This window comes from Lolium rigidum, chromosome 1 (assembly GCF_022539505.1).
Source record: "Lolium rigidum isolate FL_2022 chromosome 1, APGP_CSIRO_Lrig_0.1, whole genome shotgun sequence".
NCBI classification, from domain to species: domain Eukaryota; kingdom Viridiplantae; phylum Streptophyta; class Magnoliopsida; order Poales; family Poaceae; genus Lolium; species Lolium rigidum.
The window spans coordinates 142,468,037-142,540,125 of record NC_061508.1 but is presented as its reverse complement, the minus strand read 5'-3'; the positions used below and the strand labels follow the sequence as shown (position 1 = coordinate 142,540,125).

The following is a 72,089-nucleotide window of genomic DNA, read 5'->3' as shown; positions in this document are numbered from 1 at the left end:
TAGTGCAGAACTCTCTCAAGAGCATGCCAATGAACATCTCCAGGTCTAGACACAAAACGGCTGAGTTTACTTACAGCAAAGGAGATGTCAGGCCTCTTGGCGCTAGCTAAATACATAAGCGAGCCAATGATTTGCGAATATCGCAATTGATCTCTAGCAATTCTTTTATTCTTACGAATTGTCACACTAGGATCATAAGGCGTTGGAGAAGATTTGCAGTCGCTATACCCGAAGCGACCCAGGATCTTTTCCACATAGTGGGACTGAAGCAATGTAATCCCACCATCTTCATCCTTCAGCAGCTTGATGTTTAAGATCACATCAACTACTCCCAAGTTCTTCATCTCAAAACAACGAGATAGGAACTCCTTTACCTCCTTAATCACAGTAAGGTTGGTCCCAAATATCAATATGTCATCGACATAGAGACAAAGAATAACTCCCTCGCCCCCACCATGGTGATAGTATACACACTTGTCAGCTTCGTTTACAACAAAGCCTTCAGCGGTTGAAATTCTTTCAAACTTCTCATGCCACTGCTTAGGCGCTTGCTTAAGCCCATACAAAGACTTCAGTAATTTACACACCTTTCCTTCTTGATCATCTACTACAAATCCATCAGGCTGCTCCATATAAATTTCCTCTTCAAGCTCTCCATTTAGGAAAGCAGTCTTAACATCCATTTGATGAACGAGAAGACCATGTGAGGCAGCCAAGGATAGTAGCACTCGAATGGTGGTCAGTCGAGCTACAGGTGAGTATGTATCAAAGAAGTCTTCGCCTTCTTTCTGAGTATAACCCTTGGCCACAAGTCGTGTCTTGTACTTTTCAATAGTACCATCGGGTCTAAGCTTTTTCTTGAACACCCACTTGCATCCTACAGGTTTGCACCCATAAGGACGATCAGTAACCTCCCAAGTTCCATTAGCTAAGATGGAATCCATCTCGATACGGACAACTTCCTTCCAGTAGTCAGCATCCCGAGATGCATAGGCTTCGAAATAGAAGTGGGAGTATCATCCACGAGGTACACAATGAAATCATGACCAAAGGACTTTGCAGTCCTCTGTCTCTTGCTCCTTTTGGGAGCTTCATTGTCATCCTCCACAGGATTATCAAAGTGTTCTATAGCCATGGAACGTTCATGAAATAATTCCTGAGTAGATGAACTGGGCATCTCCTGAATTGATGAGCTAGACGTTTCTTTCATAGGAAAGATGTCCTCAAAGAAAGTCGCATCATTCGACTCCATAATTGTACCAACATGCATGTTAGATACCTCAGATTTTACTATCAAAAATCTGTAGCCAATGTTGTGAAATGCATATCCCAGAAGAACACAATCCACGGTTTTTGGTTCAAGCTTGCGCTTCTTGGGTATCGGCACATTTACTTTCGCCAAACAGCCCCAAGTTCGTAGGTAAGAGAGTTTCAACCTTTTCCTTTCCCATTCCTCAAAAGGGGTAATGGTTTTGTTCTTTGTGGGGACATGGTTTAGGACATGACATGCAGTCAATATCGCCTCCCCCCACCATGCCTTGGATAGACCCGATGTATCTAACATGGCGTTAACCAAAGCAGTTAGAGTACGGTTCTTTCTTTCGGCCACCCCATTTGACTGAGGTGAGTAGGGAGGCGTCCTCTCATGGATAATACCGTGTTCCGCACAAAAGGAATCAAACTCGTCGGAAAAATACTCTCCACCACGATCAGACCTTAGCCGCTTGATCTTTCGATCAAGTTGGTTTTCTGCTTCAGCTTTAAAGATTTTGAAGTGATTAAGAGCTCCATCTTTAGATTTCAGGAGATACACATAACAATATCGAGTAGAGTCATCAATTAAAGTCATGCAGTATCTTTTCCCTCCTTTTGTCATTTCAACATTCATTTCACAAAGATCCGAATGTATAAGCTCCAGCGGTGCCAAGTCTCTTGCCTTCGCAGTCTTGTGAGACTTACGTGGTTGCTTAGCTTGCACACATACTTGGCACTTGGATTTCTTGACAATAGCAAATTTCGGAATTATATTCATATTCGCTAGCCGCGTCATGCACCCAAAATTAATATGACAAAGTCGTGAATGCCAAATATCGGACTCACTATCATTGCAAACATGATTAATAATTTGAGTACTTAAGTCTGACAAAGATAAGCGGAACAAGCCTCCGCACACATAACCCTTTCCAACAAATTGTCCACACTTGGAAATTACAACTTTATTGGACTCAAAAACCAACTTAAAACCATCTCGACATAAAAGCGATCCGCTAACGATATTCTTATTAATGGAGGGAACGTGCTGCACATTCTTCAGCTGGATGGCCTTTCCCGAAGTAAACTTCAGATCCACCGTACCAACACCACGAACAGAAGCACGTGAGCCGTTTCCCATCAGCACAGAGGAAGTCCTTGCGACCTGATAAGAAGAAAACATAGACACATCAGAACATACATGTGTATTGGCTCCGGTGTCTATCCACCAATCAAGAAAATCACATACTGAAAGCACAGTAGGAGAAATATCGTACCCAACGTCCTTCATCTCAGTATCAACGCCAATAACAACATTTACAGACTTGCCGCTGTTCCCACGCCGATCATGGCGTTCTGGGCAATCAGGAGCCCAATGTCCAGGAGCGCCACAAACATGGCAGTTCCCTTTCTTCTTATAAGGAGTCTTCCTCTTGAAGTTGGTTGAGTTGGAGGCTTTGTTCTTGTCATCAAACTTGCCTTTTCCATTGTTCTTATTCTTAGACTTGTGAGATTGGAAGTTCTTCTTCTGTACCACATTGGCACTAGAACCTGAAAGATCAAGATGTCGCCTAGAGGGCCGGGGGGTGAATAGGCAATTAAAAACTCTTGCGGATTTGTCTTGTAAGAATGCGGAATTAAACTAACGTTTAGTTTACAAGCACAAACCCTATATATGCTAAGCTCAACTAAGTGTAACAATAGAAACTAGAGCTAAGCAAGATAGGCACAAGATATATGTAGCACAAGTGATAGCAAGATATATGTACTTCAAGCACGATGGCTATCACAAGGAAAGAGAGCTCGGGTATAGAAATAACCGAGGCATGCGGAGACGAGGATGTATTCCCGTGTTCCCTTCCTTTGCAAGAAGGTACGCCACGTTTGGAGGAGTGGAGGTCCCACGAAGGATTCCCCGCGCCACGAAGGCTCACCCTATTCTCCGAACCACACCCACGAAGGATAATGGCCCTTTCCTTATGGTTAGCTTTTCCTCCGCTCCGGAGATGGCAAGCTCCATAACCAATTCATAAGCTCCACGAAAGAGAAGCCCGGGCCTCTTCACAATCTTCCTTGAAGAGATCACCGGAGCACCAACCGCCAAGACAACTAGGAGGTCTCCCTCCAAGAGTAACAAGCTCACGGTCTCTCACTCGAACTAATCGTGGTGGAGAGCTCAACACTATGCAATGATGCAAAGCAAGAACACTAGAGGTATTCAAGTCCTTCACACTCAAATCCCACCCAAGCAACAAATGCTAAGATGAGATTGGAGAGGAAGAACAATGGGGAAAGTCAACAAAAGACTCCACGATCTAGATCCCAAGAGTTCCCCTCACTTAGAGGAGAAATGGATTGGTGGAGGTTGTAGATCTAGATATCCTCTCTTAGATCCCTCAAGAATGAGCAAGAATCATGGGGGGAGACAAGAGAGAGAGCAAGTTCTTCAAAGGCAACAATGGAGGAGAGAGAATGGAAAAACTTATCCAGCCCAAGGTGGAAGAAGGGCAATTTATATCCCAAGAGCAAATATAACCGTTGGGGAAAAGTTGGGCTGAGTCAACCGTCGAGGAGGTCGGTCAACCGGGCCTAGGACCGGGCCGTCCGGTCCAGGGGCCGGTCAGACCGGGCCACCGGCCGGACCCGGCCGGTCCAAACCGGAGCTGGGACCGGGCCTTGACCGGGGCAAGATATGTCATGCAGTAATACCCCCGGTTGGCACCAGCACAGGAGCCGGTTCGCGCCGAGCCGTCCGGTCCACAGCCCGGTCGGACCGGGCGCATGACCGGACCAGGCCGGTCCAGACCGGGCCTGAGACCGGGCCATGACCGGGACCCTTCTATGTCTTACAGAACATGGCCCGGCTGGCACCAGTCCAGGGGCCGGTTGGAACCGGGCCATCTGGTGGGACGGCCGGTCACGCCGGGCGAGAAACCGGGCCAGCGGGAAAACATGTTATACAAAAACTGTGATAACTTTTGTGTCCGGATCCCGATTGACATGAAACCAATTTTGTTGGAAAAATAACGACGAATAGAATCCCAACAAATATGGAGACTCCTCACAGGATATTTTTAGATGTTTTTAGAGAGGGAGTCTCCCACCGTCAAGAAACGGTGAAGACGTCCAAACTCGAAAACGCAATAGAAGATGCATGCGGATTCCGTTTTCGATGAACTTGGGCTTGTTGTAAAGCTAGCAACAAGCTCAAGAACCTCTCACAGAGAAACACCAAGAAGCAATAGGGATATGCAAAGTATGCAAAGGATTGAGCTCCCTAAGACGATGTGATCAAGTTAACCAACCGAAAGCCCCTCATGATAGTGCGGCTATCTATCCTATAATCCGGTCTCCCAACAACCACCTTGAGACCGGTAAAAGGAAAACCTAGCAAGGCCATACCTTTGCCTTGCGCATCTGATGCGTGTAGTTGACACGTCCGTTGGGAACCCCAAGAGGAAGGTGTGATGCGCACAGCGGCAAGTTTCCCTCAGTAAGAAACCAAGGTTTAATCGAACCAGTAGGAGTCAAGAAGCACGTTGAAGGTTGATGGCGGCGGGATGTAGTGCGGCGCAACACCGGAGATTCCGGCGCCAACGTGGAACCTGCACAACACAACCAAAGTACTTTGCCCCAACGAAACAGTGAGGTTGTCAATCTCACCGGCTTGCTGTAACAAAGGATTAACCGTATTGTGTGGAAGATGATTGTTTGCAAGAAAACGAGTAAAGAACAAGTATTGCGGCAGATTTGTATTTCGAGTATAAAAGAATGGACCGGGGTCCACAGTTCACTAGAGGTGTCTCTCCCATAAGATAAAAGCATGTTGGGTGAACAAATTACAGTCGGGCAATTGACAAATAGAGAGGGCATAACAATGCACATACATGTCATGATAAATATAGTGAGATTTAATTGGGCATTACGACAAAGTACATAGAACGCTATCCAGCATGCATCTATGCCTAAAAAGTCCACCTTCAGGTTATCGTCCGAACCCCTTCCGGTATTAAGTTGCAAAACAACGGACAGTTGCATTAAGTATGGTGCGTAATGTAATCAATAACTACATCCTCGGACATAGCATCAATGTTTTATCCCTAGTGGCAACGAGCACATCCATAACCTTAGGGGTTTCTGTCACTCCCCGCATTCACGGAGACATGAACCCACTATCGAGCATAAATACTTCCTCTTGGAGTTAATAGCGAAAACTTGGCCAGAGCCTCTACTAATAACGGAGAGCATGCAAGATCATAAACAACACATAGGTAATAACTTGATAATTAACATAACATAGTATTCTCTATCCATCGGATCCCGACAAACACAACATATAGCATTACGAGATAGATGATCTTGATCATGTTAGGCAGCTCACAAGATCCAACAATGAAGCACAATGAGGAGAAGACAACCATCTAGCTACTGCTATGGACCCATAGTCCAGGGGTGAACTACTCACTCATCACTCCGGAGGCGACCATGGCGGTGAAGAGTCCTCCGGGAGATGAATCCCCTCTCCGGCAGGGTGCCGGAGGAGATCTCCGGAATCCCCCGAGATGGGATTGGCGGCGGCGGCGTCTCGGTAAGGTTTTCCGTATCGTGGCTCTCGGTGTCGGGGGTTTCGCGACGGAGGCTTTAAGTAGGCGGAAGGGCAACGCGGGGGGCCACACGAGGGCCCCACACCATAGGTCGGCGCGGCCGGGGCCCGGGCCGCGCCGCCCTAGTGTGGCGGCGCCTCGTGGCCCCACTTCGACTCCTCTTCGGTCTTCCGGAAGCTTCGTGGCAAAATAGGACCACGGGCGTTGATTTCGTCCAATTCCGAGAATATTTCGTTACTAGGATTTCTGAAACCAAAAACAGCGAAAACGACAGAATCGGCTCTTCGGCATCTTGTTAATAGGTTAGTTCCGGAAAATGCACGAATATGACATAAAGTGTGCATAAAACATGTAGATATCATCAATAATGTGGCATGGAACATAAGAAATTATCGATACGTTGGAGACGTATCAGCATCCCCAAGCTTAGTTACTGCTCGTCCCGAGCGGGTAAAACGATAACAAAGATAATTTCTGAAGTGACATGCCATCATAACCTTGATCATACTATTTGTAAACATATGTAATGAATGCAGCGATCAAAACAATGGTAATGACATGAGTGAACAAGTGAATCATAAAGCAAAGACTTTTCATGAATAGTACTTCAAGAAAAGCATCAATAAGTCTTGCATAAGAGTTAACTCATAAAGCAATAAATTAAAGTAAAGGTATTGAAGCAACACAAAGGAAGATTAAGTTTCAGCGGTTGCTTTCAACTTATAACATGTATATCTCATGGATAATTGTCAACATAGAGTAATATAACAAGTGCAATATGCAAGTATGTAGGAATCAATGCATTGTTCACACAAGTGTTTGCTTCTTGAGGTGGAGAGAGATAGGTGAACTGACTCAACATAAAAGTAAAAGAATGGTCCTTCAAAGAGGAAAGCATCGATTGCTATATTTGTGCTAGAGCTTTTATTTTGAAAACATGAAACAATTTTGTCAACGGTAGTAATAAAGCATATGAGTTATGTAAATTATATCTTACAAGTTGCAAGCCTCATGCATAGTATACTAATAGTGCCCGCACCTTGTCCTAATTAGCTTGGACTACCGGATCATCGCAATACACATGTTTTAACCAAGTGTCACAATGGGGTACCTCCATGCCGCATGTACAAAGGTCTAAGGAGAAAGCTCGCATTTTGGATTTCTCGCTTTTGATTATTCTCAACTTAGACATCCATACCGGGACAACATGGACAACAGATAATGGACCCTCTTTAATGCATAAGCATGTGGCAACAATTATTATTCTCATATGAGATTGAGGATATATGTCCAAAACTGAAACTTCCACCATGAATCATGGCTTTAGTTAGCGGCCCAATGTTCTTCTCTAACAATATGCATGCTCCAACCATTAAGGTGGTAGATCTCTTACTTCAGACAAGACGGACATGCATAGCAACTCACATGATATTCAGCAAAGAATAGTTGATGGCGTCCCCAGAAACATGGTTATCGCACAACAAGCAACTTAATAAGAGATAAAGTGCATAAGTACATATTCAATACCACAATAGTTTTTAAGCTATTTGTCCCATGAGCTATATATTGCAAAGGTGAATGATGGAATTTTAAAGGTAGCACTCAAGCAATTTACTTTGGAATGGCGGAGAAATACCATGTAGTAGGTAGGTATGGTGGACACAAATGGCATAGTGGTTGGCTCAAGGATTTTGGATGCATGAGAAGTATTCCCTCTCGATACAAGGTTTAGGCTAGCAAGGTTATTTGAAACAAACACAAGGATGAACGGTGCAGCAAAACTCACATAAAAGACATATTGTAAACATTATAAGACTCTACACCGTCTTCCTTGTTGTTCAAAACTCAATACTAGAAATTATCTAGACTTTAGAGAAACCAAATATGCAAACCAAATTAGCAAGCTCTAGGTGTTTCTTCATTAATGGGTGCAAAGTATATGATGCAAGAGCTTAAACATGAGCACAACAATTGCCAAGTATCAAATTATCCAAGACATTTTAGAATTACTACATGTAGCATTTTCCAATTCCAACCATATAACAATTTAACGAAGAAGAAACTTCGCCATGAATACTATGAGTAAAGCCTAAGGACATATTTGTCCATATGCAACAGCGGAGCGTGTCTCTCTCCCATACAGTGAATGGTAGGATCCATTTTATTCAAACAAAAACAAAAATAAAAACAAACCGACGCTCCAAGCAAAGCACATAAGATGTGACGGAAAAAAATATAGTTTCAGGGGAGGAACCTGATAATGTTGTCGATGAAGAAGGGGATGCCTTGGGCATCCCCAAGCTTAGACGCTTGAGTCTTCTTAGAATATGCAGGGGTGAACCACCGGGGCATCCCCAAGCTTAGAGCTTTCACTCTCCTTGATCATATTGTATCATACTCCTCTCTTGATCCTTGAAAACTTCCTCCACACCAAACTCGAAACAACTCATTAGAGGGTTAGTGCACAATAAAAATTAACATGTTCAGAGGTGACACAATCATTCTTAACACTTCTGGACATTGCATAAAGCTACTTGGACATTAATGGATCAAAGAAATTCATCCAACATAGCAAAAGAGGCAATGCGAAATAAAAGGCAGAATCTGTCAAAACAGAACAGTCCGTAAAGATGGATTTTATTGAGGCACCAGAATTGCTCAAATGAAAATGCCCAAATTTAATGAAAGTTGCGTACATATCTGAGGATCACTCACGTAAATTGGCTTAATTTTCTGAGTTACCTACAGAGAATTAGACCCAGATTCGTGACAGCCAAGAAATCTGTTTCACGCGCAGTAATCCAAATCTAGTATTCACTTTACTATCAAAGACTTTACTTGGCACAACAAAACATAAAACTAAGATAAGGAGAGGTTGCTACAGTAGTAAACAACTTCCAAGACTCAAATATAAAACAAAAATACTGTAGTAAAAACATGGGTTGTCTCCCATAAGCGCTTTTCTTTAACGCCTTTCGGCTAGGCGCGGAAAGTGTATATCAAGTAACATCAAGAGACGAAGCATCAACATCATAATTTGTTCTAATAATAGAATCATAAGGTAACTTCATTCTCTTTCTAGGGAAGTGTTCCATACCTTTCTTGAGAGGAAATTGATATTTAATATTACCTTCCTTCATATCAATAGTAGCACCAACGGTTCGAAGAAAAGGTCTTCCCAATATAATGGGGCAAGATGCATTGCATTCAATATCCAAGACAACAAAATCAACGGGGACAAGGTTATTGTTAACCATAATATGAACATTATCAACTCTCCCCAAAGGTTTCTTTTTAGCATTATCAGCGAGATTAACATCCAAATAACAATTTTTCAATGGTGGCAAGTCAAGCATATCATAGACTTTCTTAGGCATAACGAAATACTTGCACCAAGATCACATAAAGCATTACAATCAAAATCATTGACCCTCATTTTAATGATGGGCTCCCAACCATCTTCTAGCTTTCTAGGAATAGAAGTTTCAAGTTTTAGTTTCTCTTCTCTAGCTTTTATGAGAGCATTTGTGATATGTTTTGTGAAAGCCAAGTTTACAGCGCTAGCATTGGGACTCTTAGCAAGTTTTTGTAAGAACTTTATAACTTCAGAGATGTGGCAATCATCAAAATTTAAATCATTACAATCTAAAGCAATGGGATTATCATCCCCAAGGTTGGAAAAAATTTCAGCGAGCTTTATCACGAGCAGTTTCAGCAGTTTTAGCAATTTCAGGTAATTTTGCGCGCTTTGCACTAGGAGTAGAAACATTGCCAACACCAATTATTTTACCATTGATAGTAGGAGGTGCAGCATCATGTGAATCATTAGCATTGCTAGTGGTGGTAATAGTCCAAACTTTAGCTACATTTTTCTCTTTAGCTAGTTTTTCATTTTCTTCTCTATCCCACCTAGCACGCAGTTCAGCCATTAATCTTATATTCTCATTAATTCTAACTTGGATGGCATTTGCTGTAGTAACAATCTTATTTTCAATATCCCTATTAGGCATAACTTTCGATTTCAAAAGATCAACATCAGAGGTAAGACTATCAACCTTAGAAGCGAGAATATCAATTTTATTGAGCTTTTCCTCAACAGATTTTTTAAAGGCAGTTTGTGTACTAATAAATTCTTTAAGCATAGCTTCAAGTCCAGGGGGTGTGTTCCTATTATTGTTGTAAGAATTCCCATAAGAATTAGCATAACCGTTACCATTATTATAAGGATATGGCCTATAGTTATTACTAGAATTGTTCCGATAAGCATTGTTGTTGAAATTACTATTTTTAATGAAGTTTACATCAACATGTTCTTTTTGGGCAACCAATGAAGCTAACGGAACATTATTAGGATCAACATTAGTCCTATCATTCACAAGCATAGACATAATAGCATCAATCTTATCACTCAAGGAAGAGGATTCTTCAACAGAATTTACCTTCTTACCTTGTGGAGCTCTTTCCGTGTGCCATTCAGAGTAATTAATCATCATATTATCAAGGAGCTTTGTAGCCGCCCCCAAAGTGATGGACATAAAGGTACCTCCAGCAGCTGAATCCAATAAATTCCGCGAAGAAAAATTTAGTCCTGCATAGAAGGTTTGGATGATCATCCAAGTAGTCGATCCATGGGTTGGGCAATTTTTAACCAAAGATTTCATTATTTCCCAAGCTTGAGCAACATGTTCATTATCCAATTGTTTAAAATTCATTATGCTACTCCTCAAAGATATAATTTTAGCAGGAGGATAATATCTACCAATAAAAGCATCCTTGCATTTAGTCCATGAATCAATACTATTCTTAGGCAGAGATAGCAACCAATCTTTAGCTCTTCCTCTTAATGAGAAAGGAAACAATTTCAATTTAATAATATCACCATCTACATCCTTATACTTTTGCATTTCACATAGTTCAACAAAATTATTAAGATGGGCAGCAGCATCATCGAACTAACACTGAGAAAATTGCTCTCGCATAACAAGATTAAGTAAAGCAGGTTTAATTTCAAAGAATTCTGCTTGTAGCAGCAGGTGGAGCAATAGGTGTGCATAAGAAATCATTATTATTTGTGGTTGTGAAGTCACACAACTTAGTATTTTCAGGGGTGGCCATTTTAGCAGTAGTAAATAAAGCAAGCTAGATAAAGTAAATGCAAGTAACTAATTTTTTTGTGTTTTTGATATAGAGAGCAAGACAGTAAATAAAGTAAAGCTAGCAACTAATTTTTTTGTGTTTTGATATAATGCAGCAAACAAAGTAGTAAATAAAATTAAGCAAGACAAAAACAAAGTAAAGAGATTGGATTGTGGAGACTCCCCTTGCAGCGTGTCTTGATCTCCCCGGCAACGGCGCCGTAAATTTGCTTGATGCGTGTAGTTGACACGTCCGTTGGGAACCCCAAGAGGAAGGTGTGATGCGCACAGCGGCAAGTTTCCCTCGGTAAGAAACCAAGGTTTAATCGAACCAGTAGGAGTCAAGAAGCACGTTGGAGGTTGATGGCGGCGGGATGTAGTGCGGCGCAACACCAGAGATTCCGACGCCAACGTGGAACCTGCACAACACAACCAAAGTACTTTGCCCCAACGAAACAGTGAGGTTGTCAATCTCACCGGCTTGCTGTAACAAAGGATTAACCGTATTGTGTGGAAGATGATTGTTTGCAAGAAAACAGTAAAGAACAAGTATTGCAGCGGATTTGTATTTCAGTATAAAAGAATGGACCGGGGTCCACAGCTCACTAGAGGTGTCTCTCCCATAAGATAAAAGCATGTTGGGTGAACAAATTACAGTCGGGCAATTGACAAATAGAGAGGGCATAACAATGCACATACATGTCATGATAAATATAGTGAGATTTAATTGGGCATTACGACAAAGTACATAGAACGCTATCCAGCATGCATCTATGCCTAAAAAGTCCACCTTCAGGTTATCGTCCGAACCCCTTTCAGTATTAAGTTGCAAAACAACAGACAATTGCATTAAGTATGGTGCGTAATGTAATCAATAACTACATCCTCGGACATAGCATCAATGTTTTATCCCTAGTGGCAACAGCACATCCATAACCTTAGGGGTTTCGTCACTCCCCGCATTCACGGAGACATGAACCCACTATCGAGCATAAATACTCCCTCTTGGAGTTAATAGCGAAAACTTGGCCAGAGCCTCTACTAATAACGGAGAGCATGCAAGCTCATAAACAACACATAGGTAATAACTTGATAATTAACATAACATAGTATTCTCTATCCATCGGATCCCGACAAACACAACATATAGCATTACGTATAGATGATCTTGATCATGTTAGGCAGCTCACAAGATCCAACAATGAAGCACAATGAGGAGAAGACAACCATCTAGCTACTGCTATGGATCCATAGTCCAGGGGTGAACTACTCACTCATCACTCCGGAGGCGACCATGGCGGTGAAGAGTCCTCCGGGAGATGAATCCCCTCTCCGGCGAGGTGCCGGAGGAGATCTCCGGAACCCCCGAGATGGGATTGGCGGCGGCGGCGTCTCAGTAAGGTTTTTCGTATCGTGGCTCTCGGTACTGGGGGTTTCGCGACGGAGGCTTTAAGTAGGCGGAAGGGCAACGCGGGGGGCCACACGAGGGCCCCACACCATAGGTCGGCGCGGCCAGGGCCTGGGCCGCGCCGCCCTAGTGTGGCGGCGCCTCGTGGCCCCACTTCGACTCCTCTTCGGTCTTCCGGAAGCTTCGTGGCAAAATAGGACCCCGGGCGTTGATTTCGTCCAATTCCGAGAATATTTCATTACTAGGATTTCGAAACCAAAAACAGCAGAAAAACAACGAATCGGCTCTTCGGCATCTTGTTAATAGGTTAGTTCCAGAAAATGCACGAATATGACATAAAGTGTGCATAAAACATGTAGATATCATCAATAATGTGACATGGAACATAAGAAATTATCGATACGTTGGAGACGTATCAGCATCCCGCTTGATCTTGATGATAACTCTTCAAGCTCTACACAAGCCGGAATGCCTCACTTGATCAATGTTGCTTCGTGAAGACTCACAAATGCTCCCACATACACTATGATGGAAAAGCTCCATTGATGCACATCTTCACCTGTCCATTATCACCAAATGGACGGCAAGCTTCAAGCATGTGATCCACTTGAGATGCTCATCTTGAACTTGCCCAACTCAACCTTGTATCTTCTCATACTCTATCATAATATCTTGAGTTGTATATAAAGAATTCTTCACTTGGAATCAAGCTCTCAAGATCTTGATTATCCATTGCTTATCACATAAGATAGAGCATGGCTAATATTGAGTTCCACATAAGAACTCCTTCTTCATTTCTTCTTCTTGATCATATCACATATATATCTTCAAATCGATGATCTTGATGCCAATACACAAGATGTATCTTTATCTTCATGGCATCCATACTTGAATCCAACATATGGAATACAAGTAGTACCTATGGAATATTCCTTCATATAAACTCAATGAAAACATTAGTTCATAGGGGTTGTCATTAATTACCAAAACCACACATAGGGGTAATATACCCTTACAGAACCTAACTCAAAACTACGAGCGTGTGTGTCCTTTGCTCTCGCCTTCTCATCCACATGAAGCGAGCCAATGAGATCCGAAACGGAAAACTCTTGTCTCTTATGTTTCAGAGAAGTAGCAAAGTTCCTCCACGAAGGAGGAAGCTTGGCAATAATGCCACCGGCCACAAATTTGTCCGGTAAGGTACACTTAAACTGCTCGAGTTCTTTGGCAAGGGACTGAATCTCATGAGCATGCTCAACCACGCAGCGCTCATCAGTCATCCTGTAGTTATAGTATTGCTCCATGACATACATCTCAGTGCCAGCGTCCGAGACCCCAAATTTGGCCTCGAGCGCATCCCACACATCTTTACCATGGTCGAAAGCCATGTGCGGGTCAACAGATTTGTTCCCAAGAATGCTGAACAAGGCCACCTTAAACATGGCGTCGACCTTCTCGAACTTTTCTTGCTCCTCTGCAGAGAGAGGCCCCTCAGGTCTAGCATCTGTGGCGCTAAAACATCCTAGGTTTGTAAACCATGGAACTGCCTTTGTGCGCCACCTCTTGTAATGCATACCATCAAAGAGGGGAGGTCGAGTAGCGGCAGCAACGCTGCTTGAATTGATTTGCCTAAAATCAGGTTTTTGGATTGTTGGAAATATAAGCAAATATCCATATGAAATAATCCGTACAAGTAATTGATAAATCATGACTATGGAAATAACAAATAAACTAATCGTGCAGACTAGTAAGGTAGATGAACAGATCACATCTAAACAAGACAAACTGATTGCATCTACCACAGAAACTAGAAGAATAAACTCTAACAGAAACTGAAAGAGAAATGACAAGATCACATACTTCGCAGCAGCGTCGTTGTCGCCCATGTTGAGGTTGTCGAAGAAGTCGCTGAGGTCCGGGAAGAAATTGTCGGTGTGGAGAAACTTGTCGTCCGATGACGATGTCGTGATGCCAGTAGTCGCGCCGGAGCGCTCCCCAAAAACCTGATTACCCCTCACCCGTACAGGTTCACGAGAGGCAGGGTTCCGGAGGACTACTGTCCCGGCAGTCGGTGCACGCCGACGGACGGGATGAGGAAGACGAAGGCGGCGGCGCAATAAACTGGAAACAGGTAGTAGAGTATGCGTCTCGTAATCGCGGCTAGAGTTGCGCAGGGTCTTATGTAGTGCGGTTCGGGAAGGTCGTGGGGCGCAGCCCACGTCCGAGTCGGCACAGTCACGATCCAGAAAAAACGGGAAGGTAAAACGGCTGAGTAACGCGAGGCGAGGCGGGCGGAGGAGGAGGAGTGCGCGAGGGCTCTCTCTCTTCTCACTCACTTACTAGGACTAGAACAGCCCACCTTATATACCACTCGAACTCTCTCCCAACTAGCAATGTGGGACTAAACTTTAGCCCCCACTAGTGCTGCCACTGATTTTTGGAATGGACCATATGAATTTCAGAATTTGATAATAAGCCATGGACCAAAGACCAAATGCCCCAAATTCCAGCAAAGCTACAACTCCATGACTCCCTCGCTTGGCCAGGTGGTCTTCAATTTCTTCCCCGGCTCCAATCTGGCCCTGGTCAATTGCGACTACCACTTTGTCGCCGTAATCGACAAAATTTCCCCCATCGTCGAGTGCATCTCAGAGAGTGAGGGGAGCACAAAAAAGTCACCATATATCCTTCATGCGATTTGCGAGGTCTTTGCTGGAGAGGAAGATAATGGAGCCTAATGGAGCCCCCGTAGACGACGCTAGAGGGGTTACGCCGTGTAGAGCCACCCTATGCGCCCGCTGCCACCCTCATGCCCCGAGCTGAGAAAAATCCCATCGGTCAGATGATAGAGGAACAAGTCAAGCAATCCACTGAACAAGTAGCAGGAGGTGTGCCCAAGCGTTGGAGCTCGCACGTGAAGAGCTCAAAAATAAGAGAAAAGAGATGTTCTTAGAGAATCTCCAACAACATTGGTGGTTTGGACTGCTAAAAACTGGATATAGGAAGAGGAGACAAGATTTAGCAATCCCAACAAAATTTTGCTGAAACAACAACATCCTTATAAATTTAGCAACGGTCCATTTGTCAATGGAACAAGGGCGAGCCATGATCAATGCTCAACCGGCCACTACTTTTACTCAGCTACATATAATTTTGGGTTCACTTATAGCAATGCTATTGGAGCAAGACTTTTGCCTCAAATTGCCAAAAGTGTAGATTTTATAGATGGATCGTGCTGAGCGTCCCCCAGGGGATCAAAACTCTGATCCCCCGCCTCTGGTGCTTGACACGTGTCCCCGGGACCAGCACAAACCCGCAACGGAATAAAAAACAAGAGGGCCTCGCATCCGGGTTCGTATTTGACCAAGTCTACCTACTTCGCATGTTCCCCGACTCTCCTCGCACAACATCTAAACGTAGCTCATCCGCTCGCCGGCAGCACCGTGCACCCTGCACGGCTGACCGCCGCCGGCAGCTCCACCGAAAATCTGCACGCAATAGCACCAACCGTGGCTAGCAGCAACGGGCTAGTTGCTGGCCGGGTACCAAGGCAGCAACACCAAAGCCCATAGCAGCAACGCCGCGTGCCCATAGACTGCCGCCGCTGAACGTCGACGCCATTTGAAGCAACCGCCACCACGGCCGCATGTAGCAGTCGGCGATGCCCCATGTAGCAACCGACGTGGCCCCATGTAGCAGCCGTCGCCGCTGATGGTAGCAGCCGGCGATGCCCCATGTAGCAGCCGGCGATGCCCCATGTAGCAGGCGCCGCCGCCGATGGTAGCAGTCGGCGATGCCCCGTGTAGCAGCCGTCGCCGCTGATGGTAGCAGCCGGCGATGCCCCATGTAGCAGCCGGCGATGCCCCTTTGTAGCAGGCGCCGCTGCCGATGGTAGCAGTCGGCGATGCCCCGTGTAGAAACCGGCGTGGCCCCTTATAGAAGCCGCCGCCGCTGATGTAGCAGCTGGCGATGCCCCTATAAAACAACAATAGAGAGAGAAGAGATTGATTTGTGACGTGACTTATGCATCGGCCTGTCAATGTATATTTATATTACCTCGGAGGTTAGGGTTACAATGGTTAAAATTACACGGTATACAACAACCTTCAATGGTTATCTATCTATCTATTTTGTGCTACACACGGCTGGTTAGCTCTTGTTAGGATCGCACCACATCCTGAACTAACCTCATCGTCTAACAGTCCCTCTCGATCCAAACGAGTGCTAGCCAGAAACAGGTCATACTTCAGACGATCAAAAGTGTCTCGATTTAAAACCTTTGTGAAGATGTCTGCTAGCTGATCACGAGAGGAAATAAACCGAACCTTCAGTGCCCCTGCTGACATCTTTTCTCGCACAAAATGGAAATCGATTTCTATATGCTTCGTTCGAGCATGAAACATCGGATTTGCTGTCAAGAACGTAGCTCCGAGATTATCACACCACAAAGTTGGTGCTTGCATTTGAAACACTCCCAGTTCTCTGAGAACTGACTGCAATCAAGAATTGTCCAAAGGCATGACATGGGCAGTACTGTGGCAAGAGCGGCCGTACAAGATTTATGGATTTGGCACTGTTTTTTTGGTTTGCCGGGGACACTAAATGACATCAACGTCCTGCAAAGGTCTCCTTTGTTTGCTAAATTAGCAAATGGGGAAGCACCCACTTGCAACTACAAGGTCATGAACAATGAGTACACAATGGGATATTACCTAGCCGATGGCATCTATCCGGATTGGGCAACTTTAGTTAAGTCTGTCAAGGATCCCCTAGATAGAATAGAAGCTGAATTTGCCAAGACTCAAGAAGCAACTCGCAAGGATATGAGAGAGCTTTTGGTATTTTGCAAGCAAGGTTTGCTATTGTTCGTGGCCCAGCCCGATTTGGGACAAGAAAACCCTTGTCAACATCATGACATGTTGTGTGATTCTTCACAACATGATCATCGAGGATGAAAGAGACTTGAGCTTGCCCTGCTTCTATGACAATGTTGGCACCCGATTGGAACCCCAACACAATCCGGATCGCATTGAAGCTTTCCTTGAAACACATCGGCAGATTGAGAATGCCAATACCAATGCCCAGCTCGTCTATGATCTGAAGATGCACCACTGGCAGCGACATGGCCGTCGCCTTTGATCCTACCATTCCATTCATTTGTTTGTCACATGTACCATTGTTGAGACATTTGTGTATTTGTCCAATTTTCCCGAAGTTGTTGTAATTTGGTTGAGACATTTTACATTTATTCAATTTTCCCAAAAACTGTTGTAATAATTTTGTTCAGACACATTTTACATTTGTTCAATTTTCCCAAAACTGTTGTAATAATTTGGTTCAAACAATTATTTATGTGTTATAATAATTTGGATAATTATTTGATTAATTATGATACATTGTTGTATGTGTTGCATATGAATTATATGAAAAACCTTGTCTTTTACGGGTTCGGAACCCGCATGCGCAAAACAGAGACCGTAAACCGAAACTGAAAAACAGAACACCTGCCATTTTCCGGCCCGTAAACACGAGTTCGGTGCACTAAACTCGTGTTTTTCAATTCACGTTTTTACGGGCTCTGCTAGAGATGCTCTAAGACATCAAACGCAAATTGGTACTCGTCTCTTTGAAATTAACTCAGCAACACAGCCAGGTAGATATTTGAAGATGTTAACTTTTGAAGTATGCTTACTATTCTTCTATGTACGGTAGGCACAATGTGTATACTATGTACATGTAGATAGCTCTCGCCCTGTCGATTGGGATCATAACATTGTGACTACTTTCCTGTTTACAAGTGCTGTCTACCTCTGAGAATAGAAGAGGTAATGGAAATTGAGCAGATGTTCCACCATGCATCTCTTGGGTGGGAGAAGGGGTGAATGGAGCGAGAAAATGGATTGAACTTAGATTTGTACAGCAGCGTCAGGGTTTACACGGTTTAGACGAACAGTGCCAAGAATGTACTCGGGCAGCTCTTTCTCTTCCTTTGCCTGCAAATACAAACATGTTAGCGTGGCTCAGGTTATTCATTGTGCAGGGTGACGTCTAGGCCATTGCCTCGGGTCCACAAAAAAGAAGAATGTATTTCTGGTTAAACTTGTCTAACACACGGATAACATAAAAAAAAAGTAGGACCAAAGACACGAAACATACACACCACATGAAAGACCAGATCGAAATGGAGAATAGTCCTACAAACTTTTGGAAGTGCAGTTCCCACTGGACTATTTCACAATGTTCAATATGTAGACTAACACAAATGGCTCCCGAGCTACATGTAGCTCGTTTTTTTTTAAGAAATTCAAAAATGGAATTTAAATATTTCAAAAAATCAGAACAAAAAGTCTAGATGTAGACAATAATGAAGTCTACTAGTGGAAAAAACCAATCCAAAATTCGTTGTATTTTAGTCTCAGCAAAAATGACAAATCTGTGGATCTAGGTGTGATGAACAATTCACATTTTCAAAACTTGAAAATTTGCCAGATTTGTCATTTTGTGTAGCCTACAATACAACGAATTTCCAATTGAGATTTTCCAGTGGTATTCCGAATGATGAATTTGGGATGTCATGCCCTCTACCTTGTTTGTATTAGTAGATACTCCAATTTCGTAAATAATGTATTTCCTCTATAAAATTTGGCTCACCCACAAAAAAGTTTGTTCTGCCGGAACACTTCCTCTAGCAACTTGAGATGATCCACCATGGTAGCCTCAAAATCTGATAAAGATGTCTCCGACACGCCGGACTTCAACCATATTTTATAGGGGTTAGGAGGGACAATAAACTATCAGTCCGCTTACCGAGGAAGAGATGCGGGTCCCAGGGCCGAAGCAAGTTGGGTTGGGTATAGAGCCGTAAGCGCGGTGGGGGTGACAGAGGATATGTGCTCCTTAGGTTTATAGTTGGGTATGATATTCAGTTCAACATTACCTACACCTGGATTAAAAAAAAAACTTACAAATACCATTTTCGATTTTTTTTTTCAGCGGCCACCTGGAGCTCGGACTTCATTTGTGGTTTCTGCACTAACACTGGGTTTGATACATAGAGTCAAACAATTGTGTTCATCAGCTGACCTCAACTTTAGGTGTTCATCAGCTTTCAATTGGCTAGCATTTTTTTATCCCGTTTTACAAAAATCAATGTTTGAATAGCTTGATTTATGTTGCCAACTTATCATTGAGATAACCAGATGTGAAAACAAAAAACATCCGATGGAAAAAAGCTCAGGCCTGCACAATCTTGGATTCTATTGGTACATTACAGTGCTAAAAGGATAGCTTGAAGCACCCAAGTTGTTTGTGGAGTATTTATTCATCAGGACAACAGGATCTAGCATGTGAGGAAATTTACAGAAAGGAGAAAGGCAAAAAAAAGGCGTTCCAAACTTTTATTTGGATATGCTCATACCTCAATTAAGATACCAAGATCAACGACGATGCTTGTCACATATCCCAGGACTAGGCCAATGATGCTCCGTGCAACAGATGAGGAACCAATGTCAACATCTATCTGCAATGTAAATGGTTGTGCAGTGATTTGTTTAGATTCAACATAATAAAAGCATAAGTGCATAACACATGAAGGTAGAGAAAAGACAGATATGCAAAAGAAAAATTAATATAATTACTTCACCCTAAATTTCTTATATATGTGTGCAACTATCACCCTCAGATTCAACATAATATTGAAGGTTGACTTTGAATTTGACCTAAACCACCAGGTTTAGGGGGATGTGTAGAATATACTGTTAATCAAAGCCATAGTTTTATAGTAATCAATTACCTCCAGAAAGTTATCTTGCCGAAGATAATTGCATGTTACTGCTTTGCCAAGAAGGCAAGCTCTCGTCCCAACTGCACGCTTCACCATCCAATAACCCTGAGATCATTTGGCAAGAGTGAGTTCACATGCAAAAATAATGACACACAACTACTCAAGAAAATAGTCAAATGCAAAGTAATATATATATCACGTCATCACTTAACAGTATACCTCAACAATACTTGGTATAAGTTTAAATCTGGCATCTCGGAATGCATCAGTTCCATCAATGAATCTACCCAACAGAGATTCTTTGTTCACTGGCTTCTCTGCTGCGTAGTACATAACCAAGTTATAGTTTGGTTTCGCTGGAACCTACATGTTGATCCAAATGGAGTTAATCAATTGTACAGCATAGCCGTCCCTAGAACAAAGATGACAACCTCTATGTAAGTCATGATTACATACTACCGTGCATATAGAACTAAGTATATGAAATGATGTAGAAGTTGTACGACAAAAAATGCGTGCTTCGACATTTTATCTTTGTTTTCCAGTGGACAGGTCTTCTCACTCAATCGATTCGGATATGGGGAAGGTAATGCTCTATTGCTACACAACCATCACTACATTCTACCTAAAAAAATCAGGAAGAACGAGAAAAACCTCATCTCCGGACTCCAGTTCTCCACAACACATAACGGCTTCTGTGCTATCATAGAACACCTTCTCAACTAGTGGCTGGGTTCACATTACATCCCAAGGCAAACTCCAAAGCATAAAAAACATTACCCCTGATTTTTTAAATCTAAAAAAAAGATAAACCTGAACAGATATCTTTATTTTTTTTTAATCACCCCTACCCCCTCCTCATGTTACTTGCAAAGACAACCAAATGATTTTTTTAAGGAATATGAGTCGTAAACATGAGGAGGGTTCATGAGTGTACATGTGTAAATAATGAAATACTGCTGGGGTCAGGCGGCGCAACTGTCCGGGAGAGGGTAGATAGATTGTAATTCTTCTTGCTTGTTATTTCATCTCTAATAAGTAAAACTATAACAAAGCCTTGATTAGTTCATCTGTAATAACTAAAACTAGGTAGCAAAGCAAATATCCTATCTCTAACTGGCTTTACTTCCAAGCTAAGGTCCCTAATTGACAACTCCTATTTGAAATGATACTATTCATAACTCTCAAGATAACAGGGATTGCATCCCCTAATTAGAGCCCACTAGAGCCTGTTGGGCCTAGCACGTGGGTGACAACTAGTAAGATCATGGATCAATTTTGCAATAAATCTGTATCAACGAATCCACACATATTTGTTTGGTTATCAAACATTTGATTATGATACTGTCAGGGCTTTCCCTACAGTTTCCCTTCAAAACTTATTTTTTGCGGGAAAGTTTCCCTTCAAAATTTGGAGCTGCCTAAAATAGAAAATGTGTTATTAAAGGTTAAAGGTGTAGAAAATGTGTTATTAAAGGTTAAAGGTGCTAAGAAGGCAGCAAGGTGGCACCTGCACCTAGGCACACACTATTTAAGACAGTGAATACAACTTAGATGATATAACAAATTAATAACTGTACTTACCTGCAAGTTTATAACCAGTATGAAGGGAATCTTCTTTGCAGCTTCGGACTGTATTTGAAGATCGGAAAATTTAGGCATACAGGAATATGCATGTCATGTCACAATAAAGCACTACACTACAGACAACTTCCTCTTGAGTTTGCACATAGCGCAACAAGGAAGCTCCCGCTAACCTATGCTAGAAAGCAATTTTACTAAGTTCCCTGTACTAAAGTGGTGTTAGTTTGCAACTGTGGGCTGCTGATAATGCTAATTCACCAACTTTACCTGAACAAGGCTTTTAGGGTGCAAGGCAACTGAGTCAAACCGCTCATTAACCTTGAACCAATCAACTGCAATAAGCTTTAGAAGAGGATCTCCTCCAGCAATCTGTTCAAATCACAAGTTAACATGACTGGTCAAACAAGGAGCTCGCAAAAAAACAAGGATAAATAAAAACATATATAATTGCTTGCCAGGATAGGGTGTTTAAACGCATACTAAGGCTCAGCATCCTCAACATTACAAGTATTGATAAAACAAAGGCTCTCAACTGGCTATCTGTGAAGTGGCATATCCAAATGCTAGGATCATATCTGAAAATGTATTTACCAGTTCGACAAGAACATCTGGCATTCAGGTAGTCAACATCTTTTTACAATAGAAATCTTATCTGTATAGCTCATTCTTGTCTTTAACTAGTGGAGAAGTAAATAGGTAGTTTTAACAATTCTCTTGCTTAAGTTTTTTTCAAAAAGGATTCTCTTGATTAATCAGTAAAATGTAACTCTAATGCTCCCACCTTGGTGTAATCTGACAAGTAAGTCTTCCCTCTTATCATAAACTTCTCTCCACCAGGTGCACTCCAAGAGTTTGGGTCATCTTCGCTTTTTGCTCGTCGAACGTTGCCATGGAAATGGCTTGAATCAATGGCGACAGGAATGGAGTTTGTAACCAATTCACTCCTCTCAAGTGAAGCTGTTGGACAAAATATTGGACAAGATGTTCAACTCAGAGTTAAATAAGAAACATAAAATAAGTTTGAGAAGAATAGCGAAAAAAATGATATATCATTATATCAACCCGGAACTCTGGATTAGAGGACATATATGTACCATTATAGTGATTCTTATCACCCTTGAGTTACATTTCAGAGTAAACAGATAAAATTGAGAGGCATCCAGGTATCTATGTGTGCACCAACTATTGTTCCCTTACCCCATGAAATACAAGAGAACAACATGCTCCAGCAATAAGTGATACTTGGATGCACAATACCATATCGGCTAAAATGAATTGTTTTAGAGCACATGCAAACAAGTGTTTCACATCTTTTCATTTAGAGGAGAAGCAAGATAGTACAGGAATTCGGCAAAAGGATGCCCAGATCATAGATCAAACAACATATCTTCCTTCAGTTTGATTAAATGAAGAAATATCAATTGTTGCCCTGAAACATCTTTCTTTAGTTTACTCCATATATTTTGATCATATGCAAAATGAGTTATTATAAAACACGCAGGGGAGCTGCACATCATTGTATTAAGAAAAGGAAGATACAGGCCCCGCCCCCCAGGGAAGAGTTCAGAACAAAGAAGAACACCACGGGAAAAACAAAGCTACGACTAGCAAATATGCAAAATGAGTGAAATTAGCAACTTGCAAATGTATGCTAAGTGAAGACATCAAGTTTACATTATGGAAGGATGGTAGTACTCAGAATTAGTGTTTATGCGGACCAGTATCAGTACAGAAACACTGGAAAACCGCAATGCACTGAATCAGTACAAAGGTCGGTGAATAACTTTAGCCTGGTGTTAGGCCATGGTTACAGTTCACTTATCCTGAACAGCATTTTTAGTAAACATGCTGTTGCCATGTCAACCAAATGGCTCAGGTCATTGCCATTGTTTGCCTGTGCTTATTAGATGCGCGTGCATGCGCGCTCACATGCGCACACACACAGAGAGAGCTGTGACTTTACCCTAGAGTAATATAGCATGTGTCAGAAGTACAAAATATAAATGCATGACATGTTCTCATACAATCCATAGTTTCTTCATTATATTCTGGGTGCTTTGTTTACAAAATTATTGATAAGCCTCATATTTTGGCAAATATAGCCAACTATGTTCCCTAACTAGCTGAATACATTGCAGCAAATACGCTTTACGAAATCCTTTCACTACACGCTATTTAAAATATGTCCCATTGGTGTTTGCCTATGTGTGTATAGATATCTCTGGCACACGTAAAATACAATGGTGTTTGCCTATGTGCTGGTGTGCATAAATGTTGGCATGCATCTTCATTCTATGGTTCGTAAAACTAATGGTGAAAATGCTTATATACCTATCGATATAAAACTCAACTGTGCTGGAAAACTGAAATATCTCATGTGTTTTATCATTATAACCTTTAGATCGCTTCATAGCTAAACCTGCAATAGCCCATGATACGTTCTTCAACTTCACCTTTCCAGCCTGCATAGAAATTAGCAAGGAAAATTGGAACTCCATTTATTACTGAACATAATTATGACCATTTCGAATACATAATTATGACTCAAAACTGCAAATATTACCTTTGAGGTCATAACATCATCATCGTCATCATCACTATCCTCATCTTCAAAGGATTCTCCTCTAACAAGCGCATCATAGAACTCATCATTAGGTTCAGAATCTTCAAGTTCACTCTGGATGATCAAAGGTTCAGATGCCTTTGACTTCACTACTGTAGAAGGAGAATCAGATGTGATGGCTGGATTTGCTGCGAAGTATTCTCTTAGACCTGTCCAATCAGAAAAAATATATATAGGCATCATTGTGTTATCCAATTTGGTGATACAATATTTGCAGGAGAAAAACCAACCTGCTACTTGGCTGAGCAAAGCATATGCGATACTTCTATCAAAATTTGTGGAGGTCCTTCTCTTCCATCTGTCCCAAAAACTTGGAGAGATCTCCACCATACGAGTAACAATGCACTTCGGAGTTGACCCTGATGTGTTTAACCTCCTTATTTCCCATGTTGTGGCTGGAAGGACAATGAATGGTTAAGGCCCTTGAAAATTTAAAAAAATGTGAAGAAGACACTAGGCAAAATTCAGTATTGCAAGTAAGAAACGAATGGTGTCAGTCATTTGCAAACAGCTATGGTAAAAAAAAGCACACTCTACCCATGTTTATTATAGCAGATGCACTTTATCACATCTAGTCCTTCATGCAACTACTACAATGTAAAAGGGTAAGACATTCGTTCGTAGCAGATCTGTTTAATCTCACTGTCTACTGCATTTCAAACATGGATTTTCTCCTCTTAATAACTGCTACATGGGGATTCAGCTATCAGGCCGGGGAGGGTGCGTAACAGCAGATTTAAGTCCTTGGGACTAGAGTCATAGTTCCATGGCCTCAAGTCGTATTGGACTTGTTTAGTCCAGCTGTGTCAACGTCCTAGGTATGGTCCCACTCGGGATTAACACTTCTCTTTTACACGACGGGTACTCGGTTAGGTATCCTAGAGTTAAGGGTTATGTAAACGACTCGCACTCTGTTTTAGGGGTCCTAGAGATAAGATGATTTGGGTACTATATAACCCCCACAGGTTGTAGTCTACTGTATCAAGCAGTGAGATAAAAGACTATTCCTTCTCTTTCTATATCCTTGCTCGTAAGACTTCAAGACCTAGCAACACAATCAACTGGTGCCCTAGGGCCAATCAAACTCTCCCAAGCTAATCCTGCCTACAAACTCAGTTAAACTGGAACAGCTGCTAAAAAATTGAAGAGTAAAATTGCACTTAGGACCAGGTATTTGAACCTCACTTGCAACCACTAGCATTTTGAATAATAAACGCTTTGGGCAACTGGACTTGCGGATTCAAAAAAATCTGATTCGTAAAGGGGAAAAAGGCAGACCGCTTCAGTCGGTCGGGTCTAGTGTTAGTTGACACGTCTATGTCACCTCAATCGTTTATCTACCATGCCAGTTGGATAAACAAAAGAGTAAACAACCTTGTGCATGCAATTTCATCAAACTGGTGTTGTGTGCCTGATCTAAGTCAATGCATCAGGGGGCGCCACTCCAATGGACGCTGTCTGTCTGCGCTCTTGTTATGGCCCGCGGTGGTGGCAGCCAACCGATATCCATGGTCTCCTCCCATGGCACAGTTTGGTGATGGAGCCATGCATGGAGTCAGAAGGAACTTGATCTAGCGGGGGTGATGGATGCCACAGCGATGTGAACAAGAAGGGAGGCCGGTGGTGTAGCACCCTGGCTAGGCGCAAGCAATCACAGGTGAAGAGCGGAGGAAGAGGCTACAGCAGGGGCACCGAGGGTGCTATGCACCATGAACGCGCTGCAATGCTGCATGGCACAGGCAGCTGTGTGCTTTGCTGCTGGCAATCGGGCCATGCATGTACCATAGTGACGCAGGCCTTAGAAAGATGGTCATGGCCCTGCCGTTGGCAGATTTGCTGTGTGCACGCTACAGTGACAGGGTATAACGCACGCGATAGTGACGCAGCCAGGACAAGCCGCTCCTCAATTGGTCATTCCGTTCATGATCGAGTTAATTCTTTCTGTCAAGTCATTCATGGATGCTGTTGAGGAAAGTGACATGTGCATGAAAGGATTAGGAAAGAAGAGTCTACACTTTCAGTCCAGTATCCTATAGACATTACCCTCTAGCTGTACTTAGTTCTATGTAAAGCACCCATAAATCCTTAGCTTTGTTAATCTGGTCACTGCCTGGAAAGTGAAACACTGGCATGTTCCCTAATGAAATATGCCCTTATGTGTAAAGCTGGTAAGCGATCCAAGGAAAATTATGAACCTAGGATTTCTTAATGATTTTTAAGATAAATAATCCATAAAAGTAATACATGTTAAATGGAAAACAATACAAAAGCTACGGTACAGATAAAACAGATAGTTCAATGACTAGTTTCATACAAAAGTAATAAAACAAATAAACTAATCAAGAAAAGATCGATCTTACGGTTGATATGTGCACGTCCATAACCATGCCTTGAGGGTTTTTTCTTGTGACTAGCAGGACTTTGCAAAATGTCTGTGTATGAGGGAGAAAGGAAGGTTACATATCTCTTAACTTTGAACATATAGACAAAGATCATGTTACTTACTATATGCCCCATCCTGTCCACGAAACCATTGTCTGGAAAATACAAAATCCTTCTTTGATTTCCACCTGAGAACAGTCTCCATACTTAGTAGATATTTTCACTACTGCTCAACAGGGAACAACAGTAGCTCTTAATAAACATAATTTCTCCATACTTAGAGTAGAAGTGATGTCTTTCACACACTGATCAAGTAGGAATAATATTGGACAAGACTATGTAGTGTCACCACATTTTAATCTTACCGTGCAGCACCACCCCCTCTCTCACACAAATGCATGCAATACCATGACATCAAAAAATCAATTCTTCAAATTAAATACTTATCTATTAATTTGTTGACCCGATTGGCGATCACTTAATAAACCTAACGTCTCCATACTTAGAGTAGAAGCGATATCTTTCACACACTGATCAAGCAGGAACTATATTGGACAAGACTATGTAGTGTCGCCGCGTTTTAGTCTTACCATACAGCACCACCCCTTCTCCCACACAATGCATGCAATACCATGACATCACAAAATCAGTTCTTAAAATTAAATACTTATCTATTAATTTGTTGACCCAATTGGCAATCACTTAATAAACCTAACGTCTCTATACTTAGAGTAGAAGCGATATCTTTCACACACTGATCAAGCAGGAACAATATTGGACAACACTATGTAGTGTCGCCGCGTTTTAGTCTTACCATGCAGCACCACCCCTTCTCCCACACAATGCATGCAATACCATGACATCACAAAAGCAATTCTTAAAATTAAAAAGTTACTATTAATTTGTTGACCCCATTAGCGATGTCCTTTCACCTCTGGCTTTGTTTTGGCGAGATCTTCAAAACTAGATCCCTTGTTGACATGTTTCGACAGCTATTCTTTTTTGTCAGTAGTTGCCAGATTATTGTCACTTACTAGAATATAAGAAGGTTACACCCACTAGTTACCAGGTTCCTTAACGTCATTCACCACCCTTGCAAGACTTGCATGATACTACTTTTATCGAATGGGGTGTTTCATCTCTTAGTTGTTGGGAACATTTGAATACCCACTCACATTGATATGCCTACATATATATATAATTACCTGGTAACTGTGCATTATTATTGTGGTAATTGTTCACAGTTAATCATTCAATCACGGTACTGTAATCTGGTAACTGGTGTAACAAAAAAAAAATCGTCAGCCCTCGTTGACATGAACTCAACGGTGAAGACAAATTGCTAATCTGGTTAACTGCTTGTGATGCCAATTTAGCAATTAATGTTAATGATGTCAACATGAGCTGGCAGAACCCTGCATGCATAGCACCACAAGACTAATTTGCATTCATACGCTAGTCAGAATTTCCTAACCATACTAATTCTTAAAACTAAACCAAGCATGCTTTACTAAGCTCAAGATCTCAAAAAGACGGCTACTTAATCGTATTTCAAAAATCACTCAAGATATTTTACAATTGTGCACCATTTGTACCAAAAGCTTTACAGTTTTCTAGTACACACCTAATAATCAGGTCATTGTTGCTAAAATCACACTGCAACCAGTGAGGGAATAATTCAAATTGTAATGAGAGGAAAGTACCAGTTTAAATATTTCGGCTCATAGGTTCCATAAACCACATCACAGTACCCATCAATTGTTTCTACCAACTCCAAATCAGCAATCAACATATCCCACCTGCATGGAAGAATCTTGTTACAGCTAGGTGCCAATATATCAATGGTACCATGTATATGTTCCACCCACAAGGAGAAAGGGTAATATATTTGTTGTAAAGACCAAAACAACTGTTAGCTTACTCATATCGCTTATGCTTATCAAGACTGAGAACCATTTCGAACACTGTGTCGGGATTTGCGCCAACCACACCAACAGACTTGAGAAGTATCCCCTTTCCACCCTGCAAGAAATAGCAATTAATAAAGGTGGAACCTTTCTCTTTCAAAAACATGGAGATGATTGGATACCAGTTTCAAAGAATAAATCGCATGGTCTTGTATACCTAAAGTTGACCAATTGCTCCAAAGGTTAGAATCAAAGAAACTTGTCAAGGAATCAGCAAGTTGTGATTTGACCAACTTTCTTAGGGTGCAAAGAAGAATGGGATCTTGCCAAAAGAAAAATGGCAGCAAGACAAACACAAAATAAATGTGATCAATGAAACAAACTTCTAATGTCTTAAACTAGTCCTAAACCATAGGTCCACATCGTCCATTAGGAAATAAAGAAATTCATGGTTGTTACGATGGCAGCAGATACCCCGAAGCAATTAATGCAACACTTTAAGCATTTCATTCATTAAAGTGCATAGCTATTTCGCTCTAATTTTACACTTCATGTTTCTGTTTTGTCTAGGTAAGCTGTAAAGAAACTAGTCTGGACAAGTATTAGCTAGCTGGTCATGATACTTATTGCTGATTGGCACGTACAAAATTGTGTGTAGCTAGCTGGTCAGCAAACAATAAGATAATGTGTCACAAGAAAGCAGTTAATTTCATTGAGCATCAGCTTAATGCCATCTAACAGAAAAGCTACAGCAATATCTTATACATTTGTCCTTAAAAAGCAAAAGAACTTCACCTTTGAGTTTGCAATATCTTCAAAAATTCTTATTCCTGGAACACGATAACAAAAATAGAGGTCAATAAGATCAGGAATAATCTGGACATGACTCAACAGAAGGAGCACTGTTCATATTTGCTCATTTTCTTCTAGGGATATTGTTGGAGAGTGTTAAAGTATGACTATATTGCTACCTTTTTTCATCATCTTAGAATATTGGCTGAAGTGATGCAACTCAATACAAAGTTAGTATTCGACACTGGTAAGAATTCACACTTGCTGTCTAATGAGAGTAAGTGCTAGAGTTTCGTATAACTCTTGGCAGTTAACATTGTCGTGGTATCGTCACGGCATATGCCATAGGGTGGCTAATCGAAGGGGCTCCTGAGAGATCTCACGGCGGTATCCGGAAGCGGGTATGGGCACGAGCGACACGGCGACGTACCCAGGTTCGAGGCCCTCCGGTGGAGGTAAAACCTCTACTCCTGCTAGAGTGTATATGATATCACACAAGTACAATGGTGCTCCTAGAGCTGTGTCCGGCTGCTCCTGGGAGGCTAAGGGAGACGATGGTCTCTCTCACAGGGCAGCGCTAAGGGTGGAATGAAGTGAGAATGATCGATCCTCCCCCGCACGAGGGGGGTAGCCCAGCTTATATAGGCGCTGGCACTTTACATACGAGTCCCTATAGTCTACTGGCCGGCTTGGCCGGCTCCGGCTTCCGCTCCTTCCCGAGGCGTTGACGTCATGGAGCCGTTGAGGCGTAGTGGCCTGTCCCGTCCGCCAGAGGAGGTCAGCGGTATGGCGAGGAGGAGTCTCTGTCGCCATCATGCCCCGTAGCCGGTACGGACCGTCGTAGGCGATGATGGCCTGTCCGGCGCGTGGCACCGCCGCTCTACGCGTGCCCCGCGCTTTACGGAAGATGAAGTCGGCGTGGACTTTAGGAACCCGGATCACCAACCCGGTTCCTTCCGATGGCAAGACTCGCCAGCCTCGAGTCGGTCCGAGGTACGGACCCCGGCCGGATATGGCTTGTAGAAGCCGGCCCGGCTACAGCATTGGCGGCCGTAGCCGGGCCGACTAGGACCTAGAGCCGGCCGGCTCCGGACCAGCCGGCCACGGCGCCGGCCCGGCCGCTCCTCGCCCGGCCTTTGCCGCGAGCCGGCCGCTGGTCAGCCGGTTGCTCCGCGTCCATTGCCCTACCCGGGTCTTCCCCCGACATTAGCCCCCGAGCCGGCAAGGTCCCGCGTTTAGAAGGACCTAGGCAGGTTTTCCGGCTTCTTGAATGTACTTGGCGGCACTTGGAGGGGCCGACTGAGAATTTTCATTCAGCCGGCTGCGCCCTCATCCGGCTCGTTCTTGCCGGCTGCTTCTAGCCGGATGCTATTTTCACTTGTGCTGCTTTTGCTTTCTCGCAAGTTTTGATGGCGTTTCCGCCTTGCTAATAACTTTCGGTCCGAGTTGAAATTCTTGTCCGGCTCCGGCTTGCAGCACGCCGGAGTCTCCGCCGCCTCGGGTCCCGCACCCGACTTGACCGGTCTGACGCCAGGGCTCTGCCGCCGGTTCGTCTGGTCACATCAATGTCCCTCCGGATCCGGTGCGGTTGTGGGCGACGTGGCGTGGCAGTTTCGGTAACGGTAGCGGTCGTGGGAGGAGTTAGGGCGCAAGTAATCCGGAGACGTGGCCCACGTTGCCCACTTGGAGGCCAACCGCCCACGCCTGAGGGCTTTAAAAGCCGCGGGGGAGGCATCGAGGCGGCACTTGCCCCCTTCTTCCTCCGCGCGCTCCCGTTTTCGTTCCTTCTCGCATTCGAGCTCTTCACTGCCCCGGCGCCGTTCTTCTTCCGCTCTCCTGGCGAGCTTCGGCGAACGGTTGCCCCGACGATCCTCCGTCGAGCCGCCACCGCAACCCCGCCAATCCGGCGCCACGGGGCCGCGCGCATCGACGGCGCGCCCTTCTCCACCGCGATCTCCTCCGGCGAGGAGCGGCTCTTCTTCGCCCTTCCGCCTCTCCTGGACTTCCTCTTCTTCTTCGTCCTCGATGGCCCAGCCGAGCGGCTCCTGGAAAGGATCTTATATGCGGGAGGATGACATTGCCCGGCTTGTGCGCCTCCGCCGCATCCCGGCGGGGGTGGTCACGAGGGCGCCGGGCGCGGAGATGGAGCCTCGGCCGGAGCCCGGCGAGCGCGTGGTCTTCGGCGCGCACCTCGACCGCGGATTGGGCTTGCCGGCTTCCAACTTCTTCCGCCGGTTCCTCGATCACTTCGGCCCGCAGCCCGCACCACCCTGCCGGCCAACGCCATGATCCTCCTCGACCGCTACGTGGCCTTCATGGAAGGCTACGCCGGCCTGTGGCCGGATGTGGATTTTTGGAGCCGGCTCTTCTACATCAAGGCGCGTACGACCGAAGGCCGTCTCGAGGACCCGCGGCGCCGCCTCCATCTATCCTCGTACGGGTACGTCCTTCCCGAAGATTCCGACCGTCGATTCCGTGAAGAATTGGCAGATGTCTTTCTTCTATGTGAGGAACGAGAGCCCGGCCTTCGACCGGCTCAACCTACCGGAATACAACCCGGCTCCGCCAGTCGGCCGGATCAACTGGGGCTGCAACGCCAAGTCCTCGGACCCGGACGCGGAGGTGAACCTCCTGTGGGACTTCCGACTTGCGATCCGTCGCCGGATCAAGAGCGGGCCGCTGAGGGAGGCCGACAGTACTTCAGTCGAACGAGCTGAATTCGGCAATCCGGCACTTTTATGAAAATTTGCAAGTCAACTCGCTTTTACTCTTTCCCTTAGTCGTTTTTCGCGTGCCGGCTCCCTAGGCCTTACTCCCGCCAGCCGGACAGCCGGGTTGCGGTCTGTAGCTGGATCGGAAGCCGGCTGTCGGAGACCGGATCACGTTACTGAGCCGGCCGCGTGAAAGGGTTCAAGCCAATTGGCGAAACGAAGTAGAGTATGCGAAACACTTGTCGGAAACGGCGCTCTTGGCGCATGCTTTTCATAGCTTACAAAAGGGATACAAGGGATACATACATTCCTCGCTCTCATGTGTAAAATGGTCGAAGCAACTCGACATTCCAGGGACGTTTAGTCTCTTCGTCGCTTTGCTTGCCTTGTTCTTTTTGGCCTCTTGGGCATCTATGAGATAGTAGGAGTCATTGCCTACCGCCTTGCTCACGATGAAGGGACCCTCCCATGGGGATGCTAGTTTATGCCGTCCCGACTGTCCGTTGGATCAGCCGGAGCACTAGGTCTCCTTCTCGAATGCTAAGGTCTTGACCTTCCGGCCGTGGTAGCGACGGAGGCTTTGCTGGTATACGGTTGACCCGGACTCGGCCATCGCCCGGACCTCTTCAACCGTGTCGACTCCATCTTCGCGAGCCTCTTTGGCTTCGGCTTCGTGTAGAGCTTGATCCTTGGCGCGTCGTGCTCGATATCGCCGGCAGGACGGCTTCGGCCCCGTATACGAGGAAGAAGGGTGTGAAGCCGACTGAGCGGTTTGGCGTCGTGCGCAGGCTCCACAGCACGCTGGGCAGCTCTTCAATCCAGCAGCCGGCTGAGCGCTCAAGCGGCTCCACCAGCCGGGGCCGGATGCCGGCTAGGATCAAGCCATTAGCCTTCTCCACTTGGCCGTTGGTCTCCGGGTGCGCCACGGACGATAGGTCCATCCGGATCCCCATCTCTCCGCGATGAGCGTTTAAAGATGCCTTCGGCCGAAGTTGTCGCCATTGTCGGTGATGATGCTATGCGGGTAGCCATATCTCACGATTATTTCCTTGAGGAATGTGACGGCCGTGGAGCCGTCCAGCCTTCTTGATTGGCTTGGCTTCGATCCACTTAGTGAATTTGTCAATCATCACCAAAAGATGAGTCATGCCGCCTCGGGCTGTTTTGAATGGGCCCACCATATCCAAGCCCCATACAAGCAAATGGCCAAGTAATGGGGATGGTCTTCAAGGCGGAGCCGGCGTCGCCTTTGCTTGGCGAAGCGTTGGCAGCCGTTGCACTTCTTCACCGGTTCTTCTGCGTCTCCGAGCGCAGTCGGCCGCAAAAACCGTGCCGGAAGGCTTTGGCCACTATGGCTCGGGAGGAGGCGTGGTGGCCGCACTCACCCCGATGGATTTCCCTTAGGAGTTCAATCCCTTCAGCCGGCTCGACGCACCGTCGGAGCACCCCACTTACGCTGCGTTTGTACGGCTCGTGGTTGATGATTGTATAGGCCTTGGCCCTTCTCTCAATCTGCCCGGCCTGGACTCTATCATCGGGCAAGACACCGTCGGTGAGGTAGGAGAGGAATTCTTGTGCCCATGAAGGTACGCATCTTATTTCGAATACGCCGACCAACGTGGTCTCCCGCGTGGGAGCTTCCGGCTCGACCGCATGGTCGCCGGGTTCGGCTTGCTAGCCGGCGGGTTCGGCTTGCTAGCCCCCGAGTGTGGCGATGAAGCCCCGGGTTGGACCGAGAAGTCCCCGGGTTCGGCGTGGTAGCCGGCCGGTTCGGCTTGTTCGCCCCCGACTTGGGCGATGAAGCCCCGGGTTCGGCCGAGCGGCCCCGGTCAGCCGGCACGAATATTGAATCCGAATCCGGTGACGGTATGATGGACGGCTTCTTGATAACCGCCAAGGCGATGCCCGGCGGAATGGCTTGCCGGGTTGAGCCAATCTTGGACAAGGCGTCAGCCGCCTCGTTGTTTGCTCGCGGCACATGGTGGAATTCGCAGCCGTCGAAGAAGCCGGATAGCCTGCTGGACATGGAAGCGGTATGAGGCCATGTTGGCGTCCTTCGCGTCCCGGCCGCCGGATGCTTGTTGTATGACCAAGTCGGAGTCGCCGAAGCATAGTATGCGACGCACGCCAATCTCCTTGGCCGGCTTCGGCCCATGAATGAGCGCTTCATACTCCGCCACGTTGTTGGATGCGGCGAAGTGGATCCGCAGGACGTAGTCCGGCCGGTCTCCCTTGGGAGAGGTGATGACGATGCCGGCTCCCAAGCCGTTGCGCATCTTCGAGCCGTCGAAGTGCATCTTCCAATGTGTGGAATCCGGCACGGGCGGCGGATATTGCATCTCAGCCCGGCCGACGAAGAAGTCCGCGAGGATCCGCGACTTGATGGCCGTGCGTGGCTCGTAGAGGATGGTGTGGGCGGCTAGCTCCGTGGCCCACTTGGCAACCCGGCCGTTGGCATCCTTGCTGCCGATGATTTCCGCCGAGGCGCCGTGGCGACCACCCCGATGGGATGTTCTTGGAAGTAGTGCTTGAGCTTCTTGGCCGCCATGTAGACACCATAGGTGACCTTCTCGGTAGTGGGGGTAGTTTTGCTTCGATCGGGAGAGCACTTCGCCGAGGTAATAGACCGGGCGCCTGGACCAGCCGCTCTCGTTTTCGGCTTCTTTGCGCTCCACCACCGGGACAACGCTAACCACTCGGTTGGTGGCTGCGATGTACAACAAGCATCGGCTCCATTGAACCCGGCGTTGCAAGGATTGGCGCGGTTGAAAGCACGCGCTTTAAGTCACGGAAGGCTTCATCCGCTCGCGGTGACCAGACGAACTTGTCCGCCTTCCTCATCAATTGATATAAGGGCAGTGCCTTCTCCCCAGCCGGCTGACGAAGCGGCTCAAGGAAGCCAGGCAGCCAGCGAACTTCTGGACGTCCTTGAGGCACTGCGGCAACTCCATCTTCTCAATGGCACTGATCTTCTCTGGGTTGGCTTCGATTCCTCGCTGAGAGACGAGGTAGCCCAGGAGTTGGCCGGCCGGCACGCCGAATGTGCACTTGGCCGGGTTGAGCTTCATCCGAAATCTTCTCGGATTGGTGAAGGTTTCTCTCGGATCATCAAGGAGGGTAGGCATCTCCTTGGTTTTTACAACGACATCATCCACATATGCGTGAACGTTTCGCCGATTTGATCCCGCAAACACTTTTGCATGCACCTTTGGTAGGTGGCGCTCGCATTTTTCAAGCCGAACGGCATAGTCGTGTAGCGGTAAGCCCCGTACGGGGTAATGAACGAAGTCTTTATTTGATCATCCGGATTCAAAGGAATCTCGGTGGTAGCCCGAATAGGCATCTAGAAAAGACAACAATTCACAGCCGGCAGTCGAGTCTATGACTTGATCTATGCGCGGCAGGGGAAGGGGCTCGGCACGCCTTGTTGAGGCTAGTGTAGTCGATACACATGCGCCGAGAGCCGTTCTTCTTCAAAACCAGGACCGGGTTTGCCAACCAGTCCGGTGCAAGCACTTCCATGATGAGCCGGCTGCCGCAGCCACGGCGATTTCTTCACCGATGGCCTTCCTTCGTTCTTCGGCGAAGCGCCCGAGAGGCTGCTTCACCGGCTTGGCGTCAGCCGGACGTGGAGGTGGTGCTCAGCCAACTCCCTCGGTACACCCGGAATGTCTCTTGGAGTCCATGCGAAGATGTCCCGATTCTCACGGAGGAAGCCGGTGAGCTCGCTTTCCTATTTCTTGCTCAGCCGGCACCGATGGTGACGTACTTGTCCGGCCGCGCCGGGTCCAGCGAGATCTTCTTGGTGTTGTCGGCCGGCCGGAAGTGAGTCGTCCCAGCCGGGTTGCCCGCAGCCGGCATGTCCGTCCGCGCGGCCTTGGCGAGGGCAACGGCGTCGTGGATGAGCCGCTTCTCGGTGGCGATGACCGCGTCCGGGCCATCTTGGAGCTCGCGTGGCGCAGTCCATGGAGCGGCGATAGTCGCCGGCTACGGTGATGACCCCTTTGGGCCCGGCAGCTTCATCTTCGTGTACCCATAGTGGGGCACCGCCATGAACTTGGTCGTGGCCGGCCTGCCCAGGAGCGCGTGGTAGGGACTCACGAGGTCCACCACCTCGAACTCGATTCTTTCGGTGCGGAAGTGATCCGGCTTCCCGAACATCACCTCCGGCCGTGATCCGGCCAATCGGCCGGCAGCAGTGGCCTCGGCACGATGCCATGGAAGACGGTGGGGTGGGGCGCAACTCGGCCTCCCGGATGCCCGGCTTGCGGGCGGTGTCGCGGTAGAGGATGTTGATGCCGCCGCCGCCGTCGATGAGGACGCGCGAAAATCGCACGCCGCGCCGAGTCGTGCCGATGGTGGGGTCGAGGACCGAGGCGTAGCTGCCCGGCTTCGGCGAGACAGCCGGTGTGTCGCGGCGATCAAAGGTGATGGCCTCGCTCCGACCGGCTTAGGTACTCGGGGGACCGGCGGTATGACCGCGTTGACCTCGAGGGAACGGCTCGGCGGCTCGTCTTGTCCTCGGGCTCGGAGGTGAAGATGATGTAGGTAGCATCTTCGGCCGGATATCGGCCATGCCGCACTTGGTTAGCCTCGTGGTGCTCGAGGTTGGCGTTCTCGCGCCGCCTTGGCCACCCGGCCCGCCGGCCGGAGGAGGCGGGGTGGGGGGAGGGGTTCACCGCTCGTCGGCCGCTTCATGAAGTGGCGTCGCGGGTGGTGTGGTTGGAGGGGTTCTTGCCGCCGTGGTACTTGCACGGCGAGTCGAGCATCCGCTCGAAGGTGTACTTCGGCTTCCATTGCCGGTCTCGTTTGCTTCAGCGGCGGCCGCCGCTCTGCCGCGTTGTCCGACACGGCCGCCACATGGGCGGAACCGTACCGGCGGTCCGGCTGGTCGCCGTGACGCTTGCCGCGGTAGTTGTCCCGCCGGCTGCCATGCGAGCCGCCCTCGGCCGGCTTGTGCTCGGCCGGCTTGTTGTTGTCCCGTCTTGCTGGGGCTGGTGAAATATCCGCCGGCACCTTGCCGGCTTCCTCCGCCAGCGCGTACTTGTCCGCGATGACCATCAGGGCGGCCATCGTCTTGGGCTCGCTGCGGCGCAGCTTGTGCCACAAAGCATGGTGTTGGGCCGGCAGCCTCCCATGAAGAAGCCGATGGCTTGCATCTCGTGCACGCCCTCACGGGAGTTGCGCATCTCGCACCGGCCGCGTTAGGTACGCGCGATCCGTCTCGTCCGGCCCCGCTTGCACATCTCAAGCCGCTGAGGGCGACCCGGCCGGCGATAGGTGCCGGTGAAGTTGCCGATGAAGGCGGCTCGAAGTCCAGCCCAGCCGTTTATGCTGCCGGCCGGCGGGTTGTTGAGCCATGTGCGGGCGGAGCCGAGCAGCATGAGGGGAGTAGCGCACGGCCCGGCGCTTGTTGCCCTTGGCGATGCCGACCGCCGTGGAGTAGTCCAGCGAGCCGGTCTTCCGGCTTGGCGGTGCCGTCGTACTTGGGGGTGTCGCGCGGGAGCCGGAAGCCGTCGACCATGGGCTCGTTGAGGATCCGCGGCCCGAAGCACTTTGGGCCGGCCGGCCCTTCTTCTTCGCGATGCGGGATTGAACCAGCCCGGTCGAGGCGGTCCCGAGCGTCCGTTGGCTCGATGCGCGGGCCCGGCCGGAGTGGGCCGGCCGGCGAGCGCCGCCGGCTTCGGAGCCGGCCGGTGTGGGCGTCGAGGCTCGGAGTCTTGCTCCCGGTTCCGGCTTGGTGGGGCCCGGCCGCGGCCGCCGCCGCCGCCGGCCGGTGGCTCGGCCGGCTCGAGGTTGCGTGCGTGGCGCGGGAGTCGTTGCGCCGGCTTGGTCCTCGGGAGGTGGACTCGGCCGTATCCTCGGCGTTGCTCGCGGCACCACGAGCGTGAGAAGCTCTAGGGTCTCGGGCGTACCTGGGGTCTTTCGACTGCTTGTTGGCAGCCTTCACCAACTCAGTCACCCGCGCAGTCTGGCGGCGTAACTCTTCGCCTTCGAGGCGATGCAACTCTTCTGCGGCGGCTTCGGCCGCGAGCATGTTCTTGTCGGGGGTGTTGTAGATGGGCAGCTCCATGGATGGAGCCGGCTCGTCCGCGCCGTCGCGGTCGATCTCGGCGCCTAGGTCGCGGCCTCTGCGGCGGATCTGGCCGGCTCGGCCGGGGTTGTCGCCGCCCGGGGTGAGGCCGTGGGCGCGGTTGTACTCGCGGCTGGGTGATGTCCCACCGGCGCTAGCGAGCAGCCGCCTCTCGGTCCGCTTGAGGAGGAGCACGCGGTGCGCCTCCGTGTCTGCCTCAACGGCGGCGGCGTCGGCGCGCGGTGCCGGTGGTGAGCGGAGTGCTCAGCTTTGCCCGGACTTGCTCCAGCCGGGATGGTGGTGGTGGTGCCTTTGCGCCTGATGCGGACGCGTGCCCGCCGACGTCGCGCTCCAGGTCGGGGCCGCGGACGCGCGTGGACTTGGAGGGATGTTCCTCGCCAGCCATCATGACTTGCACGACGGCGGGGCTGGCGGGAGCGGCTCGCCGCCGGCTCGCGGAGGGGTCGGCGCAGCAGCAGACCTGCCGCGGGTAGCGCGGCGGTGCGACGGTGGCGACGTAGACGTCGTGGCCGCCGAAGGAGATGACGCCGCCGCCGGCCGGGAAGGGCCGGTCGGCGCGAGCAGCCTGGCCGTCGAGGAGCCGAATCTCCGGATCAAGCCCAGGCGACTCGCTCGCCGGCTGGTGATGGCGAGGCCCGTCCGGATGAAGACACCGGCCGAGGACGCCGAAGGCCCCACGGTGGGCGCCAAATGTCGTGGTATCGTCACGGCATATGCCATAGGGTGGCTAATCGAAGGGGCTCTCGAGAGATCTCACGGCGGTATCCGGAAGCGGGTATGGGCACGAGCGACACGGCGACGTACCCGGGTTCGAGGCCCTCCGGTGGAGGTAAAACCTCTACTCCTCGCTAGAGTGTATATGATATCACACGAGTACAATGGTGCTCCTAGAGCTGTGTCCGCGCTGCTCCGGGAGGCTAAGGGAGACGATGGTCTCTCTCACGAGGCGACGCTAAGGGTGGAATGAAGTGAGAATGATCGATCCTCCCCCGCACGAGGGGGTAGCCCAGCTTATATAGGCGCCGGCACTTTACATACGAGTCCCTATAGTCCATCGGCCGGCTTGGCCGGCTCCGGCTCCGCTCCTTCCCGAGGCGCCGACGTCATGGAGCCGTTGAGGCGTAGTGGCCTGTCCCGTCCGCCGAGGAGGTCGGCGGTATGGCGAGGAGGAGTCTCCGTCGCCATCATGCCCCGTAGCCGGTACGGACCGTCGTAGGCGATGATGGCTCGTCCGGCGCGTGGCACTGCTGCTCTACAGTGCCCCGCGCTTTACGGAAGATGAAGTCAGCGTGGACTTTAGGAACCCGGATCACCAACCCGGTTCCTTCCAGTGCAAGACTCGCCAGCCTCGAGTCGGTCTGAGGTACAGACCCCGGCCGGATATGGCTTGTAGAAGCCGGCCCGGCCTACGGCATTGGCGGCCGTAGCCGGGCCGACTAGGACCTAGAGCCGCCGGCTTCCGGACCAGCCGGCCACGGCGCCAGCCGGCTGCTCCTCAGCCGGCCTTTGCCGCGAGCCGGCCAGTGGTCAGCCGGTTGCTCCGCGTCCATTGCCCTACCCGGGGTCTTCCCCCCGACAAACATTAGTTTCAGTGGGACCCACGAAAACTCCACTAATCTCTACATGCTACCAGAGTCCAGAGATTTATCTCTAAACTTAACGTTAAATCACCCATCATCACCGCGCCGCTGTCATCCTCTGCTCATTCTTACAGAGCACCTTTGTGGGAAACCGCGACAATCTCAGGTCTAGTGGTCTACCCCTACCCTAGCTGCAAGAGGTGATGGTATTGAGTGTGCACAGGCAGGCTGCAGCATGGGCAGCCAGATCAAACCCTTTTAGGCCACAGAGCTGGCTGCTGCCTTTGTGCCTGCTGTTGATGCTGTGTTTAAGCGTAGTGTGCCGTTGGGATGCTGCATGGAAGAAGTTAAGGAATAGGTTCAGTTATTCTCGAATTGTTTGGCATCACTTCTTTTGTCGAAACCAAGAAAACTTGGTTGGGGTCACTTTTTTTTATGAAAACGAGGCAAATTGATTGCATCATTAGAGGTGGTCAAGGTGATCATGGTGGACGTGATGGCACTAGTGGTGACTGGTGAGTATAGAAAAAGTGACACAGTCATGGCATCCGAAGCAAAGCTTCAGTGCAGTATCACAGTGGTCTCAGCAAGGGTATTGCAGTATGCAATCAGATTTTCCATGTGTCAAGCCCATGTCGGTGCGGAGTGTTGGACAATTTGTATTAGTCTATAACAAAGACCAATTGAACATTTAGTACTATAAATGAAGGGGATGAGGTTCTAGGGTACAGCACGCAGTTATTCCCAAACATTTCTGCAGATATGTATAATGGGCACAAGTAATGGTCTCAGGGAATGCTGGTATGCCGTGGATGAGTTAACAACCACGTTATCTCTTAATAAACACATGCTATATCAACAAACTCAATTAAAAAAATACAATTTTCATGTGAGAATAGCAAACTGGAGAATTGCTAGTATCAAGATTATATAACTGCAAGGTAGTAGGACCATCTAACTATTCTAACGAGATAGTGTAAGGTGGCCTTGCCATATAATAACATGTGTCATGTTTGCATCACTATGTTCATCAGCACAGAAGACCAAGATATATGGAACTGCAAACCTGAACTGTGTCTTATTAAGCTAAAAAAGCCAATAGCTCCAAACTGCCAGATAAACTAATTAAAAAGATTGCAGGGATAACTAATGAGATCGATGGGGGGTTAAATTGGTGCCAGATGTGTATAGCAATTCTCTTGAAATTTTACATGGATGATCGAGGGTCCTCAACTTTATATGATTCGTGATAACTTTATATGATTCGTGATATATTGTGCATGGTTCCACATGTAGAGCAAAACCATTGACAGGCTTACAAAAGATGAGTTAAGAGACAACAGCGGCTTACAAAAATGCTAAGTCATTGCAATAATTGTCTAGTCAAGCATAAATAAATACATAACAGCATCATCTTTTCTCAGTAGGCAAAGCCACAAAAGATTTTGTGTGTGACTTTCATGAATGTTGATATAGTTGAGTAACCATCTGAAAGCACAACTTTGAAAGAAAACTGAAGAGTAAATACAGCAAGGTGCACCATATTGCTTATGGAGTAGCAATCGGTGTAGCATAAGCATATACCATTTAATATTCGAACAAATCTCCATTCATGTGCTTCAGGTGCATCTCCAGCAACACCTCCAAAGTTTGTGTTAACACTTTCATGGCTTTGAAGATCTGAGGACTGCCGAAGGAGCATTTCTGGTCCTGTAAAGTACATGTAATACAGGACCTTTAGACAAGCAAGCAATCTGCCACTTATTACTTAACTTCAACAATGTAACATGTATGGTAATATATTATAGTTTGGAAATAATAATATTTTACAATTGCATTGACTGAAAATATTTGGACAACCCACAAACAAATAGCAGAGTAAAACATTCAACATGGTATATGTGCACACAAAGTAACCCATTTGAACAAAAATTCTAAGGCAAACCAAATCGCCTGGAGGAAATTTTCACTGTCAGAATGTTATCCAGACTCTAAGAGGATTATATTTGAACTGGTTGCAACATGGAGGTACTCCAGGTAACCTATATCTGGTGCTTAGGGGCTGTAACCTATATTTGGAGCTTCCAGGAACATGTCGGCTGGTTTTAGGGTTGCACTGTGATTTCCTTCTACTAGGGAATGTTTTCATTCTATGTTGATGGTTTTGTAGCACTGTAGTGCTCACCCATGTGTCGCCAGCTATCACAAGTACCTTTGTATACCTGAACATTTTGAGAGCTTGGGGTATCCTCCCATGTGTCTTGGGAGCCAGCTATCACATGTACCTTTGTATACCTGAACATTTTCAGTAAAAGCTTGGGGGTATCCTCCCTTTTATATGGCTGAAAAAAGATCTTAAGGCTAGCAGTATCAGACACCTTTAAAATTACTCATCCTCTGTGAGAAACACATAGTTTCTGTAAGTTTGAGCATCGACATGGTAGTTGTTTTAAGTTAGGACTGTTAGGTTATGACTATTAGAGTAAACTACAAAAAAAAACTTATGAACTTTGGCATTAGTTAGTAAAGTTCGTAATGCCGAAAAATTGCAAAAAAAAAAAACATTACCAAGTAATGCCACAGAACTGCCAACTAACCTGTGTCTGAAAAGAATATAAGTTTTATGAGTTTACCGAATTGAAACTGGACTTGAGAACCATGCAGCAACAAGAAGTCAACAACAACATCAAAGCCTTTTTCCCACAAGTTGGGGTAGGCTAGATATGAAACCCAACGGAACAATAAGGAAACCAAATCAAGGACAGAGAAAAAAAGAACAAGTAAACTAAGATTCCAGCACATGGATCGCTGATTTCCATGCAGTCCTATCAAGAAACAAATCTTTAGGAACATTCCAGTCCCTCAAGTCTCTATTTACCGCCTCCGCCAATGTCAACTTTGGTCATCCTCCACCCCTCCTAGTATTTTCCATACTCTTTAGAATTCCTTGTGGAGGCCTCCGTTTGAGATGACCAAACCACCTTAGTCAGTGCTGGACTAGCTTCTTGTCGACCGGTGCCACCCCTAGCTTATCACGAATTACCTCATTCCTAATCCGGTCCTTTCTTTTATGGCCACACATCCACCGTAGCATGCACATCTCCGCAACACTTATTTGTTGGATGAGTTTGTTGGATAAAGTCCCTGTACTGTTGTCTCTGTGGAGAGGCTGCTGCACATGGTCCTGTGGAGGACTGGCTGCAGCATACATGGTCCTTGTGAAGGACTGCTGTTAGGATAGGAAAGTATCTTTGACTGCCTTTAGGGGCATCAAGGACTGGCAGTTAGCAGCACCCTTGACTGCTTTTAGGGGCATCAAAGACTGGCAGTTAGACTAGCATCTTAGCATATTCGTGGCTGGCTAGCAGCTATATATCTGTATCCCCAACCCTCTGGTTGGTTATGGCATTGTATGAGATGTGTGTGAAATAAACCAACGAAAATTGCCCCAACTCTCCTAGTGTCATCCTCTTCTTCATGAAAGTGAGGCTAGAGATACTAACAAGTGGTATCAGAGCAAGGTTGTCTTGCAGCCTGAGCATTTCCTGCTCCTCCCCTTCACAGGGAAGGGAGCAGCCCCAACCAGTAGCAGCCTCAACTGCCCCTGGTTACTTCCCTCCGTCCGGGTTGTCGAGCAGCAGCTCGTCGGAAGCAGCGCTCAGCCCCCCAGCAGCGAGCCATGTCCGACGGCCACTCTCAGCACACGGCTACCTCCAGCACGCGGCGTCGGCAGGAGGCCGATCGCGCCGCGGCAGAGGAGCGTGAACGAGTGGCTGCAGCAGCCGCTGCGGTGACAGCAAGGGCGTCGAGGCTGGCAGCAGCGGAGCTGGCAGCAGCCAGAGCGGAGGTAGAAGCAGCAGAGGCAGCGGAGGCAGCACGTGCGGCGGCGGCGGAGGTCGAGGTGCTGCGCGGCAGCGCCAACGGCTCCGTCTCTGCTGATGGCAACGCCGACGCAGACGCCACAGCGCGAGAGCGGGTGGCGCAGTGGGCAGCCGAGCACGCCCGCGCTCCCGGAGGAGGCGCGCACGGCGGTGGCGCTCCCGGAGGAGGCGCGCACGGCGGTGGCGCTCCCGGAGCGCACGGCGGCTGCCGCTGGGACGACCAAGACCGCGGCCTCTAGGGGTCCGGACTGTGGTCAGGGACGTTGGTCCCGGTGTTGGGTGGCCTACCCTCACCAAAACCAACTACGTCGAATGGGCCGCGGTCATGAGGATCAGGCTCCAGGTGCGGCACATGTGGGAGGCGGTCCAGTACGGCGACGTCGACCACCATGAGGATCGACGGGCGTTGGATGCCCTCATCGCTGCAGCTCCGCTCGAGATGCGCTTCTCGCTTTCCAACAAGCGGACCGCCAAGGAGGCTTGGGACGCCATCGCTGCGGCACGCACGGCAGCCGACCGTGCTCGCAAGTCGACACCGCAGGCACTTCGCAAGGAGTGGGAGAACCCGGCCTTCAAGCCGTGGGAGGACGTCGATGACTTTGCTCTCCGTCTGAACACTTTGTTGCAGAAGATGGTGCAGTTCGGTGATGACACCTACGACGAGGAGAGAGCTGTCGAGAAACTCTTTCGCTGCATCCCCGAGAAGTACAAGCAGATGGCTCGCTCGATCGAGTCTCTGCTGGACCTCTCCACGATGACGATCGAGGAGGCGATAGGTCGCCTCAAGGTCGTCGACACCGACGAGCCACAGCCTCTCTTGGGGCCCATCACCATTGACGGGAAGCTACTTCTCACTCGGGAGCAGTGGGATTCCTGCCACGGTGACATGAAGAAGGGGGAGTCCTCTTCCACGCCAGGCGGCCGCAAGCCGGGGTGCAAGGACTTGCCGACGATGATGCCCGCGGAGGCGCCGCCGGCAGGCACAAGCCGGCACCAGACGACACCTATCGCAACTGTGGTCGGCTTGGCCATTGGGCCAGGCCCACGTCGCACAGGCGGAGGAGGAGGAGCCAGCTCTGTTCATGGCGCATGCAAGCATCGAGCTACCTCCAGCGGCACCGACCGCAGCGGCTCTCCTCCACCTCGACGAATCAAAGGCACACGTCCTTCTTGGCGATGGCTCCGACAACAACAAGATTGGCGGGTGGTACCTCGACACCGGCGCCACCCACCACATGACCGGTCGACGGGAGTTCTTCGCGGACCTTGACTCCGACGTGCGAGGCTCCGTCAAGTTTGGGGATGCCTCCGCCGTGGAGATTAAGGGTGTCGGCTCCGTCACCTTCACAGCCAAGACTAGAGAGCATTGGCTGCTCACTGGTGTCTACTACATTCCTGCGCTGAGGAACTCCATCATCATCCTGGGACAGCTGGATGAGAACGGCTCGAGCGTGCTGATCGAGCATGGGACCCTACACATCTGGGATCGCCACCGTTGCCTGCTTGCCAAGGTAACCAGAGGCACAAATCGCCTCTATGTTCTTGATGTGCAGGTGGCACAACCCCTCTGTCTCGCTGCTCGTCGGGACGACGAGGCGTGGTAGTGGCACGAGCGCTTCGAGCATCCTCACTTCGAGGCCCTGAAGCGTCTCAGTGACACGGAGATGGTGCGAGGCCTGCTGTGCCTCGACCATGTGGAGCAGTTCTGCGACGTCCGGGCGAGCTTCCGAGCCAAGGAGAGGCTCGAGCTCGTGCACAGGGACTTGTACGGCTCGGGATGGCTCAGCGCTCCCACAAGACAACGTACAAGACTTAGGGGGAGAATGTTGGATAAAGTCCCTGTACTCGTTGTCTCGTGGAGAGGCTGCTGCACATGGTCCTGTGGAGGACTGGCTGCAGCATACATGGTCCTTGTGAAGGACTGCTGTTAGGATAGGAAAGTATCTTTGACTGCCTTTAGGGGCATCAAGGACTGGCAGTTAGCAGCACCCTTGACTGCTTTTAGGGGCATCAAGGACTGGCACTTAGACTAGGATCTTAGCATATTCGTGGCTGGCTAGCAGCTATATATCTGTATCCCCAACCCTCTGGTTGGTTATGGCATTGTATGAGATGTGTGTGAAATAAACCAACGAAAATTGCCCCAACTCTCCTAGTGTCATCCTCTTCTTCATGAAAGTGAGGCTAGAGATACTAAGAGTTGTCTTTTATTGGGCCAACATTTTGCTCCGTATAGCATCGCCGGCCTGATTGCCGTCCTATAGAACTTACCTTTTAGCTTTTGTGGGACTTGAGAACCATGAAGAGGACAATTTTTTTATAAAATTGGCCATTCATACTTTACGCAGCTAACGAATCGTCTAATCCCCAACTAAGTGCTCATTTGCACAACGATAAGGCTGCATTTCCAATCCCTATTCCACCCTGGCAAGGGCCTCTAGAGGTCAAATTTAGAACTGCGTTTGATACAAGTTAATATTGCAGATATATCATGTTACCTTTGCCAATACGCACAAGTTTCCCCAAGCCTTTTGCATATCTTCTTACACGAGGTCGATGCCCATCAAGATTAAACCTCCAGGTGTTAACAAGGTGTTAACAGTTAGATGTCAAAATTTGACTAAAGAAAAGCAATTTAACATGAAAATTGGAAAAGAGATTATTGTTCTCATTGGAAATTCCCATACTCGTTTTCATTCTGCAATCTTTTCCAGTTAACCCCTCTTGTCAGGTCATGGTCAGCCTGTTGTAAAAGAATGTGTAAGTGAAAGCAACAAGAACAGATAAAATGGAACAAGGATTTGATTATTTCCGCATAACAAGAGGAGTCAACTTTTAAGTCTTAACTATACAAAGAATCACCCCTGTGTATAAATGTGCAGTTCAATGATCCGAACAAACATTTTTTTACATTAAATCATGATACAGGTTTGTAGAGGGTAAACCAACAATAACAGTTCTACACCAAGGGACAAGTGCTAAGCAATATGGTAGAGTATCAAATGCGCTTTTCTAGATGTTCTCTAGCACTTCAAAATTTCCAGAAACTTCAGACACCCGCCTCCCCTCACACCAGCAATCAGCTTTCTCGCTGGCAAGTTATATTTCGAGTGCAACTGTTCGGAGTGCCATATTAACATTTGCATGCAGAATGCACATCCAGTTGTGATGATTCGTGGGCTATTGGTAAATGGTAATACTGTAATACATATCTCTTAAGTGCATACAAAATTTGAGATGACTAAACCACTTCAATTCTACAACTTTTATATTTACAACAATATGTAGTCAGCACCTGTAGCATGTCTCATATATTGCAGATTTATGTTAATCCAATTGACAACAGTATTAATCATCTCATTACATAATAAATTATACTACTGCGTATTCATTTTACACTTGCACCTCTCTTGCTATAGCATGGCACTTCATTTTTTCGATAAAGAGCATGGCACTTCATAGAGAAAGAACTAACAAGAACATTAACCAGTGAATTATCATAGTTCTATACTAATAACACAAGAGGAAACAAGGAAAACAATTATATCGGTATATATACTTCAGCTGAAGTGGCTTAAAGGCTTTTAGCCTGTTAGGCTACAACATAATCCATTTGAACGATGGTGTTGGTGCATTGTCTCCCTAAACATCCAAACTACTTTATCTGGATACAATCAAGTGGTATCTGACAACGCTTGCATAATACCTGTTGTTTGGCCTGCTCAAATGCTTCAGCCCATTTCCGAGCTTCACCAGGAGTCGCGCATGCGATCTAGTAAAAGACAATAACGAGAGATCTTTGGTTGCCATGTTGAGGAGGATTGTTTACAAACACACAAGAGCGTAACAAGATGAGTACCTCTCCTTTCTTCGTTTTATCCAATCTATTGCACAACCTCAAGACATAAAAATCCTGGGAATTCAAAATATAAATTGGTTATTTCTTAAGTAAGCATCAATCCATTCACGTCATTGCAATTGAAGGACTGACACAAAGTTGGACCATTGCGGCATTACCCCATGGTTGACCTTCTGGCGACCAAGCTCCTCCACCATAAGAGTGTGACTAACAAAACCCTTTCGGATAGGTTCCTACAGAAGACGTGTATGAGAAAATCGTCCACAAGAAGGGCCAAGAAAAACTTGAGAGATACAATTCTGCAAATGAAGAAATGGTTGTGGAGTAATGCCCAAACATAACTCTACCCATTTGTCTTGCTAACTAATGGCCACACTGAAAACAACAGGCATAATAACTCACTCTGTAGACGTATGGTAGCACCATAACTGCATAAATATTACTGAAATTACAACCCGGAACAACCCTACATGAGAATTGGGTTTTCTAAATCTGACAACACACATGAAGGACACGCAGACCAGGATATTGATGTCAAAATCCCCTCAACAAATTCTCAACTCTAAATTTCAACACAAACCCCTGTAACAGGGTACAGATTTAAAACGCATGCATCTCAGCATTTTCCCCACTTCCTGACAAGTCTGACCGCTAAATCCCCAGCAGAGAAATAATCACAGGCGCATAGAATTTACAAACCAAATAAACCCCTAAAACTAAACATTCCAGCTCGCACAATTCAGCAGCTCATCTAGCCCCCAAAATTCTGACTAGGTTAAAGCTCACCCAAACCCGCGAGCGAAGCAACGGCGCGGGCACAACAAAACTAACAAGCAGCTAAGCAAGGCGTAGCTGTCGGGTCCCGTAAATTGCAGCCAGCTACATCCACTCTGACAAGCTGTAACCCGAACTCCACGACTACCAAAAGCGAACGATTCAGAGCCAATTTCAGGCGGCGAGAGCAGAGCTCGAAGAGGGGCGCGGGGGGCTTACGAGTCCCGGGTTCTCGTGCGGGTCGCGCTTGTACATGGCGACGCACTTGCCGCGGATGACGAGGAAGCGGAGGTGGCAGTACTCGTGGCCGATGGAGTTGACGCCGAGGTGGTAGACCCAGCCGGAGTACTCCGAGGCGCTCCGGCCGCTGCCGCTTCCACTGCTCCCGCTGCCGGCGTCCGGCGAGCCCGGCTCCAGGTCCTCCACCTCGATCACCTCGGCGGCCGCCTCGGCCACCGGAAGCGGCGCAGGCGGCTCCGCGGTCGCGGCCGCCATCTCCGACCGCGTGGTGTGCTGAATCCCGTGGGGAGGCTTCCAAGCCGGGAAGAAGGCAGAAAAGGGAAAGAGCAATAATTTCGGTCATACTCTTGGTTTCTCAGGTTATTATATTCTGGGGCGCTGGGGAAGTAGCCGTTATCTTCGAGGTGTCGCGTCGCTAATTCATTTCCTCTTTTTCATATGTTATTATTACTAAGAAAAGTCCTCGCATTATAAATGTTTCCAAACAAAGTCCTTGGTGACGCTTGTCGGCTACCAGCCTGTCCTCCAGGCTCCAGCTCCAGCTGTTGGCAAATTACAGGACCGACATGGATTAATTGAGGATTTAGGCTGAAATATTATGAAATTTATGTAGGAAAGGCGTGCCTTTGTGGGTCATCAGCACGTGACATGGGTGGTAACAAGTGATGCTAACTACCAAGAACAAGTCATTGGACACTTGGCCAAGTGTGGGGCAACTCATCTTTCATGGACTTTGCATCTTTCCTCACCACCGCAGCGTGGCAGGACTGGCCGCGATTTACGTACGTAAGCTGAAACTGGGTACATCGATCCAAACTGAACAAGAGTGATGATAGATATCTGCTCTGCCTCATCGCTGGATGGCTACCTAACACGTAGATTTTGGGCTGCATAACAATAATGGGTTATGATGATACCGACTTTTGGACTTTTTCGGTATAATCCTACTCGAAATTCTCGTTTGATGTGTGCTGCCGATTTTCTACTTTTTTTAAAACTTGGTGAGGGGTGTAGAAGATCCCGGATTTTCTTCCATCAATGTGGCAGGTACAAAGTCTTATAGAAAGCCTTTTATACAACACTCCCTCTAAGAACCTAGTATTTAAAGAAAGGGGCTTGTACTTTACGAAAAACACCATACGTTTAATTTGAGCAAAGCAATCGAGGACCTATGTGTCTCTACCACCAGGCGTCGGCGTCCTCCAGGCGTCGCTGCCAAGGAATAAGAGCAGGCAGCTCGTGGGCTCCCTTCCGGCGTGAATCTTCTGCCAACGGCTGTCATCAAGCCACCGGGGACGAGACAACTTGGTGGCGAGGCGTCATCAAGCTTCCGCATCAGAAGAGAAGGAGGCCTCCTCATCGGAGGTTGCAGTATTGCCGCCATGTCGGCAAGAGATAGCTGAGGCAGAATTGCCTCGAGCTTGGGTGAGCAAAATCTTGTGAGGATCTCCCCAAACTCCTCCAATCCTGCAGGAATACGCCGCCAGCTTCCAATCCCCTTCCGCACCACCAAGGCCAGAAAGACAGAGAAGCAACAACAGCAAAGCAACGCCTAATTGGAGAAGGAGTCGCTTATTGAGAGAGGCCTCACCGACGGGCCAAGTCCGGCCGACCACCACCACGGTGGTATGGATGAGAGCCTTTCCAGTCGCCACTGACGCCGCTGAAGAACGCCAGATTGAGCAGCCTTAAAAGAGAGAAAAGAGGGGCCTTATTGGAGAAGAAGCCTGGCACCCTTCCCCGCCTCCACCACACCTCCTGCCACCGGAGACGAATGGCGATGAAGAGGAGAACCAGGAGCACCCAAATCCAGCCCACGGGATCTGGACTCCAACTTCGGGCATATCGCCATAGCATAGCACCAAGCCCGCAAGATCTACAACTAAATCCTAGACTACGGCTGGCGCCGCTCCTCCACCACCTCCGAACGGCATCGCCGCCGGCGAGGGCTTCGGGTTGGCCCGGGCGAGGTGAGTGACTCTCAAGGGGGGCAGGAGCGAGAGCCTTCGAGAGAGGGGAGAGGAGAGTGATACTACTGCCGCTTTCTACTTGACGTGTCTTTTAGAGTCTAGGCCATTTAGGCTAAGGAAGAATAAGATTTCACCATTTAGAATAAAATTTGCCTCTTTTTGTTTTTACCAAGAATAATATTTTCAGCTTGATTAATACAGTTGTATAGAGTCGGTGTCTGTCCGTTGATGTAGCGGTTCCAGTAAGTTTCAGACGTCGTGGGTACTTAAGTTTGTTTGACAATTTAACTGTTATTAATTAACACGAGAGACAAAAAGGGTCATAATTGATTCCCCAAATATGTAAATCATTTACATGGTGCAACAGTGCAACACCACCCCACCCCCACCCACACATATTTAGCAAAAAGAAATTGTTGTAATGGTCATTCATGCTTTTCACAAATTATAACGATATCATCATCATCACGTACGTGCCCACTACCTGGCTATGGTGGTTTCAGTATAGCCAAATCTGGACAAAGAACCCCAAAGATGACACCGAGACCATGCTGACGAAGCTAGAACATATGGGCATGGCCACACCAACAGGACAGCTTTGGTTCCGGCAAACACATTGTCGTTCACACACAAGCATGTTCCCTATTGTTTTAGAAAATCTGCTACCGCGAGAAAATCACAAACATAAGAAGGTATTTTGTTTATCTACGGTATACGCCCGTTGCAAAAACAACCGACATAACATGCATGGACCAATGAACCGGTACCTACGGGACTCCATGAGGAGGCGATTATGAGGCGGTCAGGAAAAAAAAACCATCTAGAATTCTGACCTCTCGCCGATGACACCGGCGGTCCACTCCGCCTCCGGTGGCCTTGGGGCTTTGGAAGTGTGACGGACCACGGCCTCTTGCCGGCGGGAGGGTTTCGTCCTTTGTTAGGTTGTTTTCAGTATCTTATTCGGGATGGTTATTCGGGATGGTGAGGCGAAGGCTACATTCCCATTATGTCCTCGCTCCGGTGGTGCGTCTAGCATCTGCGGAGAGCGAGTGGAGTAGTGTGCCTGACGGATCTCCTGGGAACCAGTCGATTTTCATGTTCGTTTGCGTGGTTTCAGGTAAGTCTCTTCCGATCTACGGCTGTCATCTTTGGCGATGGTTGCTGCTCTGGTGCGCTAGTTCTTTTGGACCTTAGTACGATGAGTTCCCGTGTGTGTACTATAATAAGCTCTACAACGATAAGATTTGTCCAGCTTCGATGACAGAGAGGTGAGGATGACGCACGTCTTCGGCTCGCGCGCGTCAGTATTTGTAGTCGCCGCTAGGTGGTCCAATGATCTACTTGTATTTTTTATTACTTTCAAATCTGCTTATACTGCTCTTGATGATTATTAACAGATGGGCGAAATTTTCAAAAAAACATGCATGGACCAATCATGTCGATGTTTAGTGTTTGTTGTTGACATTATTGCGTTGTACAGCACATCGGCTTGTCTCTATTGCCTTGGCTCCTGGCTTCGCCGCTGGACGTCGGCATACACAACGACACGAAAAGTGTATTGAGCGTTTCTTCTCGACAGTCAAGCTACGCGTTGTGCACACGGTTAGCACTTCGATCTTCAGACGGTTTAAGGAGGGTCAATTTCTCCTATAAATGTCCCAAGACTACCCAGCCATCTAGGGAGTTTGAGAGGGGCAAAACAATCTGGTTCGTCCGTTTCACCTTCTCCAATTCCACTTTTCACCACAGCCATCCGATCGATGAATATTTTTCTCACTTATTCAGCTTCCCTCTGAGTCGATGACGCGTGGGACCAGCTACGTGCGGGGGCCGACGGTTGGAGACTGCGATGCTGCTCGTTTCGCGTCACCTTTCTTCGCGTCCACATGCGGTGAAACCCTAGATCGAGAAAAGCAGCCAATCCCCCATCCTACAGCCCCGCGCTTATCTCCTCTCAACCCACGGTGAAAACCAGATCGAGTCGTCGCGCGTCCTGCCGGCGGCCGCGCGGCTCGTGGATGACGGGATTTGAGGCACTCTCCCCTGCGCGTTCGTGGGTCGGAGGAGGTGCGGCCGGAGCGCGCACGGAGGTTGGCGGCGGCGACGCCCACTCCTCTCCTCGTCCCCGTCTTCTCCTCTTCCTCCGCCCTCGAGGTCGTCTTTCGGCGGAGCAACGACAGGGAGCACAAGGGCGGCGGCGGCTGTTGGATGCTCGTATGTGAGGCGCGGGAGCAGAATACGTGGCGGGTCGTGGGCACGATGGTGGGCTGGCGGCGGTGCTAGGCGGATGGAGCGTCGGCTGCGGTGCAGCAGCCTGGCGCGGCGGCGGCGGATGGAGCGTCGGTTGCGGTGCAGCAGCCTGGCAGGCGGCTAGAGAAGCGCCTCTACCCTCACCACGGCCTCCCCAACCCAGGAGCATATGGCGGAACCAGTCGGTGCCGGAGCGGCCGACCCTGACCGGTGAGGAGAGCGGCCGACCCTGACCGACGAGGATCAAGGGCACGCAGGTCTGCCTTCTCTCTCTGTCTCTTCCTCTCTATCTATCTCTCAGCTCTCACTCTTGTTTCTCTCATTTTTCTAGCTGCACCTCTCCCCCACTGAGGCGCCACGCGAGGCGGTGCAGAGGAGGTGGGTAGAGGCACACGAGCTGGGGTTGCCGCGACCAGGAACGTGTGCCCGCGTCCGTGGCTCGACCCTCGTCGTTGACCCCCACGTTCTTCTCCCAGTCATGGAGCAGCACTACACGTTGGATGCAACCTCGGGCACTCGCTTGAGGACGAGCTTGGCCAAGGTGAGCGTCTCCCAATCTTTTTTCCCCATCTGCTCCTGATCTCTCCTAGGATTTTCCATGTCTGTTGGTTCACTACCCACGTCCCTGTTCTTGCTTGTCTAAGTTCGATTTATTCATACCTTCAGGTCATGCATGTGAGATGTTTGATGAAATTCCTGTTCGCCCATTTAATATCTGCTTTTTTTTTGCTAATGTTTGGGTGTGGCCTGCAGATTATTCTCACCACCGACAGCAACAACACGATTAGCATCTGAATATTTCCTAATGGCTATGGCCCAGCAGCTGCACCTCCCTCTACTTCTCATTTTCAACTTGAATCAAATATCAGTGAACGAGGTAAGGCGCTGTCCGAACTCTACATAAAGAATAACTGCTCCTTCTCATCCACGATGTATACATATTTCATAACTTTTCTTGTTGTTCTTTGTTTCTATGGATCATTCACTGGTGGTGTGCTTCGATCTGCAAGAGGAAGGACATGGTGGTGTGCTTCGATCTGCAAGAGGAAGGATATGGTGGGAGTTGCAGGCCCGCAGTCTCCTGTGATCATCCTCCATTTGTCATTTTTTTGCTGTTGTACTGAAATTTTAATATTGTAGTCCTCGGGTTTCCATTAGTTCGGAAACTTAAATTATTTGATGTGTACAAGGCAGTGCTACAGAAAAGGAGGTAATTTCCTCAGCCTTCCTGGATCTAACGGTGTCCCTTGGTGCTCTACTCGTGGTAGCTTGAACTTACCGATGTTATTAATATTACTCTTATGGGCTTTAATTACCAGTTACAATGTGTTCAATTTGCCAGCCTTTTTTGTATATAGCCAGCCTAGCGCTTTGATTGCATTGGTAAGAGACTGGTCGAAAAATTCTAGAACACATCACAAGAATTGTTACTATGCAGTTTCATGATTTATGTGGAGTACCATTATTCCATTTTGTTCCCATGTCATTAGTGTGTTCACTGTGTATTTTTTATAGATGCCTTCCTCATATTTGTCCACATATTTAGGGATGCTGGCTCATATACTTTAAATACTTTTGTCCTATCTTATGTTGTTTCTGTTGTTAATGTATACACACTTCTTAAGTTTAAGCTAATGCTCCTGCTCTATGGTTTAGCAGGCAAGGCGAGTTATGATGATAATGTGAGATGGAATTGAAAGTGAGCAGACATACAGTGTGGTACTCTAGCCATAAAGTTTGATGGAAAATTAAGGTGAGTACAAACAAGCTTTTACACTGGGTTGTATTGCTTTGTTTTGTTCTCTACAGTTTCTTGTGTAGATTAATCTTTGCAATGGCAAAGCTTTACAATTTGCGTTGGTGGCTAATGGGCATCTCAGGGTAAATGGCAGTGAGGGCGGATCAAGGCTTCTTACTGGCCGTGACATAATGAGCTTATGGGATCCCCTTTGCAAGGTGCTACACTTGAGGTAAAATGGCTTTTGTTGGCGGTGATGCAGTCGATGTGACATGAACCCGAACATTATTCAAAACGAAGGTATGTCACGAACCTGAACCTGAACATACTTGACAAAATTATGTGCATATTTAAGTCCGAAACTTGTATCTCTCGTGTACCTTTGTTCATGAAAGTGGGATCAGCAAAACAGACCATGTGCTTTTATTGCTCTTGTTCTTTTGGTGCGATTGGAATGTAAGATCTCAGTTTAGCTTCTCTGAAATCTGGAGCATTCCCTTCTCTTTTAGTCGTCATGGTGCCTTAGGATAAGCGACAGAGTTAAATTTAATAAGTTAATGTTATAGCCTCTTCAGTTTTGCCTTGGTAAACTTGATAGTTTAAATTGTAAATTATCTACTATTCTCTTTCTTACATACCTGTCCTCCATATGGTAAGATTGGGCAATCCCATGGTGCCTCCTTGACAGCAGATTCATTTTTATTGCTTACAGTATTATATGATACGTTGCCAAGTAATTGGCTGCTTTAAGTTTAACCTTTCCATACTGGTCTGTTTTCAGGAGGAGGTAAAGTGTTTCATGCCGTTGTCTAAAATTACAGATGTCTTGTTTGTCCCTGCTGTTAAGCCTTTGACGAGAGGTCTTCTTCCTCATGGTCACAGGGCTGCGCAGCAGGGCGGTGCTTGCCGCCTCGCGTTGTCATTATTTGAAGCATGATTGTTGTCATTCTTTGAATGTTGCTGACTCCTACCGATTGAGGCAAACTGTTGATTTTATAGAGTGCTCGCTGTTGTCTGGCATCATGCTCGGCTTGTAACGCTCCCGTCGGGACAGGCTACTGGAGTGGTGTTCATGACCGCTGGTGCATCTTGGGGAGAGATGCCCGCATTGATGTACAACAAGTTTCCTGAAGCCAAGGTGAGCTTCTCTCAATCCTTCTCCTCTTATGTATGGTTTCTCTCTCTGTGTTGCCATAAGCTATGGTTGAATGGTTTTGTAGTCATATCCCTGTTCTTGCTTGACTGAAGTATTGGTCATCCACTGACCAAGCGGCGAGGAGGAGCTCCACCGTGAAGGACACAGTAGACTGGCAATGCCTCATTGCTACAACAGTGGTATCATTTCGATGCGTTTAACCTTGGTGTCAGGATCATAAAGGAGGCAAGTTCACCTCACAGCCCCCATTCTAGGCCATCAGCATCATTTGTATCCTTAATTTCTTTTGTAAGATAATAATCTTTTGGGTTGCTAGACACTCAACTTTTCAGCATTTCAGTCGTCTGTATGACATGAGCTCACGAAAAAGCTGTGGTTGTAGTATGGTTTCACTCTTGACGGTTTTAGTGCCCATTGTTGCAGGTTTAATTTTGTGTAGTATTTTTTTTCTTTTGCTACAGCTTGTTAATAACTCTATTTTTTAATTCATTGTATGGTTGCAGCTCAAGATGGTGATTGTATACCACAAACCTGTATGGATAATGTGAGGTCAGTTTCATTTCAAAGCTTGCAAATTTCAGAATTTCATAGGATAATTTTCTTTTTCAATATAGTGCATTTCTAAGAAAGAAAGAAAGAAAGAAAGAAAGAATAGACACATTTTAAAATGTGGTGCTAACTCTTGAGGAATGTGTACTTGGTTTGATGATATAGCCGAGGTTGCTTATCTAGAGAGAATACCATCTAAAAAGTGTTTCATGTTTCAGATAAGTTGCCTTGTTGGAAGTCAGTAAGCATCTTTGGTACTTCTTAAGGGCAGCTGGATAAGTTCTACATAAGGCTATAGTGCAATTCATCTTTCGTACTGAATGTTTGATAAGTTTTGAGTGTTGTTTTTTTATTTTTTCGAGTATGGCATGTTCATGTGGATGTTTCTTGGTATCCTTTTGCTAGGTATTATTCCTGAGAGAGAGAGAGAGAGAGAGAGAGAGAGAGGACTGGGAGGCATTAGCGATATTATCATGTTATCTCTATTTTAATGTTGCTTCCTAGATGAAAGTAACTACCAAGGTGTTTGATTATTTTTTATGATGCTAATATGGTGGGATGGTTAAGGTTAATTGGTAAATACATTCAATTATGTGTATAGATTTGTCTTCACGTTTGTGTTTGTGGCCAAAAAATGTCTTTCATACACAACTGAATGTTGTAACCATTGTTCTTATGTGTGTGTTTCAGATGGGGTTATGGTAGTAACAAAACCTATCTCATAAGCTTTGCATTTCTTATAATTTCTTCCATACAACACTTTTTCTTCCGGTATATGGTATTAGTTACGGTAAGGAATATATATTACCATGTTTGCTTCAGCAGCTTATTCTATCTTCTGATAGGGTTCAAAATGATCATGTGATTTAGCTAGCTGTTCTGCAAGATTTGATTGTTCAGATTTCGTCAAAAAGTTCAGTAAACAAAAATAAACTGATTTTCTTCCCTGGCAATTTCTTCCAAGAATCTCTCATTCGTTAATTAGCAGATAGTAAGTTTTCAGAGCAACACTTGAAGTTGGGGTCCCCACTCGATTTAGCTTCCGCATGATTGAGATTGTAATATACTTATAGCTTTACTGTAGTTTGAGAAGTTATTTGAAATGTGATTCTCATGATCGCTGAAGCATGTAGTTTCCTTCTTGATATGGACAAGGTTAAAATAGTCAAAATGGCAATGCACTGTGAGTATATAGTTGTGTTATCTACTTTTTCCTAGATTATAGCTTGTTGTGTCTTGTGCATGTTTCTACCATGCTGCATTAGGATTTTGCCGAATTATCTTGCCCAGATATGGACATATTAGTTTTGGTGCACCATGGTTTGTTAGCTGAGCCAACCTTGGCCGTATTTTTTTTTCACACTTAAATGTGTGTATTTATTCTCAACTTAAATCAAATAGGACCAGTTTATATTTCTGTTTCATCTTATATTATGTAGTTCCGAACTTTAGATGAAGAAAAGGATTAAGCCGTGACCTATGGAATGTTCCAATTTATCCGGAAAACCTTCTCATAATTCAGTATTGCTTGCAAAAGGGAAAACAGATAAAAATTGCATGCTACAAAACTTTGTCTATAAGCTTAAAATTTATGGATAGTTCTGCAGTGTATTTGGCATAAGAAAAAGAGATAGTTATCAAGCATTTAATATAGAGAATACGGCTAATTAGGTAAGGTAACCATACTATTGCATACTCTCTTGGCTGGAAAGGATTGAAAATATTAATAGAACTATTACAATTACGAGCACTCATTTCAAATTTTTGGTCAGTATAGACAATACGGCCCGCATGATATCTTTGAGTTGTCGTAGGCTTTCTTGGCGAATTCTTTAGCTTAATTGTTGTGTGATCGTTATAGTTTTCAATAGCAACTGTATCACGTATTCCATATGCCATTCTGAGCCCTCTTTTCTGTTTGACTATTTACTTCTAACTAATTGATATATTTGATTTGTATCTTCTACTAGGAAATGCAATTCTGTACTCCCTCCATCACAGTTTACACGGCGTACTTGAGAAAACGCTGAGACCTATGTACTCGTTGATTGGTTGTTAATTCGTTTCAGCTGAACGTGAAAGTAGGGGCATTTGTTAGGCCCATTAAACACACCACGCCTAATTTTGTGTAATTAAAGCATTTGATGCTCCTCCTGTCCAGCGGTGGAGACTGATTCCACACCTCTGCATGCAACTCTATTCACAAATGCATGGGATTTTTTCTCAGTGTTCACACAGCGGAAAGAAACGGAAGGGGAGGAAGTTGTAAACTGTGATGGAGGGAGTAGTTTTTAGCATTTAAGGCCCAGCATATCGCTTACATGTGCAGTTATGTCATCCCAATTCCCCATTTTCTTTGCTTAATATGTATGTTCAGATCATGCTCCAGTCTTTGTTACAAAAATATGTTCGATTGTTACATGCTAGATCAATATGGTCTGGCCGTAGCGAGGTATCATAGTTGTTTTATCTCCCTTTCTCGATCCTCTATTTCTGGATACACCATTTTGAAGTGTCCTGAGATATTGTGATGCCTTCACAATCTAAGAATGATATTTTTTTGTAGTTAAAGCAGAAACACAACAGAGTAGATAATGAGGTAGCGGAATGAAAAATAACAGGCTTGGTGTTAACTACAATATTTGTGACTTTAGATTGGCATATATAGCTAAATCTACTTTTTGCCCATGTGTTTGGTTTATTCTATTGTCATTCTAATAGAATTTGTCCATGCTTTTACATTTTGCTTTGTATCACTATGATCCTTTTTGAGACTGGCATATGCTTCTTTGAATAGAGTCAAGGTTGTGTCTGCCTTCTTATGTTACTATTGTGCAAATGTAGGCATGAGTTTGCCATACTTGATAAGGAAGAGAATATATGAAGCTAGGCCAAAGTTAGGGTGAACACTTCTATTTCTCTTGTTGAACTTTCTTGGCTTATTTGGTTCTTCCCGATGTGTCGCCTAGGTTGAAAAATTCCTTATCATGCACTCATTCTTATGTCTTAGGACCGGCACTGCTGCTAACTCGTGTGGGACGGGCAACAAACCAAACCAGAAGTTGGTATGATGTATCTGTGTATAAGGTAGAACCTACTTTGTGTATACACTTTTATGATCTTTGATACTGCTATCTTGAAATAGTTCTATTTCTATGTCGTTCCTTTCTTTCACGGGACTCTTTTGTTTCCGAGTACCAGTACACCATAATGGTTCTTTGTTATTTGTTCTTTTCTCTGTTTACCAGGTCATGTTCTGTACAGCCATATCTTCATGACGGGCTCGGCTGTAGGGGCTAGGTGAGAGCTCATCAGTATATGTTAGTAATGCTCACTACCTCGGCGTCCGCTGGTACTTGGTGTGCCTTCCATACATCATCAAGCTAGCGATATGGGCTCACCGCCTTGACAGCATCAAGCTAATGTGATGCCCTTATTATCTGCCTATATGCTTCCGCTGGATGTGTCTTCTCTGTTGCGGCATTGACCTGCTGTTGCGGTCAGAAACCCACCGGCGAGCAGCGACGGGCAACACAGTAGAGCCGGGAGGCTCCCAGGACTGCGGCTGGCCCTGGTCCCTCCGAGCGACAGCCCGCAAAGACTCCGGCACGCACGTCCGATGCTGGTGCAAGGGCGTGCCACCTGACCTATACCTGGTCGGGAAGGTGTTGGATTTGCCTCGCTTAGTTTCCTCGCATGGCATACACGTAAACATTAAATACGAGCCTCGATCGGCTCTCAGGTTGTCTCCGTGAATCGGCTCAAGGAGCCGATTCACCCATGATTCGTACGAGGTGTACGATCATATGGTGGTCCTGCTTGATCGAAATAAAGCTAAAACGACCTACTACGATTTAGGGTTTTCACCACATAATCGGAACATCCTACGCGTGATTGAGCCTGGCGGCCACGCACGGTGATCGTAAACTGTCCCTAGACAAGGCCTAAAAACCAACATGAAGTTGGTCCTCGGAACATCCTGTCTAGGGCTAGCAAACTACACCCTACAAGCCACTGGATCCTTCAACCCGTTTGCAAGGCCTAACTATGCAGATATTAAACTAATCCTTGAAGAACAAGGAGCAATCATAACGGATCGGATCTACTAAATAATGATCAAGCGGGGTACCGCCCTTACACCCAAGATAGGTGTAAGGGCGGCTAGACGTCTAAGGGTTGCACGGACGAAACATATGATACGATGAAACAATGCTAACCCTAAAACATCTATGATAACTACGTTGCTCGCCATCAACAAGGCTTCAGCACGAGCAACGCATGAACAACGAATAAACGTGTACTGCCTAGATCGCAAGATGCGATCTAGGCAGCATGATGCTTACCCGGAAGAAACCCTCGAGACAAGGGAGTTGGCGATGCGCCTAGATTGGTTTGTGGTGAACGTGATTGTTGTTTATTTCATAAACCCTAGATACATATTTATAGTCCGTAGACTTTCTAACGTGGGAATAATCCCAACCGTGCACGAGCCAAATTCCGTCTAACCGACACGTATCCTACTATATTACGGATACACGGGCAAACTAGCCCAAACTTTGCATATAAGGCCGATTCATGTATTTCTTCCATGTATATTCTTCAAGCCCATCTTTAATCGCGGCCCACCTCCGATCCGGTCAAATTCCGGTGATAACACATGCCCCCTGGTTTTGGAAATGACAATTCCAAAATCACTCGCTTTTTCTTCGTCGGGTCATGTCGTGGCGGAGCGAGAACCGTCGCAGTATCCTTCATCATGATGCCTTGCCTCCTCCACTTCTCCGCGTGACCCGGCAATTTTTTTCTCGTTGGGCACCACTTCCTCGGAACTCGCTGTGGCATTGAATCTCCACTATATCCCCTTTTATTTAACCGTTCCAAACAGTTCGCTTCTTCATCCCCTTCGCATTAGCACTCCAAAAGCCCTCCTCTGCCACCATGTCTTCTTCCTCCTCTGCCTCGTCGGGTCTTTCCACCCAGTCCTCCCCCTCCCGCGAGCCGACGCCGGAGTGGGACCCGGAGGAGGCCCACGAGGCCAACATTCGCCGCGCCATCGAAGACGGGGACGAGTCCAGTCACGACTTCTCTGTCTGGTCTGAGGAAGACAAGTCCTCGACCGACGGGGAAAGTGACCTCCGCTTCCTTGTTGACGGGGAAACGGAGGAGGAGAGCGATGACGATTGCTTCTCCTGGGATGACTTCACCTCTCCCGAGGAGGAGGAGGAGGAGGAGGAGGACGGCACCTCCTCCGATGAACCGCCGGCCAAGCGCTTCTGCCCCTGGCCGGGGAACCTCAGCGACTTCGACAGCGACGACGACGACGCTGACGAGGAAGAAGAGGACAACGAGGGCCCCGCCGGCGGCCGCCGCAGCGAGCCGACGACGAGCCCGCCGGGAGTAGCGCCGACAGAGGCGACGACGGTGACGACGAGGGCAGCGACGGCCCATAGATAGGACCCTTAGCATAGGATCAGTAGTAGTAGATTGGGCAATGTATCCCCTGGTACTTCCTTTTGAGAGCAATCAGCTCTTTATGCAAGAAATCTCGTTATCAATGAAGAATTTCCCCCAATTTGATTTTGCCGATTTCCTTTATGCTAATTTAGCCGATTCCCCTCATACTGACGTTGCCGATTGTCACTTTAGCCAATGCTTAATGAGCCGATGGCAACGCATCGGTCCCTCACAATCTATCCTTCATCTCTTCGACTAAGGAGCGATTGTCAACTTGGTCAATGCTCAAGGAGCCGATGGCAACGCATCGGTCCTTCACAATCTATCCTTCAACTCTTCGACTGATGACTTTGAGATCTGGTGGATAATGTGGAAGACCCATGCCTTCAAGAGAGCCCTTAAATTCCTCCCACCAGCTCCAGTGATCCTCTTATGCAAGAACTCACCATCTTTGAAGAAGGTTGCGATGCAGGACTAGCCGATGACACCCCAATCGGCTTCTAAAAACAGAGCAACTACCAGGTCAGCTACCCCCCGAGCCTCAGTCAAGGCGAGAATAGCGGTGAGGACACATAGTTCAGATAAATGGACCCGAGCTTGAGCAAATCTGAGAAATCCAGACTTGCCACCATTAGCCTCCAAGAAAAGGTCAGCCACTCTGGTCCTAGCCATTCCTACGAGTGTAGCTGAGAAGGTGGCCAACTTGGCCAAGCCGACAATAGATACACCAGAGCCGATCACCTTTTCTTCCGTCGAAAGCCGATATTACAGACGAAACACCAACGGCTTAATGAACAAAAGGTTGCCCTATACGCCAAAACTGACGCCTCTGACAGCACTGCTGAACTGGCGACCTTGCGCAAAGGGTTGGAGGTCCTTGAAGAAATCAAGGAAGCAGAAGGCCTCGATGCTGAACTGAAGACCGACTTGGTCGAAATCCGCGTCTTGGACACGCAGCTGGTAGATCCTGTGTAATTGTACTAGAGTCGATGTCTGTGCATCGGCTTTGTTTCTTAGTTCTAAAGTCGATGTCCGTGCATCGGCTGTACATCATGAGATTTTTTTTTACTGGCCGATTTTTTCTATCGGCCCCCAATATTTCATTGCACATGTATATTAGGTGCCCCCCGTGCCGAATCTGCCAGGTAACTGCGGATATCGGCTCTGTAGTTAGCCAAGGCACTGTATCTGAACGTCGGCTCCGTTAGGACCAATGTTGACTTCTTCCAACTCATCGGCCGACGTAAACCCGTTGCCCGTTAGATCGACGTTGAACACAGGCAGAACGTATGGTGGGAATAATTTTGGCCGATTGCTGGAATCGGCCTCCATGTTGGTTGAATCGCTCAATGAAGGTTTTGCAATGTTCGTCCATAGATCTCTGGGGCCGATCACAAGGATCGGCATCGCCATGTTTGTCCATAGATTTTGCTCTTGTCAAACGGTCAGGCCGGTGGATAAGACCAGCCTCACCCCGTCCTTCGTCACGTCGATGCGCTCGCGGTCGTCCAAAGTGATGCCCGAGAGTGGCTCTTGGCCCGTTGTCTCCCAAACGTTCATGCCAGCCGTTGAAATCTCGGCTGAGTCATCTGCGTGGACGACCTCTACTTCATCTCCATCCCACCGTATTAAGCATTGGTGCATCGTGGATGGAATGCAACGAGCTTGGCGTGGATCCAATCTCTCCCTAGCAGGACAGACATAGGTGCTCTTGCTATCAACAATGAAGAACGTCGTAGGGATGGTTTTCCTTCCTACGGTCAGATCCACGTTCAGAACACCTTGTGCGTCAGATGCTTGGCCGTTGAAATCGCTCAGTGTCACGCTGGTCTTGATCAGGTCCGAACTAGAGCGTCCCAGCCGACGAAGCATGGAGTATGGCATAATGTTGACTGCCGCTCCGGTGTCCACAAGCATCTTGTTGACAGGCTGCACATTGATATAACCTCGCAAGTACAGGGCCTTCGGATGTCCGTAGCTTCTTTCTCGTGGCTTCTCAAAGATAACCGGCCGTGGGCCGCAGATCAAGTTGTGCCACGGGTGCTTCGTCTAATCTCGGAGCACTAAACTCCGTCGGAAGGATGAACACCATGTTTGTGCCGGCCGATGTCTCATCATCGGCTTTCTTTTGTCTGGGGCGCCACTCTTTCCTTTGTGGCCGACCTTCTTCGTCCAGGGTTCGCTGAATTTTCGCGGCCAGATCAGGCCGCGCATTCCTTAACGTGTGCAGGTATAACCTTTCGGCTTCCTCCAGACCACGTAGTCGCTGAACCCTACGCTTTTGGGAACGGCTTAGTCCATCAGGGCACCACCTTGGCCGGTGGTACTTATCTTCCTCTTCTTCATCATCCTCTAGTTCCTCGAGGTCTTCTACCTGAGAGGACTCAGCGTGCTTGTTCCGAGGCGGGAGAGGCCCTAGACGTTTGAACACGGACACGTTAGCTGCATCCTTCTTCTTCTTGTCTACATTCTCGGGCGGTTGCCGATTGTAGGCAATCGGCTCCTTCCCGAATCCCGGCAGTGTACCGAAGAAGGGACAGTCCCAGTGCCTATCCACGTCGTCTTGCTCTCTCGACTTTTCTTTGGCGTGGCGCTCATATCTCTCCTCGCCGCGATCATGCCGACGATGTCTCCTGGCGTCCCTAGCCAGATGATCTCTTTCGTCATCGTTGTCGTATCGTCGGCGTTGGTCGTATTGACTCACATATTTGTTGAGGAGGTGATCAGAGAGAGGTCGCTGATATTGCACATTCCTCACTTCTCCCTCTGTGATGTAGCGCTTGCCATCGTGCCGGAGCCGATCGCGTGGAACGGCTTCCTCTTTGTCGTTGTCATGAGAGCAGCTGCCCTTGTCTCCGTCCTTACCAGAGTGGTGCCCAGGTCCTACCATGTTGATGTTGAACGAGAAACTTGGCTGGCACCTCCCAGGGTAAGTGCACTCCACCATGTTAATGGCGGGGAAGGGGTGTGTGTCGACTTTCATGGCGTATTGGCTGAAAATTAGACGCCCTTGTTCTATCGCCATTTGGATTTGCTGACGCCACACCCTGCAGTCGTTGGTGGCATGGGTGAACGTGTTATGCCACTTGCAGTATGGCTTTCCGTTCAGCTCCTGCGCCGTGGGGATCTTGTGGCCTTCGGGTACCTTTAGCTACTTCTCCTTAAGTAAGAGGTCGAAAATCTGCTCAGCTTTGGTAACGTCGAAGTCAACCCCTCTTGGAGGACCTTGTGGCTTAACCCACTTACAGGACACGGGGCTTGCCCCCCGAGTCCATTCAGCCACTGCTACCTCTTGATCTCCCGCAGAGCCTTCATCTTCATCTGCCTCAACCAGGACCACCGCACGCTTGAATTTATCCCGGTATACATCCGGGTGGCGCCGTTCATATAATGACAGCTTCGCACCATGTGCGCCGGTGAAGGGTAGTCTCGCTTGGGAGGCCACATCCTTGATCGGTGATGCGAGACCCACCACCGCCAACTCGATCGCTTCTTTTCGATCACACGAGCCGAATAGCATCGGTTCCTAACGGTCCTGAAGCGCTGGACGTATTCTGACACTGTTTCTCCACACTTCTGTCGTACTTATGCTAGATCGGCAATGCCAGCCTCGGAAGTCTCTGAGTGATACTGCATGTGGAAATGCTCCTCCAACTGCTTCCAAGTCCGGATTGAGTCTGGTGGCAGTGATGTGTACCACCCGAAAGCCGATCCTGTGAGGGACTGTGCGAAGAACCTCACACGCAGCTCATCTGATGCTGAGATCGTGCCCAGCTGTGCCAAATATCGGCTCACATGCTCGATTGAGCTGGAACCATCCGATCCACTAAATTTGGAGAATTCAGGGAGCCGATACTTGGGTGGTAGTGGGATCAACTCGTACTCGTTGGGGTACGGCTTGGAATAGCCGATTGCCCTCCTTTTCGGTACCATGCCGAACTGGTCTCTCAAGATTGTACTGATCCGATCCGCGGTGCTTGGCTGCAGGAGTCGAACTCGAAGATTTGCCGGAGTGGCATACTTAGCCAGCCATGCTTGCTTCTCAAGCTCCGAGCCAACTGCAGGAGTTGGGCTCGGAGGTTTATCGGAGTGGCATACTTAGCTAGCCACGTCCGCTTCTCAAGGTCCGTTCCCGAAGTTCCTCCTCGCTGTTCCGAAGTCCCCGCCGTTGCGGTCCGGTTTGTGAGTGCCCGATGCTATCGCAGTCTGGCACGTATGTGCACGTGTATCCGTGAGGGATCTCCTTCGGCGCCTCATGCAAGAACTGGTAATCGCTAGGGTCACCACCGATCTTGTAGACGATGTATGCCGGTGAATTCGGCACTTCTGGTGCTGCCAACGCGAATGGCAACGGTGGTCGGGACTGGAGTGGCATCTCTCCTTGGTGAGTCCCCAGAGCTGGTCCTGACGGAGAGTATTGATGCCTCATGATTTCCTGGATCACCCGAAGAGCGACACGCTCCAAAGTGTTCACCATGCTCTCAGAATGGCGGTGCAGCGAATGAGCTACCATGAAATTAATCTCCTGACGCAGGGACCTGGTGCGTTCTTCGGACGGGGCGGACAGGTCCACTCCATCGAGCGCGCCTTCAGGTGAGAACCCTTTCCACCTGATGCCGTGTGAGCGGGTTCTCTGGAAAGAGCCGATGAGGTCGGCTTCGAGGATCGCTTTGACCTCGTCATACTTCTTCTTGAGCTCCTCGGTTAGATCCTCGTACGTGATCGGAGTGCCTTCCGCCATCTCGGATGTAGATGGCGATGCGGTTGATGTCGAAGAATGTCCCACCGGGCGTGCCGAATGTGTTGCGGTCGGAAACCCACCGGCGAGCAGCGACGGGCAACACAAGAGAGCCGGGAGGCTCCCAGGACTCGCGGCTGGCCCTCGGTCCTTCCGAGCGACGGCCCGCAAAGACTCCGGCACGCACGTCCGATCGTCGGTGCAAGGGCGTGCCACCTGACCTATACCTGGTCAGGAAGGTGTTGGATTTGCCTCGCTTAGTTTCCTGCATGGCATACACGTAAACATTAAATACGAGCCTCGATCGGCTCTCAGGTTGTCCTGTGAATCGGCTCAAGGAGCCGATTCACCCATGATTCGTACGAGGTGTACGATCATATGGTGGTCCTGCTTGATCGAAATTGTAATATCCCAGGTTTAGAGGCTACAAAATGAGAGAACACCAAAGTGTGCATTGCATTCATGCATAGAAAATCCGGGGAATTTTCGCGCTTTCAAATAAAACTTACCACAGGAACTGAAGTTTCACTTGACTTGCTGGAATTGAAGTAGATCATCAAGTCAAGCGCTATAAACTTCACTGTGATCTTTGCTAAAACCTTATTTTGGGTAGAGATGATTTAATCTATGGGCTAGATCAAATAGAAGTAGATTTACAACAAACAAAACCTTAAGTAAGGGTCAACTATAAGATCTTATAAAGGATCTCAACATGACATTCCTTACAACCACACATTCTTTAAGAATCAAACACTAACTTATTAACACTTCAAAGTTAGCAACTACTTTTGTGTGTAATTTAATTCACTTATAAATAAGGTAAACCACAGGGTTTAAAGTGCATAAAAGCCACACATTCTTATTTAAATCATAACTTATTAAATACATGGAATATCATAAAACTAAATCCATTTACATTACGAATTATAGTTCAAACTATTTGAATAAAACTAACTATGAGTATTTTGAAACTCATATGATCATGCCTTGGTGAATTCAAACACCAACTATCCAAACTTGAGAAATAACCCTCAACATTAACCTTTTCACCAATATTATAATATAAATCCAATCAAATATAATATAGTGACTCATCCACAATAATAAAACCATCCACAAGATATTTAGTAGCAAATGCCACTTGGCTATCCAAAAATAAATCATATGAGAGGATAATGATCTTGCCACATGGGATGAAAATATCTACATGACTTGCTTTCCAAGCTTTGCCACCTCATGCTCAAAGGATTGCTATGGATGAGGGCATGACAACCAAGCACCTTACTCATCAAACCAAAACAAGAGTCACCACCTATGTGTCATGATACTAGAGCTTACCCAAGCCTATAAATAGAGCCACACCCTTCATCCATTTGATCCTCAAGTACCATCATACATGGGAACAAACACATAGAGCCACTCCATGTGAATTAGCTAGAATCAAGATGAAGAAGCTAGGAGGTGGAGGCATACCACAAGATGCAGGTTTATCAGATTTCCTGAAGAACAAGCTACATAAGATACCAAGGTAGAATTCTTAGGCAAACCATATATTTAGAGGATCATATCATCATATCTTGAGTAGGACCTTAGGATATTCCAAGACATTGAGAGGTGAGAGAAGTTATAATACTAATCATGCACATGTTCTAAATTTCCAATCAATTAAAACAGGTTTAATTCTTTAATTAGCAAAGCAATTGAGATAAACCCTAAAATCGAGATCTATTTGAAAATTTGAATTGTGTCTCATAAGAACCCCAAATTAATCAATTATAAAATGGTTGTTTAAAAACAAAACAAGACAGTGAGTATCATTATCAAATTGTTATAATATTCAAATAATTTAGAACCTGCAAAACAAAACAGAATTCAAATTTGAATTCAAAACATAAAATAGAAACCAGGAAATAAAAAAAAACAGAAAATAGAAAAGAAGAGAAGAAGCTTACCTGGCTTACCTGGACCGCAGCAGCCCATCACCACCATTTCGCAGCCCAGTACCGCACCAGCCGAGCAGGCCAACACAGCCCAGGCGCGGCCCAGCCCAAAGCCACTTACCGTTTCGCGTGCGTCAATAATCGTGCGAAGAGAAAAGCCTCGTTCTTCTTCTTCCCCGGCGACGACAGCGCGACCATGCCAGTCGGCGACGCCCTCGTCGATGATAAGCACGGATTCGGACGCCAACAAGACGCTCAAGACTTGCACTAATCGATTCACGTCCGAGCATATCCGAAGAGAAAGATCTGCGTCCGGAGAACTCTCCGAGCACCGCCACCTCCTGACCGTCGTCGTCGTCGTGTCGAGGCCTCAGAGCTCCCCTCGGCCTATAAATAGGGGGGAAAGCACCGCCGAGCACCCCTTGATCTCATCCAACCATCCATTTCCCCTCAGCATCTCTCTAGCCCTCGATTTCTTCCTCGACTGCTTGCCGGCGTCGAGCACGAAGCCAACGATTGAGGCCACCCCGGAGTTTGCCGTGAGGTCTAGGAGGAGCGCCTGTCGCCGTAGAGCATGTGGGAGGAAGGAATCATGCTGAATCTTCCTCAAGCCGTCGAATTTCATCGATCCCTTCCACAGTACCTCGCCGGTAATGGCGAATTCCTCACCGTCTCCGTCAACAATCGCCGGAGTCGACCACACCATCATCACCGGGGTGAGCTTGCGCATCTCCGGACCCCTCTATTGCTTCCTCGGCATCAATCGTAGCCGTAGTTCGTGTGCTCGCCGGAGTAAACCACCGCGGGACTTGGTCGCCGGCGTAGCTCCGGTGAGTCCCCGCACAAACCATCACCACCGGTAGCTTTGTTTCGTCGTTCTCGTTCGATTGGTACCAACCGCGCGTCCCGGGAACCCTAAATCAGCGGCGCCACCGTGCCCCGGCCGCCGGCGGTTAACGCCGGTGCGGTCAACAGCCCGAGTCCATTTTGACCGGTCGTTGCATGCGTGGCATCCAACGTGGCAGTAGCCCCACTGTCTGTCTCGGGTGTGTAACCGAATCGGTATGTCTAGCCTTTTCACTTAATTTCAAATTCCGAAAATGTCTGAAACTTTGCAAAATCATAGAAATTTCATTTCAACTCAGAAAAATGCAAATAATATATCAAAATGCTCACAAAAATAAACTCTACCCAAATAAAATATAAAACAAAAATGTGTGTCAAAATAAAAATTCACTTATTTTTAACCTTATTAATTATGCTATTTCAATTATTTAGAATACAATTTGAATTCCATAATTAGTGAAGTTCCAAAATTAAACTTTAACTATTCAGTAACTAAATAAAATATTAAGATTAGTTTCATGATCATGTTTCATTTACTTAAAATATTAGTGATAATTCATAAACCCTAATTTGCAAATCACTATTTCTCATTTTCTTAAATAATAATCAAACAAGAAAATGCCATGAACTAATATCATTTTGGTAATTCAAAATTATTCACTTAAACATTCTTAAGTTAACAAGTTAAATACTTTAAACCTAATAACAATTATTAAACCCTGATTCTTAATTAAACCTAAATAAGAATTACTCTAATTATTAAATCTTGTGAAAATTAATAAAATGTTAAACCATTACTAATTTTGATTCAAAGTAATTAGTAACCACAACTCTATTACCAATCATCATTCTAGGAGTTGTACCATAATTTAGGATCCCTAGTTTCAATTTGAGTAAGACCTTGATCCCATTATTTTATGTGTTCATCCTTAATAATTGCAATCCTAAAACCCTAGGAGTTTAGCCCATACAATTTTATCCACCTCACCTTTAGATGTATAACCTTAATAAACAACCAATGAGTGCATACTCATGATCCATTAAAATAAAACTTGGTGCAATTCACATGAGACCATCATTCCATGTCTTTATCTTTGAATAAAACTTGTATAACCAATTAGTGCCACTTAGGAGCAAACCCTAGCTTGTTAAAATGTTAGCACCATTGATCATCAATCCTATATACCATACCATTAGGATCAACCTCAACCATCAAACCCTAGTAGAATCATAATGATAAACCCTAGTACCAACCTTGTGTAGCAATTCACATCACATGCTCCTATTCAACTAAACCCTACTTAAGAAATGATAAGTCACTTAACTTAGAACCATTAGAGATTAATTAGTAAAGCAATTGTGAAGCCATCGTAAACCCTAATAGCTAATTTATAAAACCATCTTGATAACCATCCTTTGATATGATGCTTAGAAGAAACCATAGCAATAAACCTGCCAATACTTGTTATATAGAAACCCATTCTATTTAAGAAACCAACTATTTCCTATTAGTGAAACTAGATGAACCCAATAGTAAACCCTAGAAAGCCATAGCTCCTATGTATAGTAGATCATATTCTTATTTTAACCTGTTCTTCAAAAGTTATTCTTTTGAAGTACAAATGTTAATCAAACCTTAGAAGCCCCAATCCTTCTTTGAAATACTCATTAATTCTTAATTAACATGTTCTTCAAAAGTTATTCTTTTGAAGTATAATACAAGTAATCATCAACCATGTTCTATAGAACTTAAAATTGACAAGCTGTTCTTTACATATTATTCCATCAACTGTTCTTTATGTGTATGATTGTTATGATGTCTTATATCACTTGATTATGATGCTAATATAACCAAACCCTAATAAGAACCTTGTTTGAGAATCATTCTAAAAGTGCAACCAACCGTAAAGAAATCTTTACAACTCATCATCCTAAATCATCGAGGTTAGGTTACGCTCGGGACGATTGCATCTCATACTATGCATTGTAGCATTATTGCCAGTTCTTTAAACATTGTCCTTACCGGACGATGATGGTATTTCAGCATTTGGAGTTCTCACGTATCGAAGCTTTTGCTCGCATAATCTTGCCGTCAAGAAAGGCAAGTTCATCGCTTGCTCATGTCATTTGATTATTTGTATCAAACTATATGCAAAGTACTATACTTATCACTCATGCATTGAAAAGCAAAGTATTATTTTACAATTATGAATATGACTATGTGGTGGGCAATGGAACCATGGTATGTGTTGATATGGTGGAGGTTCCATTGCAATGGGTTATATCACCCTAGGATTAATTACCAATGCCGATCCAGTGATTCTAGCGCCGTACATATCGCGTTGACCATAAGATCTATAATGGCTCCGGGGAAGTCAGTCTGTATCTTTTCCCTTACGCACGCCAACGGATCGGAGAGACGGTGGGGTGCTTGGAGGCACTGCCGCAATAGGTTGGGAAATCCTTTTAAATCCCCATCCATTGGTGATGTTAATCTCTTCCGATCTATGAAGGATTGTCCGGAGTACACCATGAGTAAAGCCGTATTATCGGGGAAGTCTACCGGAGGTGTAGGGTCGGACAAAAGGGTGGGTTTGCGATCGCGGAGAAGGCGGTGTGGACTTGGATCTTACACCTGGCCTCACACCAAAGGAAGTGTGGACGGGAAAGAATTCGCCTGGTTGGCAACAAGGATAAGGTCTCTTATGGGAAAAGTAACGCACCTCTGCAGAGGATACTGAATTGTGATCGTCACTCCCTGTTCCGGGAAGGGAAGCTGCGAACGCGGCAGGAAAGGAACTCCACGAAGTTCTGGTCAACTCCGTGAAGGCCGACGAGCA

At 47.0% G+C, this 72,089-nt stretch overlaps 1 protein-coding gene across 1 annotated transcript; it reads right to left on the bottom strand.

The window, feature by feature from the left end:
• Positions 1-18,001: 18,001 nt before the first annotated feature.
• LOC124682389 (protein ENHANCED DISEASE RESISTANCE 2-like) lies at positions 18,002-48,863 on the bottom strand. Its single transcript, XM_047217085.1, has 22 exons — positions 48,588-48,863; positions 47,753-47,827; positions 47,595-47,648; positions 47,442-47,507; positions 46,423-46,478; positions 46,234-46,310; positions 41,439-41,564; positions 29,473-29,507; positions 28,692-28,792; positions 28,474-28,569; positions 26,894-26,958; positions 26,749-26,820; positions 24,619-24,783; positions 24,329-24,537; positions 24,161-24,227; positions 22,547-22,722; positions 22,033-22,134; positions 21,766-21,813; positions 20,401-20,544; positions 20,191-20,286; positions 19,816-19,917; positions 18,002-18,391 (listed from the first exon to the last, which is right to left on the bottom strand). Exons 1-22 carry the CDS (start codon positions 48,861-48,863, stop codon positions 18,305-18,307), a joined length of 2,295 nt encoding a protein of 764 aa, XP_047073041.1. The 3' UTR covers positions 18,002-18,304.
• Between the last annotated feature and the right edge of the window lie 23,226 nt (positions 48,864-72,089).

What these genes read in the sequence shown, in the direction of transcription:
- LOC124682389 (XM_047217085.1), bottom strand. Translation starts at nt 48,863, where the DNA reads ATGGCGGCCGCGACCGCGGAGCCGCCTGCGCCGCTTCCGGTGGCCGAG. An exon ending in TGGACGTGCACATATCAACC is followed by an intron (nt 24,784 to 26,748) that starts GTAAGATCGATC and finishes TTGTCCTTCCAG; the next exon opens with CCACAACATGGGAAATAAGG. An exon ending in ACCCTAAAAGCCTTGTTCAG is followed by an intron (nt 21,814 to 22,032) that starts GTAAAGTTGGTG and finishes CTTCAAATACAG; the next exon opens with TCCGAAGCTGCAAAGAAGAT.